We start from the raw sequence: 64,738 nt of genomic DNA on the forward strand, positions 1-64,738 counted from the left end.
CCTATGCTAAAAGAAGATCACAGAACTTCACTTCATCAACATACATCAAAACATTGCAATGTTCTCAACCGGAACGATGGAAATCTATTACCGAAAGCTTATAAATCGTTATTGTCTTGACACGCAGGCTTCATTTCTATTATAACACAGTTGGAAACGTTATTGTAGGAGAGAGTGGGTATAATTGGGAGGCGTCACAACTGGGACACCTGCAATATTTTCCGTGTTTTACATCCAGTCATGCTAACGATCACGTGTTCACGTAAACATCAGTTTCCTTTCACTTGTGTGCAGTTGAGACCTTTGTTGTAGCAACTATTCAACTTCAGTGGCTGTAAGTAGTTTTTGAGTGGAAAAAGTTATTTTTTAGGCTTGGCATTATTTTGTACTGGTGCTCGAATTAAAAAGTTATATTAGTTTTAGTGAATTGGCTATGTTGCTTCAGGTAGGCTATCAGCTTGCATTGATGGTAGTAAAGAAGTCATCCTTTTGCAAGTCAAATGGTAGAACTGCAAAATGGCGTAAAAACATCTTGCGAGGAGAACTGGGACAGACAGTCCCAGTTCTCCCCGATAGTAGTGCTAGTTCTCATCTTAGGGTTAGATCTTGAGAAAAGACACTGGAAAAGGTCTAACTTTGTAGTGCCGCTTAGCCTAAACGTCTGCAAAAGAAGTGGTCACAGCGGTAAACCATAATCTCTTCGTGAGAAAATTGTAACATAAGATTCCCGGATCCGTTCGTCTGTATGCAATGACCGAAGAAACACTCTTTTGAAACCGTCTATTCAAAATTGTATTTCTGTAAAATTAGCCACCTGGCTGTCGAAATTGAGATGCAACACCGTACACCACTAAAACTTGTCACTACGATACAAACTACTTAGATAAAAGACGGAAACTTTGTCCAGCTAGCAAGCACTAAGCGAAATAGTTAAATTTGCGACCAACTTTCAAGCAACAACCTTACGAATCACTACAATAATTTGCGATACCTCAAACTCACGTAAACAGTAACTGTGACGCAATAATGAAAGACATTGTCACGCAATTCAAACAGGTGTTCAAAGGTGGTGATGCAATGTTTCATCAGGTCTTACGAACGATGCTGCAATATTTGGACATTTTCTAGCAATTTCCATGACGTAAGATGCCAGCTAGGTTAAGTAGACCATAACGGTTTTTATATGACGTTTGATTTGGTGAAAATTGTCCGTAACAAGAAGAAGCACGTCGCCGGTGATGAAAGCTCAGATGATGACGACGTTGTGATGATCATGGCGGATAGCGAAGATGACGAGCTTGAGGAATGTGAAGATGAATCTTTAGATCCAATTTTTGTTTGGAAGGTGTGGATCTACATGCCTTGCAAGTGGGGTCATATGTTCTTGCAGAAGTTAAAATTGAGAAGGCTCCCAATCCTGTATTCTATGTGGCTCAAGTTGAGGAAACATCTAGCGAAGATGAAGAGGTGATGGTTAACTTTTTAAGGAAAACTAGTAAATTCAACAACAAATTTGTTCATTTGCAAGTCCCTGACTCCCATCCTGTTTCTCCACTTGGTATTATTATATTTCTCCATTCTTCCAAAGTTATCTTCGAAAGAAACAACACTTCATACCTAGGACAGCATAATATTTGCCGTCAAGTTTGGAGATCTTGATATTCGCTAAAAGATCGAAGATATTTTTTCACAAACATGTTTGAAACATTACATTTTTATAGTGTGCTGACTGTTGACATCTTTTCGTTATTTGAGTTTGTTATTATTGTAATGAAACTAAAAAACAGCTTCAACAGCAACATTTGTGTGCATTTTTTGTACTGCCCATTTTACCCCAAGGTGTCCCACTTCTCCTAACACTGTGTCCCACTTCTCCTGCACGTGTCCCATATATACCCATTTGACTCACCGCTTTCAAATTCAAACCATTCATTTTTCTTTAAACCTCGGATTTCATGCAATCCAAGAATGATGAAGGGCATCAAACTCCACAAAATACAAGCGCTAGTAATAAAATCTCGGGAAACAAAAAATCTTAATTTGCGTTTTTCTGAACCCTTAAAATTTTGTCCCACTTATCCCCAGTCTCCCCTACTTTAATTTCGTCCCGAATTTCTGTTGGTTGCCACTGCTTCGAATTCATGTTTAATGTTGGAAGTTTTTACGTAATTTAACGTGGAAAGTAACCGCTCACACATCTTTTGGCCAATCTTTAAAATAATGTGTGTTTCATTTTTTCTTGCCTTCAACTGCACAGCAGCAGTAGCCTATATAACTTTGCAAATTTTACTTTATATGTCATTAGATTAGCTCTGAGGATGCGCATTGTCATGGTGCGCGAAACGTCAGCAGCAATAAATCAACCTGTTTAGTGTTTATTGTTGCTTTTACTTTCACTTTCATCAGATAAACGTTGCAACTAGTGCTAGAAACGATAATTGTCGTGATAAACACCCAAGCTTTTCAGTCAGTAGGCTATTCAATTCTTGAAGCCGTTTACTGTATTATGGCCGCAGTAAAAGGGAGCTGGAAGAAAACGACCACTGCTCTCGCGGTATGACGAAAACACTGCGATTATAAGCAAAAGTGCACAGATACTGGTTTGGTTTAAAATCTTTATCCTCGCACTGCCAAAGGCTTTGAACCGCTGACGTAGGGCCAGTTATCGAGATTGGCAGAGTGAAGTTTCCATAGTTGTTGTCTGTGAGCTAGTAGCCTACATTCACTAGGTGCTCTGAATGGAGAGCAGTAGGGGAGAGTGGGGTTGGTTGAATCATTTTAAGGTTTTATTCCGCTTGTGGGCGCCACAGACTACAGATCATGGTGAAAATTGGTCTGCTGATACTTGGACATACACTCTACTAGATGAAAATGGTTTCATATAGATACTACAAAGCAGTTAAAATTGATGCATATTTCAAAAAAGGTACTATTGTTTTAAACAACGGGGTTGGTTGAATCACATGGTGAGGTTAGTTGAATCATTCATAAAATCATTTTAAAGAATTGCTTGTTGTGTTGTATAACATAACACATTACTTGGAATAACTCCAAACTAACTTAATGGCAAAATATTTATAGCATTCCACAAAAACGAGCAAAACAGTTTAACACACTTTGTGTACATAAACAGCCCATCTGTACAAAGCTCATGAGCCTATTACGATACATTTCACCCAAGCTTCTCTGTCAACACTGTTATTGTAATTTTCTCCACATTGGTTGCATAGCCATGCTCTTCCATCTGCAGTAGCTGCTGAACCTCTTTTTCCTTTTTCTTGTGATTGAATCTTGCTCTTTTTTTGAGGCTTCTTAGCAGTCCTATGCTCAATTGCTTTTTTGGCGTGTTCGTCAGTAGGCCTATCGTACACTTGAGGCGTTTTCTTCCTCCATTTCTTTTACCGGTTTTAATAGGAGCCTTGGGGAACGCACGCACCATTTCAGGGCTGAATGGCATTGAATTAACTCCGGGACTTCTCAATGCGAGTCTTTTCCTACGTGAACGAGAGGTTGAAGGTGTATTGACCGGTTCCTCATCGCTTGTGGCGGCTAACAGACCTTGCACCTCAGAAATTGAGCTTTCGTTCGACGCTGGTGGCTCATCAGCAACGCCAATGCTCTGTGACATCACAGACGTTTGAACATGATCACATTGGTTACCGGTAGTGGTTTCATTTGGCAAATTATTTGACTCATCTCTGATTAATGGTTTCATCAGGTAAAAATATAACGGGGTTGGTTGAATCACGTGATTCAACCAACCAAGATATCACAGAAAATAAGAGTAAAAACTATTTTACACTGAGTTTGAACTTGGCCGTCATTACTGATTTCTTAACACTTAGCTAACTGGCTACAAAAATAACTTTCACCTTCTCATTTGCACACTATCTAACTAACGCTAAACGAAAAATACAAACAACACTGAAATGTTAAAAACAGCTATAAAATATGGGGGTACTCAAAAACGCCAACTAAACACCAACTTCGAAACTCGTGCGTTGCAGCATACTGAAATGATGGCCATGCCTTGCGAAAAAAGTTATCTGATTCGGTTCAATGATTTTAGTCTCAGCGCAGTCGACCGTGTTTCAACCAACCCCCGATTCAACCAACCCCACTCTCCCCTACGTCCCTATTCAAAGTTCACAAAAAATTTCAAGTTTTTTATTTGGAATTTCGAACAAGGTTGCACTTGAAATTGAATGAGGTTACTTTCGATTGATTAAACTTAATGCTTCAGCAAAAAGCAAATTTTTCAAATCATTTTTTGAATTGTACGGCAATCATAAACAGCAAAATTCAAACATAGACTATTTTTGAAAATACAATTTCGAGCTCAAATTTTTTTTATTTTTCCAGTTGTATATTGGCAATAGGCTAAAAAACGACCAATTTGCTCAGGATGTTTTCCCTAAAAATTCCAGTAGAAAAGGTCTAGGGTAGGTTACATTATTGCATTTAGTTTAGGCTACTGCAGGCCTACGTCGAGATCTTTTGACATCTCAGTAAGTTGAGTAACCTTTTTATTCAATAGAATGTTTTCTTTCATTCATTGTTATGATTTTAATGTCAATTTTCAATCTATTCTTGAGAAGAGAAAATTGAACCAATCTGATGACTGAAAGCATGCCACACCCCTTTGGGTCATTGTTTTACGTTTACGTTTGTGTTTATCATGACCACGGGCCTTTCACTTAATAATCTTGCTTGAAAACTTTTTAAATTTTATACGCTGACGCAATAAACTTTCTGAAAATATTTTCGATACTGCTTTATTGAAGATTTGTTTATTTTTTTATTATCCTTGTTGGGCGGCTGGGCCAAAACTTATGCAATAGAGTACGCTACAAACCTTCAAGAATTAATTATTGAAATTCTTTTGTGGTAGTAAAAAAGAAATTGTTTAATACGTAACATCTACACTACAGTACATTAAATCAAAACTTACAACTCAAACTTCCACGGAAGTCCAGTTTTGATCAATTATGTAAAATGCAAAGTGAGCTTCTTGATTTAAAAAAGATCAGCATAGGCCTATTGGGCATAAAAATGCACAGAATACCACCAAAATCAGCTTAGATTTGTCAAAAACTGAGAGACAAGCCCCTCAGACCCCCAACTACACTGACTCGTGTTTTAGACTTCCACTTTTGCATTGTCTATTTTTTTGCTACAAAATTTCCTTTGACGAAACTTTAGCACCCCCGTCCCCCACCCCCATAAAAGTTTCTCGTGGGCTAGATCCATTTCATTTTTGTTCTCTATCCAACTTAAAACGAAATTCAGGTCTCTTGTAGAGAGTAGATCGACCTACTTTAGTACGGTAAGTAAAGAAGTGCTCCTTTGTTTTCACAAGTGGGCGTGGAATTTAATTACTTTGACACAAAAGATCGCTTTGTCAAAAACAAAAAGTCTGATTAGACAACTTGTCATAAACAATAAAACATTTGTTCCAACAGTAGCATGCACGCTTTCGAAATTTTCCATTTCTTTTCCACTTCTTTTTTTGTAAGAGGTGTGTCTCTTTAGCCAAAGCCTGGCTTTATTCACTTACCGTAGGCCTACTTGGAATAACCATGAAGAGGTTGTCAACACGAGTTTACTCTTCATAGATTGCAATTTAGTTTTATGGATTCATAAGTTATTGTTATTTGAAAGAGTCTTTCAAGCGTCTCATTTGTATCTGGTCTAAATTATTGTATAGTAAAAACCCAACTTAAATAACAACAGTGCAAATAGGCTAGGCTTACCCTAATTGCATGCTTTTGCAAGGGCTATTAAACTTCATTTTTGAAAACAATAATTATAACGTTTCAAAACAGTAATTATTCCTGCAATAAAGTGGAAACAGAAGAAATCGATAAAAATGAGTAGCATGGAACTGATGAAGTACACAAAAGGGTATGCAGAAACACAGTTTCATTCTTTTATTTATTTTACGTCTAAAGTAGCTTGGCTACGTAGGCCTAAGTTATATGTAATAGTGTTGACAAGGGGGTCCAGAGAGTAGCCTACTTTTGGACCCAGGCCCGAGATAAATTTAGGAGCCCGTAACCTTTCCCAGGAGCCCATGAATTTAAAGAAACCATATTCTTTGCATACACCGCAGTTTTCTTGAAAGTGTCTTAATTTGAGGACTGAAGATCTCATTGGCACCGAACCCAAATTATCTTCTCAGCGGCCCTGTTTATAGGACTTATGTATCAGTGACAGTGTTGCACAATGTAGGCTACTAGGGTTTGTAGTTCCAGGCTAGTTGATAAAATAATAACCCTTCACTTTCAAGGTATTACCCGTAAAAAATTTTCATATAACTTAATTGATGCCAATAGACTAGCTAGGAAGTTAATTTCTTGGTTCAACATCAATCATTGGCCAATCTTCACAAGCAAAGAATAATCCCAATTAGGCTAGTAATTGTAGCCTAGTTATTTAGCCTAGTCAATTTACTGAGGTACGGTATATGGTGGTCACAGCGGTAAACCATAATCTCTTCGTGGGAAAATTGTAACATAAAGTTCCCGGATCCGTTTGTCTGCATGTAGTGACCGAAAAAGAAACACTCCTCGAAACGTCTATTCAAAAAGTGTATTCCTGTAAAATTAGCCCGCGGCTATCGAAAATGTGACGCAACACCGTACGCCTCTAAAACTGTCACTACGATACAGATTACTTGGATAAAAGACGGAGAATTTGTCCAGCTAGCAAGCACCAAATAAACCAGTTAAATGTGCGACCGACTTCCAACAAACAACTTCGAGAATGAATCAGAAAAATTTGTGATAACTCAAAGGCACGCCAGCAGTAGTGTGACGCAATATTTCATGTTTAAACAGGTTTCAACTGAAACAGGTTTAAACAGGTTTAAACAGGTTTGACACAAGTCTTACGAACGATGGTGCAATTTTGGCACATGTTTTAGGAATTTCCATGACGTAATATTCAGTAGACTTGAACGGTTTTTATATGACGTTTGATTAGGTGAACAATTGTCTGGAACATATGGACGTTAATTGAATCGTTGTTAGAAGTATCCTAAAAAAGTGGGCTTATCTGGCTGTTTGCAACCCTATAAGCCGCTGTCCGTGGACATGTGCGGTCAGAAAATTAGGCAAGGTTTTGCTTGATGTTTTAGGCAGCCGAACAGCTAATATAGCCACCCAAAAATCAAATCATTTTTCACATAATTGTAAAGAACTGAATTGCTGTTACAAATAAAAAAAAAAACTTAAGTCAAGTTCATTGCCACGACAGAGAAAGCTTAACTTTGCCCTATTCACTCAGGATTCACTTTCTTGCTGAATTCGGCAAGTTTGTCGAAGCTCATGTTTTAGATAATTAATAAAATAATGAATAATGCTTCCAAAAAGAAAAACTTGAAGCAAATTATTTCGATAACATTTCGTTTAATCAGACTCTCGGTAGATTTTATAATAGAATACCTTGATTTCGTCTTTAGTGTTGAAAGGATACATATATTTCATTTTTCAGAAATTCCTTTTCAAAACCCGATTTGAGTAGCGAAGAAATTGCTGCCAATAAAGAGCGACGTATGAATCAGTACCAAGGCAGGACCGCTGGAATACCTCTGTCAGTATTCAATCTTATGAATGCCATTCTTGGGAGTGGAATTTTGGGCCTTGCGAACGCGGTCGCTAATCTTGGGGTGGCGTTGTTCTCGTAAGATATACCAATTTTATTTTTTGAAGGTTTTTCAAAGCTGCTTTGTAGCATTTATTGCACAATAAAAGTTATGTTTACAAGTTTAGTATTTTGTTTTATTGCGGTGGTTCCTATTCCTAGAATGTTGCAAGCTAAACACAAAACTTTTTTTTTTAATTGCCAAGACATGCTGACTATAACACTTTTCAGAATGACCCTGAGTAAAAAATTTCGAGTAGGCCAATATTCAGTGATGTACGCGCAAACAAAAAATGTTGACGCCGTCAGCGTAAACGCAAACGTTCGAAAAAACATACGCCGTATGCGTCAACGCAACTTGTAAAAAAAGTTGGCTGCATCAACGTCAGCGCATACACTAGCGTAAACTAATTTTGTTTGCTAGGTGCCAAACATTCACACGATATAAACCACTCGAAACAAACAAGTTTTATTTTGAATTTCCACGAAGAAACTCAAGCATCTGAAAGTGTTCATCTGACGTTTTGCTGTGTTTTAGTTCGAATATGTCTTTGCCCATTGAAAACATTCTTTCAACTGCAGCGCTGGAAGGTATTGGCGTGTTGTAGAGAAAAAAATACATTAAAAAGTATGCGTTGACGATATACGCTAAAAAACCGCGAAAACTTTACGGCGTAGCCTCAAGCGCAAACTATCCAAAAAAATGTGGCGGCAAGCGTTAGCGCAAACAAAAGTCTACGCCGCATACTTGCGGCGTAAAATTTGCGGCGTATACGTACATCTCTGCCAATATTGTAGGCCTATGCTACTTCAAAAAAGTAATTATAAAAGGCTGGTGTATTTTTCCCAACATCTCGGCATTCGTAGATCTTCAAGGTTGAAAACTGCTGTTTTGTTACATGTGATCATATCAAAATGTCATAATTAAACAAAGCACGTTTGTAAACTCAACATAAGTTAACACTTTCATGACTCAATAACTTGGTCGTCTTGTCGAGTGGTAGGCCTACTAAGCATTATAACATTTGCACTTTTAGCATTTAACGTTTATAACATTTGCATTTTATAACATACCCTATTGCATTTTTTTTATTTCATTTTACGGGATACCTATTCAGTTTTCGCTATGTTTATTTTGCTTTTTTGTATTTTTAGAATAATGCTGGTTGCTGTTGCTGTTCTTGCATTCAACAGCATAAGGTTGTTGATCGAAATGTGTGACTACACTGGCAATGCTTCATACGAAGCTATAGGGAAGGCAGCATTTGGCATCGTGGGAAAAGTTGTCACAGTTGTGAACATTTTTATCCACACTGTTGGAGGTAGGTGAAGCAAACTCAACATTTTTAGCAACTTATGACGCGTTGGAAAACTAATGTACGTTAAAGTTACGTTATAATAAGTTTGGGTGGGTGTGAAAGCGTATAGCTTTAACGACATCAACTGGCTGCATTGTTGATACGACTGTTGACCCAAATTAGAAACAATTTTTATGCGAGCAATAAGAAGGACGACGATAAAACCAGTCTCCTGCATTGATAAAGGTCATAATTTTTATAATTGAAACATCAAGTCAGCTTTACTTCTCCAGGAATTTGTACCTTTCTATTCATTGTGAAGTATGAATTACCCGAAGTCTTAAGAGTGATCATCGGCGCCAAACCATGCGACTCGTATGTTACTTTTGAATCTTGTTTGAAGCTCATATGATTTAGCCTACTCTGCTGAGGTCTTGCCTCCAATTTGAAAACTGAACTTTGTTTTAAACTCGTAAATAATGAGAACGGTTACTCAAAGCATAAGCCACGCATCATAACAAATAACTGCATTTTTTTCAATGCAGCAGTGCCTTTAAAATAATTTAACGTAGTTCAACTTAAAAACAGATTTCAGCTACAAAGTGACTATGGTCGTCTTCGAGTAAAGCCACAATTTTTATGACAATTTTGTATTTTTGAAGCAAAACATAGGGTAAGTAACGGGATGGTTCAGGTGACACATTTTCCGCTCTCTTACTTTGAGTTGCGCTTCTAAACGTGAGGAGCTATTGCAAATTTGTAAGACTTTGTAATGACGGGATACTTTTATTGATAGACTCAATACCGACATATTTATATAACTCAATATTAACAGAGCATGGTTCTTGAATGGCGACATTTTGATAATCATGGTGACAGTCATCATCATCATGCCTCTAGCAGCAGCAAGAAATATTGGCTTTCTTGGTTATACGAGCGGGTTTGCCATGGCATGCATGATTTTCTTTACTGTGGTGGTAAGTCATAGTTAGTCATAGACATTATTAGGAAGTGTAAAGTGAGATACGTTATTTTTAAAACTTATGGAGATCGTTGATGGCTTGATGCGTTATGTGCTAACTGGCGTTATCAAGCATTTTTGCTGATATTTTTTACACTTAGGCTAAGATATTATGGAGAGCAGATAACCAATGACAAGTCACTGATTTTCTGCTACTAACAAAATAAATGATTTTACATTGATTTAGCGTCTGTACATGTTGAACCAATGTAAAATGTGCGTATTTTTCTGCTGAATTGATGAAGAAATTATCGTAATGCCTAGTGGATCACGTGACTGACCTACGTCATGGTGCCTTTTGTTTTTTCTTGATGTAGCAAATTGGAGTGGCAAGCAATCTTTTCCATCGGAAAAGTAAACAAAGCATCGAGTATAAACTTGCAAAACACTTTTTATTCATTACAGTTAACGCGCAAAGTATATCTGAAGTTTTACGATAGGCTACGTATTTTTTTACTGAATTTGTTTTAAGATCGTTGCGGAATACTGGATAATTCCATGTCCTATACGAGACTACCAATCAAACGACGAGGGTGCTGACAATGGAACACTGCACAACACATCAGGTAAATTCTTCTTTTGATATATCTCCATCATATCTATGGTCGCTACATATTATTGCTTGTGTTTGGTTTTCTTAAAATATGTAAAAAAAAATGGTGAAAGCATGCTGTAGTAAGAGTATTGAAACAAATTTTAGTTGTCGTAGTAAAGTGGTTCTGTGCGAGAATGTAAATTTTAAACGAAACAAAGCGAATATAAGACACAGAAACTTTGTGTCTTAACAAAAATTTTGGACAGTCATAGACTGTAGAAAAAAGAAAAAATAGTAATACAGCAATCAGGATTTCTTTGCTACTGCACGTTAATCTTCATTCAATGTTCATGAAATAGCTAACTATTATAAATTTATGGTAAACTATAGGCTACTTTGTAGTTCTGTGGGATTTTTGCAATGAAAGCAGTGATAATTAAAAATGACTTCTTTGTGTTATTGACCCAGTCAGCTAAATCCAAATCAGAATTTTGCAGTCTTTGTTACGCCGAATAAAGTGCATGGCAGGAATACGCTACCTACAAGGGTTAGAGACTGCAGGAATGGAGTGTGTTAGCCATAACTGGGCTAAGCTGGTCTATATTTTCAACATCATAAAAAACATATCTCTACGACAAAGTGTTAAACTTTGTGTTTATTAAATATTTTTTTGATTAATTAACAGCAATGACAAAAGCTTTGCATAATGAAAGCAACATCGACACAAATGGCTGCAAATCACGCACATCCAGCATCTATCAGGAGTTTAAAGAAGGACTGGCTTACCAAACATGCCATACTGCATTGTTTACTTGGAACACTAAAGTGAGTAGCCTATCTGCACTATTCGAATACAGCAAGTAAGATTTCCAACAGGGATATCTATAACTACGGGATTGGAAACTCTGTGGAACTGAAAACCATTTTATACACCAGTAGGGTCACTTTTCTTTGTGCGCTGCTGTGATAAGTAATCACATAAATTGACCTCAAAGGGCAGCAAGTATTAGGCTAAACGAACAACCAAAAGTGTAACAATCAATTCACCAGCTGTAAATTGTAAGGTCTACGCTTGCCTGGTTTGTTTATTTGTTTGTATTCCATTAGTGCAGTCATGTTGTATTTTGTTTGCTGCTTAAAAAATTTCCAGAATGACGATTGGTTTTAGTTCTGATGACATCGTAAACGGATTAGTTTCGTACTAGATTGGTCTGTGAACAAGTTGATGATACAACAGCATATTTCACTGATTGCTGAACACTCCTCATTTACTTCTGATCCGATTTGCAGCACGCAAAATGCTAAAGAACAACAGTAGGCGGTTTTTGGACTCGTTGCATTCATTCATTTTTTGGATTCATCGTTTTTTTTTCTAGCAGCGTAAATGTACTTTTATAATCAATTAAGTTTTAATGTAAGTGTACATTTTGTATTATTATTGTAAAATCAAATTTTGTGTATCTTTTAGTCGGTATTTTGTTTTGTTAATCTCTCTGTAATCGTAGTAATGTGATGACCCTACTGATGTATAGCACTGGATAGAGTTTCCAATCCCGTAGTTATAGATATCCCTGATTTCCAATCAATTTCATTGACGCAACACACTGCACATTTCACTGTTCATTTTTCTATAAGCTTTCAATAGGCTACAGGTAAGCCTATTCACTTTGTTTTGTTTAACCTTTGTGTCTAGAATGTAACTAATTGAATTGAATTTTAGAAAAAGATAAACTACATGCAAAATAATGTTTTCAGAGTGCGTACGCCATTCCCACAATGGTATTCGCTTTCCAATGCCATGCTTCTGTACTTCCCATATACACTGAACTAGAAAACCCAACCCCATCCCGAATGCACAAGGTGGCAATAGTTTCGATAACAAACGTTTTTCTGATTTATTTCTTCGCTGCCATATTTGGATACCTCACATTTTACAGTAAGTCAGCTTTATTCACAGCGCATCTGAGGTGTACAACGTTATTGCAATAGTCCCCGTTTATTAAGCCCACTCCACCTCGGGACCGGACGATTTTGGGCTTATTAAGCGTGTTGACCTATATAGCTGGGGATGATTCTCTGCCACTCCTATACATTCAGACCCGACCAAATTGGGCTTAATAAGCAACGGGCCCATTAACCGTGGGAGGTGGGATCAATAAGCGAGGACAACTGTATCCTACTTGAAGCTATATGTCTTACCACTTACATTGCAGGTAGGCCAGGAACGTAAATATTAGGTGGAGGAAAGAGGACTTGGGGGAGCAAACAACCTTCCAAAAAATTGTATCTTGATCCTAAAAATGGATCTCTAATAATATTACAAAGTTTTAATGACATTGCATTACATGTTGAATGACGTTTCATAAATATTGTGGTACATTCAGTAACTAGTCTATATTTTTAGACGCTCTTTAATTATTTAAATATTGACCCCAGTAATTTTTTTTCTAACAACGTCACTGACACTGAGGTAGGCGTATGTCAACTAGCTAGCCTACATAGTGGGCTGTACCGACTGAAGTTTTTGTTTTCAAATCTTTAAACCATGATAGCGATCCTCGTGTAGGCCATTGGTTTTCGAGATTTCAGTATCAGATAACCTTAAACTGTTTTATATTTACTGTTTACTTTTTTAATCCCTTGTAGAGTTATAACTTAAAATATATTGTGTTTTAAGTTTATAAAGTAGGCTAATTGCCCGACTACAGTTTCGTACAGTCTACTATAGGCCAGGAACGTAAACACTAAGCGGAAGAAAGAAAGCTTGGAAGAGCAAGCAACCTTCCAAAAAAATTGTATCTCGCTTCCAAAAAATGTATCTCTGATATTACAAAGTTTTAATGACATTGCATTAGATTTGTGCTAATAATATCAACGTAACAGTAATGCCTGCGCCCTGCAGGTCTATGGTTCCGTGGTAACTTTGTTTGAATTTAGGCTAATAAAAGTAGAACTAACTTTTGTTGATCATGATCTATTTTACCTATTTACCTTTTTTTGATCTGCAGGTGCTGTAGGTCCAGAATTACTTTTAATGTACAGCGCATACGATCCATCTAACATCGTTATTCTTGTTGCACGCATCATGGTGCTGTTGTGCGTTATATTTTCTGCACCGCTTGTTCATTATCCGGTGAGCTTTTAAAAACGAGTAGCCTATCCTTCAGCAGTTATACTTGAAAACGTGTTGTGCCTTATAAGAACAAGGGTAATAATACTCAGTAGCGTTGACAAGGGGGTCCAGGGATATTTTTTGACTTGGACCCGAAATGATTTTAGAGGCCGGTATCCTTTTTAGCAGGCCCGCGAAATTTTTTTTCCCACGAGATTTCTGTCTCATTGATTCTAGTCACTCTAAAAGTAAGATTTTCCGAAAGTGTTTTGAGAGATTGGTTGATTCAGATTGCGAAATAACTATTTACCAATGAAATTCTGCAATGATAATAAAATATAAGCTTTCCCTAACCCTACTTTTTTTGAAAAGCTGTTGTGCATCGCAAAAATTAATGTGAAGAAAAAAAAAGTTTGACTTCGACGGGCGTCGAGCCCTCGTTCTCACGATCATTAGACCGAGGATGAAACCACTGAACCAACCGTGCCAACGAGAAGCTGTTGCCTTCACACGGTTTTAATACAAATTTTTACCAAAATATGTAAATGAGACAGAAATCTCCTGGGAAAAAAAATTTCGCGCCCCGGAAACTTGAAATAACCTTTGAATATAATGAGTTTTTCTTAGAAGTAGGCTATCTTGATTTGGGACTCGAAGATTTCATTAGTAGCCTACCGGGCCTAAATTATCCTCTTAACGGCCTTGATACTCAGGGGTTCTATCAACTTTCAGAATTCGCGGGGGGGGGGGGGGGTGATTTTTAGACAGTGGGATAAAATCGTCTTAGTCATTCCAAACCACTCCAATAAGTGGGGGGGGGGGGTGATCACCCCTCTCACCACCCCTTGGATACAGCCCATGTTGATACTACTTCATCATCACCTATTAAATGAAATAATTCTTATAAGTTTAAAATCTACTTCATAAATTTATGGAGGAGCTTGCATACAGAAGACATTGCATTTTGCTTGCGATTGAGGCTTTTATTTAATGCTGTTGTCATATTAGTTTCCAATGTAGGCTAATGGACCTTCAACAGCTTTTGAGGAAGACAGGAAGTGCTTCGGGCCAGAGTAAAAAACGTCAGCCGACCACTGCCATAGGCTAACAGACAAACCAATAATGTGATGCTAAATGTTTCATTTCTTTCAGGCAAGAAAAGCGATTATTTTGCTGTTCTTTGAAAACAAACCGTTTTCGTGGATCCGGCATCTAGTGATAATGGTCGTTCTTTTAACTGCAAGTAAGCCATGAAATATTTTTAGCAATAACTTTGTGTTCCAAAAGTAACACGTATAATGCTGTAGCCTATAATGTAGGCTATATACGAATACTTTCTTAGTCTATAGAATTTTTTGTCATTTTTTCTGCCGTATCCAGGCTTAGGCTACGTCCGGTGGTTAAAAATCTAGATTAATAGGACGTAAGAAGTCAATCTTCGTGTCAACCTTCAGGCATGCCTGTGTCGAACCGCGCCCTTTCAAGTGCCGTTTCAGGGCTCTGACTACTTGGCTATATGCACCCGGCTGTTATCTAACCCATGGAAATAAGAAGCACAAACCTATCAAGCTCAAAAACTTATAACATCTTGTTGATTGGATTTGTACAATAGCCTATGTAGATTCCAGTGATGTGGATTCTAAATCCACAAATCCAAAGGGCCACCAAGTTTGTTTTTTTACAAGTAGGCTACTGCAGGCTTAATCTTAAATGTTCGTAGCCTATGTAAAAAGTTGTTTATTTTTTCCCTTTTTTCTTTCAGCAAACATCCTTGTTATTTATGTTCCCACTATTCGAGATGTGTTTGGATTTGCTGGAGCTACATCAGCTTCAATGTTGGTTATTATCTTGCCATCACTATTTTATCTGCGGTTGGGTTCAGGCCCATTGCTGACTCCAAAGAAAATAGTGGTAAAACACAATAGGTTGATTTGTTTCTAAAAATAACGAAATTTAAATTTAAAAAATAAGATTTATAAATTAATGCAGGCAAAAAATAGCCTATGTTGTTAGTGAGTTATTCCATCCACTAGGTGCCGCCGAATGGAGAGCAGCCCTTGAAATACGTTTCTTAAGCGTAGCCTACTCTTCGAGAATCTAACCAGCGCCGCGTGATTTTGAAGTCTGTTTTTTCGTCCGTAAAGTTAGGCGTTTAAACCTGATTCATGGTTTAAACTTTAACCAATTGATTACTGAATTACAATCAGCTTTTACATATCGGCAATTGTTTCTATTTGTTAATGATTTTTAGACATATGCCTTTCGGTTTTGAACTTTTCTATATCTACAGTTTAGCTTAGAATGTTATTATGGTCGACGATCTGTGCGTAAACCGGCTTTTATTTTTGCAGCCTCTCTTTCTTGTAATAAGTGGATTTGCATTCATGGTATTAAGCATGGCACTCATCATTATTTCATGGATAGAATGACACTAGTTCAACAATCATCCAGCTTTTGTCAGGAACACGTTACCTGAAGCATTGGACAAAAGACAATAAGAACAACTTCCTGTATAAACATTAACCACATTACTGTCACAGACCAACAAGTTATGCACTGCAGTCGTAAGCTAAATTTGATAAAAAAAAGTTAAAAGTTGAGTGTTGTTGTTTGTATGCGAAAGAGTATGCCGATACAGCTTAATACTTTTTGCTCATAATAAAAACTTTAAATTTTTGTATTTTTGATTTGAGACGTTCACTTTTATTTCCATTCGTAGTTAATGTTTTCCAGAGAGTACATTTAGACCCGGGCCCAGGTTCATATTAGGGGCCCGCAACCTTTTCAAAGAGAACTTACCGGAAACTTAAAGAACTTACCGGGAACCAGGAACTTAAAGAAAGCAGCGCGCATTTTTAGACATAAGTTAGTCTAGTAGCCTACGTTTTTATAAGAGTGTCTTGACAGAGGGTTCGAGAATCTTTTGGTACCGGGTCTAAATTATTCTTTCTGACCAAGTGAATCTCCGTTTGAGAACCAGTAGGGGAGATGTACTATCGATGGGACACCATCACCTATGGGACAGCTCATTATTTCTGAATATGTGTGAACATAAAGATTTTGTCATGGAATCGAGATTAACATTACATCATTACAGCGTGGTTTACTTACTGGTGTACTGTATACTTAAGTGGTGAGATCAGTTAATTGTTTTTAGCTGTCAGAGTAAATTTGAATGGTTGACTGTTGTTAATCGTTTCTATACTAAAGCAGGGTTATAACAACTGGGGCCTGGCAATAAAGTTTGAGTCATATGATTAGCTTTAAAACTATAGCAACAGAAAACTACATGCCCAACTGTGACAGATTTTCAGGCAAGTTGGACACAAAATGATGGTTGGTCGAGCAATAGGACAATGCAATCGATTACTTTTGGGACATGTCCCATCCGATACTCGACGAGTCAGTTTACACTATTTCCCCAAGTTCTCAAGCATCTCTTTCTTTCCACCATGCCTTCAATAATCAGTTGATTTAGGCTAGCCGGGAGGTAAATTTTTCAGAGTTTTGCCCTGCAAATTTCATCTTTTGTTTTGCTAAATATTTCTGCATTTGAATGTCTAATAAACATGTGATGTGACTTTTCCTTTATGTAGTGTTGTGAAGTATTGTTCCGTAAGCACTGAGGTTAACAACATTGTTTCTCATTGCGATACGTCAAACACCGCGTTGATATATCTAACTAAGTGTCCCAAAGGACGTAGGCCTACCCTCTTGTCCCATTGGTGAGTCATGCAATCAACCTATGGGACACTTGAGTGACATTTTTTAATGAGATAAAAAGCAATAAACTAATATTAAATTTGTTACTGCTTTGACTTCATGTTATGAAACAATTGCTGAACTTCTTCACAACACAATTCCTTTATTTCATAATTTGAATTAAAAAAGCATTTTATCAGTAGGCCTAATAATGTCATTTTTGTCCCATAGGTGGCACATCTCCCCTAGTCTACTGACCTATAACTTAGTATATTAAAATAAATAATGCCAACAGATCAAACTTCCATGTTTTTGTAAAGTTCGACCCAAAAGATGTTCCTTTAATAGTCTATTGATATTTTGGCTTAAACGTTTAAATCCTTTTTATTGCTTTTGCTTCCTCTCTAACGAAAAGGTGTCTCTCTGAGAAAGTCTGATGCAATGTTAATTGACATCAGCCTTTTATTTAAGGTTGTTGAACATAGCCTAAGTGTTTCATATTTTACAACTTTTTGTATTTGATTTGTAATAAAAACGTGTTTATATTTTAAATGTTTACTTGCGTATCATTATTACGTTCACTCGACGTTTACTCGCAGCAACAAATAAATCTCTATCTATGGCCTACTATTTATTGGTTCCCAGAGTTAGGAAATAAGTTATAAGCCTACACATTAGCTATAATTCTCATGGGTCTGGTGTCGTTCGTAGGCTACTAATTCAAACAGCTGGTAACTATGACTGTGTAGGAGGAAGATTGATTGATTGGTTTATTGTGTTGTGCAAAATCATAACAATTAAACATTAAATCATACAGCACGCGTGACGAACACTATGAAAAACATGGTTTGGTTGGTTTTTGAATCTTTATTTTCAGACTGACAAAGCCTTGATAGGTTATTTCTGGTAGTTTCACATACTTTTGTTGTAGGGGCTTTTGACGCAGGGCCGGTTACTGAGATTGACAGAATAAAATTTCCGATTGCTGAAGTTTTGTTGCCGGGAATTATTCCATCCATTAGGTGCCGCTAAATGGAGAGCAGACCTCAACGTGCGTTGCTCAACAGCTCAAGTGCACAACTGCACTGCACATCCTGAGAGTCAAAACAGCACCGCTTAATCTTGAAGCTTAATTCTTCGTTCCAGAAGTCACGCAGCTATCGGCAGTCAATACATTAGAGATGCAGCGAACCCAAAATTTTTATTCGCACACCGCACCGCAACTGACTCATCTATCCGCGCACCGCACACCGCAATTTATCTGGAACTTTGACACTGCACCGCACCGCACACCGCAAATTACAAAATTTTCAAAAAATATTTTAACGCGTTATTTTTTAGAAAGTCAATTGTGGCAAAAAGCACCCATGGCATATAACTGGTAACCTACCGTACCAGTACAGTTGTGCACTAATTGACTAGGCTAACCAGATTATATTCTCTTATCAGCAATGCATCTAAGTTCTAAGACATCATGCCTTTTCAAATAGAATGTTCCTGGATCCAGTATCAGGACTTTTGAACACTTTTTGTAAGCAATAATGCAATTTTAATGTCAGTGGCTATATGATCAGGACTTTTGAACACTTTTTGTAAGCAATAATACAATTTTAATGTCAGTGGCTATATGAACTACCATAGCCTACACACACAAGAGTGAAACTTATAGCCTGAACTCACTGGGCTAACTGTTATAGTAACTAATGCGGTAGTTGCGCTAGGCCTATAGCCTGATAACTGAGCTTATCAGCTAAGCCATTAACCAAAAACATTCGTACAGCTTCACTCACAAGTCACAAGCCAGCCCCAAAACCCTGTCAACTGCAAGCCATTTGCAATTTGCATAGCTTTCCAGCTTAAAAAACTGATCCGTGTTTCCAATTTAAATTTCAAGTTTCATAACTGATTTTCTTGAAAAGTTGAAAGTTTACGTTTACAAAAGTTTAATTTCTTGAAAGTTTACGCGGCAAGCGGCGCGGCTTTGTCATTTCAACCTTCCACGCGGCGCGGCACGCGGCAAAAAAGTCAAAAGCGGCCGCGTACGCGGCACAGCGCGGCCCGGCTTGCATCACTACAAAACATCATATATTTAGAAATGTTTGCGGCAACTCTGGTCAACAACTTGGCTCTGTTGTATTGTTTTTGCTTTTCTCTGGATCTGGATCTTTTCAAAGGAAAAACTTTGAAATGTTTGCAGCAACTCCGATCAGCGACTTAGCTCTGGTGTATTTTTTTCTCGATCTTTTCAAGGGACGGAATAGTTGCACCCGTTAAGTATGCTAAGTGTTGAATAATTTAATCTGATTAGCTTAGGGAAGGAAAGATCATTTGGTCATCTCATCAGCTGCTCTCAAAACAATAAGAATAAAATTTTATTTGGAACATGTTTTTGATTGATTGAATCTTTCTCCTCGGACTGGGAAATCTCATTCTTAAGCCTGACAGTTTCGCATACTTGTAGAGGCTTTGAATCACTGATGCAGGCTTGATCATCAAGATTGACAGAGTGAAGTTTCCGATTGTTGAAGTGTTGTTGCGGTGATTTATTTTATCCATTAGATGCCGCTGAATACTGAATAGAGAGCAGACCTTAACATGTGTTGCTCAAGTGCACACCCTAAGAGTCAAAACAGCGCCGCTTGATCTTGAAGCTTCTTTGTTCCAGAAGTCACACGCTAACCAACTGAGCTATCGGGACAGACTTTTTCATAACAACATTGAAATGGCAGTGTTAGTGAATGTGGTAGGCCACTAAAAGGTGATATCATTTGTAATCAAGGTCTTTTAACTTCACAACGTACTTGAGTAGAGCTTTCCAGTGTCAGTTTAAGACAAAAGTAGCATGCACTACTTTTGGTCTGAGTAGTGGCAACATGTTGTTTTTCATCAACTGGCAGCGAGAAGCACTGTTTTATTGGCAGATTGTAGCAATAGTGTGCTACTTGTAAAGTAGCCGATGCCCATTGCTCACCTTTGTTTAACCTAAAGAAAACATAGACTACATCATATAGAGGTACGGGAAGGCGTAGGTTAAAGCTATAATATGGCCTAATTAAATTTGAATTGGTTTGGTTAAAATGTTGTTTTTAGTTTTTACCCTAAACTGCCTAGCTGGCCTTAGGTTTAATCCAACTAAGGCCATTTTGAGCATACCCTTCCAATCTGCATGAAACAATTGAAACATTACTTGTCATGCATGCGTTTATAATACCATAGGTCGGGATTAAACTAAGTATTTAGGTTGATGCTGCAAATCAAACAAAGCAATGAGTGATGTTGAAACAGAGTTTTTGGAAATTACAGGTGCTTCAGACAGGTAAAAGTGCTAAATTTAATTTTTTTCTGTTAGTTAACCCATTTATGCCTAGCGTCCTACATGTAGGACACCTAGGCTACTCCAATTAAAAAATTTCTTCGCACGTTCAGTTTTTAGATTTAGATGAAGTCAAAATACGTTTATGAGTGTTTTTGCAGCATATATCACAACTTTTTTCATAAATTGCTTGTTTTGTTGAGACTTGACATCATTTTCAATTTTCCCGATTTTGCCAATTCTGATATTTTGAAGATGCATGTCGAATTAGCCTATATCAATAAATCCGCATATGCAAATAAGCTTCCAAAAATATTTGTTATTGCCTTTATTCGTTATGTATCAACATATTTTACAGCAAATGTTTAAATTTAATCGGCAGCAAAGTTTTTGAGAAAATTGGTTCAAAAGATTGGTGTCCTATATATAGGTCGCCAGGCACACGTGTTAGCAAAATGAAGCAAAAGCGACAATCAATTCCCACGCATCAAGTGGTACCAAACAACGATTCCCTATGATTTCTACGCTGTATAACAAAGCAGTTGTGTTTGTTTTTAGAACAATAACATAATTATTGTAATTTGCTGAAATTTTTGATGATCTTTTAGTTTTCTCTTGGCATTTTTAAATGGAGGGCATCTTGACGTAAGCGCATTCGGCCTCAGAGCGATTTCGATACGCTAAATGACTTATTTCAGTGATGTGTTGCTTTGCTAATTTTCATCTTCGTATTTTGTGAACTTTCGTTTCAATAAAATGCTCGATGACAAGAGATTCCCCATTTATCATTTTGAGCGATAACGACTAGGCCTACGCATTACGCACAAGAAACTTGCAAAATTTGATAGCGAATTTGCCTAGCGTCCTATATGTAGGACGGTCTTTTTCTCGACCGGTACTAACATAAGTAAGAAAAAATAAATTGTGAAATGTTTTTTAGGTCATGATTATGCAATACTTAAATTTTCAAATTTTTTTTTTAAGTATTTTCACTTTCGGCACAAATGGGTTAAAGATATGAAGACCAAAATTGTCCATGTTGTTTTGATTATGTATAAATTCAGGCTAGCATAAAAACTGGCAACTCTTAGCTCTGGAATCTTACATGATAACTCTTTCATGTTTCTGCTTTAGATCTAAGCTTGTTTAGGAATATGGCAAGTAATAATTTGAATTTACATTCACGTTTACATTACCTTTGGTATTGAAACAGTTGTGTGCAAAAATCTGATGCAATGAATTATTAAAAACTGGTACTTTCAAGATGTAGGTTATGATTTCTAAAACGAAACAGAAATCAAACTTAGTTACTAGTTCACTTAAAACCTTAATAGCTTGTTTCACCTAAATAGGATCATCAGAAGGAACTAAAAAACATGCAAAAATAATAAATCGGTAATACTTAAAAATGTACGGAATATTATAACCTCAATGCTGTCTGCATAAAAAAACTCAGAATTATTAAAAGTTACTACCAGCAGCTGCTGCATAAGCCTCAACTAATAGGTCTCCCAAAAACAAACTAAAGTAAATACAGGCCTTAAAACTCATGTATTTTTCCGGCAGCCATCGTGGCCTACCGAGAACTCCTTCTCGGCGGCCAAATCTGTGTGCTTGGAGGCCAAAATACAAATAACGATAGTACAAGTAAATAGAATTAAACTTGCAACAATGCTAAAATGATCACTTAGTGTTGTTGAAGTCTGAGCGACGTCCTGCTATAGAATTGTTGTACCACGCAATAACTGAGCCTTTATTGGGATTGTAATCCGGTATTACGGGACCATCTAACGACACTAAATTGTTTCAACTGCATGCCGCCTTTCATAAAACCTGACCAATGTGACCATAGCATTTATACCGTTATGATGTCACCATTTAGGGTGTGAAGTCACTAACACACAGCGTAAACATTTCTCAACTCTGAAGACACGTGTTTTCCCCTCGGGTGTCAACTAACCTACCCAGACAACAAAATCCGTCATTTTTACATTGATTGTACCAGGGGCGCAACTAGGGGGGCTGTCTAGTCGGCATGACAGCCCCCTTTAAGATTTGCAACTTCAAGAAGAGGGACGACTAACTAGACTGAGACTTACGTACTACTTAACGTGTGTCCGTTCAAGCTACGTCCTATGCATACCAAACTTGTTTCAGGCTCAAGTCGCATAAACCGCAATACAAAATATTAACAGACCGTCATTTATTCACGCAATATGATGTCATAAAAACAAAATGGCTTGGGAAACCGGCTCAGCTTTACGCTTATACAACGGCATGAAAAAGAAGCTTTGCAAAGCCATCATTTTAACAAGTTCTCATTCTCAGGTTCAATCGTTTTCTTCTTCTTGCCTTTGTTCTCTCAAAACAACACACGCGCGCACACACGCGTAAGGGACTTCTGTTAATCACATGCAGAAACGGATTGGCATGCACGACGCACGTGACTTGCAGGCGTTTTGCGGACGGCGGAGCATTTTTTCAATTTTTATTTTTTTCCTTACTCCGTATTATTTCCGAATCCAATTACCCGATAAAAAGCGGTTTTTAGATTCGATTCTGGATGGATTCGAATCTTAAGGATTTGAAATTCTACTTTGGGCATCCCTACTTAGGATGCAACCTTATTAACCCACAAAACGAAACTGCAGCTGGCTTTAGGCTAGTCTGATTTGTAATCTTCGTATGATCGCAACTTCACACATTCTTTAAACCAATTTTATAATTTTGGTATCAAAAAGACGGCAATTAAATTTTCTTTACAATCTTGACGTGTATCCAAGCCCTAAGCTTGCGTGGACTACTTTTTAAAATGTGGGCTTGGAGAGCAAACAATTTGCTGCCTACTTTTGAAAGAGCGGGAAACTTTTTTGAGAGAGTAGCAAGCGCGGACAGAGCGAAAACGGTCGCTTCGCACGTCACAGAATTGGATCATTGCGCTGTCAAATTACACTAGGCTAATATTCTAACAATCTAACTGTGATATATCCACTTCTACAAATAATTGTTAGTTTTCTCTCTCGTTGCCGACCCCCTTTGATTTTTTCTAGTTGCGCCGCTGGATTGTACGTTTGCAGTTGTTCAATCAGGGTAAAAATGACAAATTTTGTTGTCTGGGTACTAGTGGGTAGTTCTGCTTTTTAACAACGATTCAATGTCGACAACATTGAATCTACATAAAAACGACAACATTGCCAGCCTGCAAATTCGGATTTACAGGCTGGCAATCAGGGATTCAATCGGATCAGGGATTCATACTATAGGGATCGCCAACTCGGTTGAATATCCAACAACCGGAGTGTAAAAGTGTTGCCAGATAGTTTTTATATTTTAGAAAAAATATTATTTTGGCATTTTTAAAGTAGTAGTTGTCCAAAACTTGCCCGTAAATAAATATTTTAAAACTAATCTAAAGAAATTTTATTGTTCACTTATCAAACTATCATATTTTTGGCAAATTTACCCTCTCTTGTACATAAAACATATTAAGCCTACTTGAAAAATATTTACCGGCTTCAACACTTAAAACATGAAGCTCTTTAATCCTGAGGTGTTATTTAATTTTCTCAATTTTTTTTGTTCTTAACTGGTTTCTAATAATTTTTTTTACACCAGCAAGTTTTATTTAAGTTTGGTACATAAATTTAGAACATTCTTATTGCAAAGTTACACAACTACAAACTACTTTAACTCAATCTTGTGCAATTTTAAACTTCAGGTTAGTTTTAAACGGACAAGCTTTGGGCGACCACTACTCTTTAAAAATGCCAAAATAATATTTTGTTCTAAAAATATAAAACATATCTGGCAACACTTTTACACTCCGATTGTTGGATTTTCAGCCGAGTTGGCGATCCCTATACTATGAATCCCTGCTTCGGATTAACACTTTGTTAAAATAAACGTTGGGAATTACAAACAAGACTTATAGCTGGTGATCGCAGCTGGATATTTTCCATACAATAGCAAATGTTTCCGCACAAGACAACAGTGGTGATTATGACGCGCTGACCTAATTCTGCGTCACTCTTTGATACTAGATATTTTCGTCAGTTAATCTACGATTATTCTATTGCACAGATAATTAGCTAGAAGAAATCGGCGGCCAAATTGGCCGACTGAGGAGGTAGCGCTGGCGGTCATTTAAGCACTACTTAGCAGCCATAGCCGCGATGGCTGCCGGCTGCTTTAAGGCTTGAAATACTATTATTTATGACATCATAGAGAAGCAAAATGCACACCACTGAAGGATCTTGTAAAAAACAAATTAAATTTGTGTTATTTTAAAATGATTGAGTTTAAATTTATTGTGATGAGGACATTTACTCACCAACTGAAAATGCTTGTTTAGAAGGTGGGTGCAGTCGGTCTATAGAATGGCCTTCATTAGAATAGAATAGCTTTCAGGAAGACAAATGCCACAATTATTGTGACCACCTCCGCTACAATAGTCCCACACCACCTAAGATAGTTTGGTACAATTACGTTTAAACCTATCGGTGAAGGAACATTTGTGATTGTTGAAACGAGCTTTCAAAGTTGTTTCACTATACAACCAATATAATTTTGGACCTTTAGGCCATTATCACTAGTGGCCTTATAAATAACGGGCTTTGGCAAGTATTGTCCATTAAAAGGGCAATCAGATTTCACCCTGCAATTGCAGCCAGACTGGGATAGTTCATTGTTAACCTGCAATATTGATTGTGAGTGGATATTATGCTTGCATTATTCAAAGCGCAGCTATAGCTTAGCTTAATAGTATTGTTTCTGTAATGGGGTGGAAAATGTATGAAAATAAGTCTAGAAAATTCTCTGCCAATGTTGCTATGAACCTACAAGCTCAAAGGACGATTAAACCTTAAAATTTTCCTACTTTTTCTAGATGACCGTGAGGTGTTAGCAGGGTTGTATCAAACTTTCTCCATAAAACCACTTTTCAAAAGGTCATCATCATAAGCAGATGCGGTCTTGTCAAATTCATTCTGGCCAAAGGATGTAGCAGACAATTTGCAATCATAGTCAGGATTTTTTTTTTAATGTTAGGTGGGTGATTATACTGGGCATAGATATAGATTGGATCGCTGTTGGGTTTTCGGTAATGCCAGAATTTACCAGATAACAGATTCAATGTCACATCAAGAAAATCAGTTTCAATGAGGCCAGTTTCAACAGTAATATCTGAGCCATGTTGTTTGAACAATTGAACAACAATTTTTTACAAGCGGTCAACTTTAATGCCAGATAAATTATGTAAAATTGCCAGACCATCATCAGGATACAACCCAAGCATCTGTCTGTCAACAAAAAAGTAGAAAGATCACCAAATAACCAACTCGCAAGCCTCAGCATCATCAAACAAGCCCATGGTAACATCAAACAAACCATCTTTTTTAGACCAAGTGTCACCACCATCAAAGTGCAATGATATACTACAAATATTTTTAATATCTGGGATTGTGTCCCAATTTAGTCATGTTTTGTATTCAGGTTTTTTTAGCTCTATGGAGATAATGATAATTTATTTCACACCAGTTTGGTGCAAAATAGTGTAATGATGGAGATGTGTAGATATAATTTCGCTGATCATGTATCGCCTCTAAGTGTTTTTCTATCCTAGAATATTCTCACACAAGACAGTTTTGGCCTAAAAGGAATGCAACCAATTTGATTCCTAACTTTTATTTGTTTCATTTTTTCATTCATTCATTTATAAAATTACAGAATGACCACCCTAACAACCAGCTTATCTTTTGACAGTGAAATTGCTTCATACTACTTGGAACTTTCCGATGGAAATATACATGCTGCCGTTGAACTTTATTTTGATGACAATAGACCAGCAAAGTCATCTTTTACCACCCTTTTAAGTGATAACACATCGTCTGAACGTAATATGACAAATCTGTTTATGTGTTGTGTATTGATGCATTGTATGATATGTATTAGTATCAGGGTTGAGAAAAACCCAGGTTTTTTAAAAAAGCCCAACCCGCATCCCCATGGGTTTTTTTAAAAGAATCCGGGTTTTTTTGGGTTTTATTTAAAAAAGATGCAAAAAAGGTAGATTCATGCTTATTTCAACTCAAATACTACTTTTTACCAATGAAGTGCCTCTCACTCACAGTACATGCTGGCATAACTCAATAAAAATAATGCACTATGAGGCTGTTTAATTATGAGGCCTGCTTGCATAAATGAGTTTTAGTGTAGTACAAAGTGGCAGTGCTTGATTTTTGTGTAAAGAAATATCCACTGTATTTTCAATTTATCTTTGGATTAACTTCACAATCACATCCTTAAGTCCTAATCTGAAGTTTGTTTTAAGTATCTTGCAGAGATATCTAGAGAAGGGGATATGAAGGCTCGCAGCGATTGCCTTATTCTCGTGACACTACCAGGGCGGTAGTTTGTAGTGCTTTAAACATGTGGTTCTTTTTAAAATCGTAGAAAGTGTTGTAGTGCAGCTGGTACAATGAGCTACAGAAGACAGTTAGCAAATGTTACGTAGAGCATATTCAAAGAATACTTGTCTACAAAGACAGTTGAAAAGTTGCGAGTAAGCTGCTTTTTTTAACAAAGCCTTTGCAGTAGGCTAGATGTAAAGCAAGTATATAATAAGTAGTTGAATTAACAAGCAACCATGAGGATGCTGTGACTATCCAGGCCTGATGCTAATAACGCAATGCAAGTTATCATAACAAGATTTATTAAAGTACTATAGGTGCCAATTGTCATTTTACGATAAACACAGATTATTTACGATAAACAAAAGCCCTTCTATTGTCAGACGTAATAAAAGCCTTCGTATCCCCTTTAGATATCCCTGGTACCTTGTAGTACTTTGGTTCATTTTTTCATTTTTCTTGTAAAAATTGGACAAATATGATGCTCTGGGTTTTTTATGGTTTTTTTTGTTTTTTTTTAAGTGGGTTTTTAAAAAAAAAACACCCGGGTTTTTTTGGGTTGGGTAAAATACCGACAACCCTGATTAGTATGTAGGCCAGTTGTTTTTAAATTTGGCTCTATAGCTGCATGTGGCTCTCAAAATCGCTATGGTATTTAATATAGCCTATACACAGGGTCATCAATATTTAGCGTTACAATCTATTTCATCCATCGAGGTTCTGGCTAAAGAGTCGAGAGTGTCGTATGGGACCATGTCAACTTTACTCCGAAAGGACCTGAAAATGTCTCCATTTAAGCATGCCAAGAAACAACAACTTTCTGCTCAAGTTGTTGATAAACAACTCCAAAGATCCTGGATTCTTCTTTCCTGCATTCAAGATGGCATGCTACTAATCTCGTTTTCAGTGATGAGAAGAAATTTGATGTTGAACATCACTTTAACACCCAAAACGATCGGGTTTGGTCGAGAGATGGGGATGAAGCATCTCGAGTGGTGACAAGGAAACAATGTGCCGCCTCAGTGATGGTCTGGGCAGCCGTGACAGAGTCCGGTAAAAGACCCCTCTTTTTTGTTGTCCAGGGGGTGAAATTCAACCAGCAAAACTATCGAGATGACATCCTCATTGGCGCATTGTTGCACTGGGCCCAGAAGCACTTCAAAAAACGTCCCTGGTTTTTTCAGCAGGACTCTACACTATCACATGGGGCTAAAAAGACTCAGGAGTGGCTTTCCGAGAATGTCCCGCAGTTCATTCCCAAAGAGGAATGGCCTCCATCTTCCCCCGATCTGAATCTCCTTGGTCATACCTTGAGAGCAAGGTCTCGGCCACTCACCATCAAAGTTTGGAAGCTCTGAAGGTGAAACTGTAGAAGGAGTGGGCCAAAGTCCCTCAGAAAGTAATTCGTGACACATGCAAGGCTTTTCCTAAACGTCTTCAACTAGTTATTGACGCAGATGGAGGACATATTGAATAATATTTTGTGTATTAACTCTCTATTGCTTTTTCCACAATAATACATTTGCAAAAATTCAAAATTTTCTTTCATTTCATAAATCCAACCAATTTAAGTTGTAACGATAAATACTGATGACCCTGTATATTATCATTTTTATTTGTATATAACAAATTTCTCATTTTTTTAAAGGGCGAGGAAACCCAAATTAACTTTGCGAGTTTTTTGTTTCAGCGTGATGTCATTGTGTACAACATGCGTTTTAGCAATAAAAAAATCCAAATTTTGTTGCCCTCGTCTCGCTAGGGCCGCTTTTGTTTGATACCCGTTTGCGAGGTCTCGTTGCGCATCAAGCTGTGATTCTGTTCGCTGTGACGTCACAAGGTACATATAGTTGTGGCCAAAAGTTTAAGACCAGACTTGATTTATGACGATTTTTGCATTACTTCAAAATACTGCATCAGATATACGATGATGCATAAAGATGATGCAACTGAAACAATATATGATGCAGTATTTTGAAGTAATGCAAAAATCGTCATAAATCAAGTCTGGTCTTAAAGTTTTGGCCACAACTATATGTACCTTGTGACGTCACAGCGAACAGAATCACAGCTTGATGCGCGCGAGACCTCGCAAACGGGTATCAAACAAAAGCGGCCTTAGCGAGACGAGGGAAACAAAATTTGGATTTTTTTTTTGCTAAAACGTATGTTGTACACAATGACATCACGCTGAAACAAAAAACTCGCAAAAAGTGAATTTGGGTTTCCCCGCCCTTTAAGCATTCTATTCTGGGCCTGAAAGATAATTGAATGTGATATTACAGCCATGTTTGTGAATGCAAGCAAGCTATTTCATAATAGATTAATTGTTTGTTTTGTGTGTGTTTTTGTAAGCCTTTGCTTTTTGTTTAGGCATTTACAATAGCATCAGTCATTATGAAATTAAAAATTGAGAGAAATTAACAAAGTCTCAAATGCTTTAACATACCAGATAGCAATTATAGGCAAGATCTGTTTAATTTTGTAGTTTTATATATACATAACTACTCTTCTTTTAACATGTCTGGACTTGGTTGCGAACTTGCGATTGGTATGTTTTATCTGTATGCTAGGTTCATACTTTGTCACAAATTGTTTTTGTTTGCATGCTTATCATATCGGCAATACTTTTATTTTTAGCTATTGTAATTAATTTACTGCTGATGCTATTAATTTTATAACTATGTTCATTTTGTTTAGTTGCTTCCGTTGTTCCAACAGCAAAACCAAGCAATGAAATGCTTGTGTTGCTATGGAACATACAAGGTTTGCTATCAACACGTATACGAGAACGAACGGTTGAAACAGCGAAGGAAATTAAAAGGTAGAACAAGATTATAAGTAATTTATTTATGAGGACTTGATGCCCAGATATTGATCCAATTGTTATCTTATAATTGAGTAATTTTATGAATCAATAAGAGTTACGTATTATTCAGACTTGTGAGCTGTCTAAATGTCTTTGGAAATATTCTTTTGCCCTAAAATTTCATATCAAAGAATGCTGTTTCTTTTTAAGCCACTTTGGAGTAACTTTTGAAAAAAAATGTTTTGAACAGGTTGTGGTTCTGCTCTCAACACACAAATAAATCAGACATTGCTAATGGCTATGATCAGATAAAAAGCAACATCAAGCATAAGGTCTTGCTCTTTTTCTGTTTGTTGACGAATAGTGTTCTATGCATCCAGGCTATGCTGATTTAAAAAATGAATATGAAGACAAGCAATACCAGCTGGCCAGGGTCTGCTACTATTCAGTGAGTCCGATTCGGTGAGTTCCTAACCCCTAACCGTAACCCCTAACCCTAAAAACGGCAATGATAATTAGGCTACGGTACCCAATAATTTAAAAAAAAAAATTGAAAAAATCCCCCGTTAAGGGATCGGACTCACCGAAACGGGCCATTCCGAGCTGGCCAGGTATTTAGGGTAAAATTAATCTCTCAAAAACTTGGCTTTATAAAATGACATAGCTGAAAAATGCTCTTTAGGCCTAAGCATGTTCTCTGAATTTTTTTTAGACACAATTAACTTCCATTTCACAATTGGTGAGGCCACTTTAGGCTAAAGTTCAGTTTGATAAAGTAAAAATGATTAGATACATGTGCATACAAATTAAGAATTCAAAAAATCAGCAACCAAGTATTACACCTACCTCTGCCGCGGTATAAATTATGATGACTAAACAGGATATATATTCGTTTTTATTTTATTTTTCAGATACCAACCTGATGTCATTATGTTGCAAGAGGTTATTTTTGATTCGCTGGATTATTTCAGAAGTACCTTTGAAGACTATGAATGTTTTTGTCCTTCTGATTTTTCAAATGACCAGAGAGTGTGTACGCATTGAGTTGTACTGGTAGTTTTTATTGCATTTTCTTACTTACAATTGTTCCTTTTTATCAATACGCAGTGGTGTTACATTTGTTTTGCTTTGTTACTTTCAATGGAGAGGTACAATTTTATTTAAAAGATGAAATAATTATCGACGTTATAAGTGCCAGTGGGATGCTTTACGAGTTGAAATAAACATTGAGACCAGTTGCCATAAAAAACTCCCAAAATATAGAGATTTTTGCCACTGTTCAAGCTCACTCCTTGTAAGCTTAGTAAAGTAATCTTATTGTCACATTCTAGATGCCTTCTTCAACGCTCTGTTGGTTCGCAGGAAAACCTTCGTTGTTGAGTCAAAGAAACTTGTTAATTTCGGTGCATCTCTAGAAGAAAGAGACTACATCATAGTCACGGTATTTCTAGTTTGATATGCAAGTTGCCTTCGATGAAGCATTCTTTCTGTTGCATCTGTGTTCCTGCTTGACGTTATACCATCAATTGTACGAACGTGCACGTGAAACGACTGGTCTTTTGTATGTAAAGTTGCTAGAACATGTTGTTGTTCCGCTATTGTTGTGCCATAAGTTGCTTTTAGTAGGACGTTTATTTCTGTGATACTCGAAACGCCAGTTAAGAATTAAACCATTTTTTATGTTTCTGCTAGTTTTTTCTAATTCATCGGATGAACACAGCTGCTGGAAAAGGTTGTTTGATATGTTTACTACGGTAATTTTTGCACTTTTTTCAAAGGGACGATGCTGTGAACAAAATGTGACATTAATAACTTCTCATTTGGATGCGACAAAGGCTGCTGCTTCAATTAGAATACCACAATTCATTAAGGTAAGTGGGAAATTGTTTTGACTTGGTCAAGAAAACAAATGTGGTGTGCAGATAGGATACGTCACAACACGGCCTACTAGAACAGAACGTTCTAGTAGGTCATGGTCACAACTAATTTGTAATGGTCGTGCTGGATTAGAAATTTATGGAAAATGTGGCATTGTTTTGTTGAAGTGCTAAACTTAAGTATTTTTCTAGACAGTGGGTTTTGCTACTTCTCATGGAAACTATATGTTTTATATTTTCAAGATTTGTGAGGCCATGAAGAGGGAACCACTATCGCAAACAGTCATGTTTGGAGGCGACATGAACCTCAGAGACAGTGATGTAAGAAATGGTAAAAGTATTTTATGTGGTTTGAGCTTATGTGGCCTAGGGTCTATTCAACGTACTAGTGACTAAGGCTGTGGAGTCAGGCGAAAAATATACGACTCCGAATCCTCAGTTTATAACTGGCTGACACCGGCTTCAGTGTTGCCAGATTTATTTTTTATTTTTGTTCTTTTTCATTTTTTAAAATTAAGTTCACGTTAAGTTGTGATCGAAATTGAAATGTCGACTTCCATAAAAACTAACAAGAACAAATGTTTTTATTTTCTTGTGAAGTTGTAGAGCTCAACACGGAGAACAAGAAACAATGTTTTGAAAAAAGATTGGAAACAAATTTTTTTGTGTATCGTTTTGTATCAAGTCGGAGTCGGCGGAAACACGCCAAAATCCTCGCGGCTCATCAACTCCACAGCCTTGCTAGTGACAGAGCACGTTTTATCAACACAGGAAATCTATAAACTTAAATTAAGTTAGCACCTTTATAATTTTTGTATAAACTTGGTAGTTTTTTTACACTTTTATACCATTGAAATTTAGCCTTGGTTATGCTGAATTAGTAACTGAATATCGGATTCCAGTAGCCTTGGCTAAGTGATAGCTTTATTAAGGTCACTGAAGCAAAGAAGAAAAGTGACGTTGTTGCGAAGGACATAGAAGACGTTTGGGAGAAGCTAGGCTCCCCTGCGGAAACGAAGTATACGTGGGATTGTCAGAGAAACGATAATCAGGACTTCAAAACGTCACGCGTAAGACGAGCAACAATTTTGAAGAATAAGTTAATTTTAAACTGAAAGTAAAGGTTATACTTTGTGAATCAAATTGCACAAAACAATGGCGTTTCTGTGAAGTGTGGTTAATATTGACACCAAGCAACTTCAATCAATCCCAACTTTTGGGGCAATCCAAAAGTGGGGCCCGAGGCAACTTCACCCCCTAAATCCGGGCCTGTGTTGAACAGATGTATTCAGCTAATAGCTACCGTTTTGACTCGCAGTAAAAAAATCCACTGTATTTTTCATTGCTGTTCAACAAAACTACAGAGATGTTTTGAATGAGTAGAACATCTTTCTAGGCTCGGTTTCGGTTCGACCGAATATACATGCGGAAAGAAGATCCTGCAAAAAAGATCCATTTCAAACCTGCTTCCATGAAATTCATTGGAACTAAAAGATTACCTTGTGGACTGTTTCCATCTGATCATTGGGGAGTATTAGCCACCATGAAACTGCCGGAAGAGAAAGATTAATCATATCCATGACGCTCATTTGACGTGCTCCCATTTGTATAGAAAAATATAAAATGTGGTTTTGTTTTGTTCTTTTCAGTCTTAATCATTCATAATTTCAATTCCTGTGTTTGTGTGCGATATGATCGATGTTTTTGTTACTTCCGTCAGCTATTTTCTTATTTTGAGAATATTGGTTTAATCTAGCAGTACGAATCCATGATATTGATACGTTCGATCTGTGCAATTTCGCATTATGGGATAAATTTTGTGTTTCACTTATAAGTGATAGTTGAAATTAACACTTTCTTTTGAATTATTTTCCATTTCGTTGCCGCGTAATTTTCGTTGTTCGCTGCGTACTTGATGCTTCAGATGGATCTATTTTCTAGGCAGAGTAATTTAATTTAATGCAACATTTTAATGTCTTGGTTGTTAACTTGAATTGGTGATGGCTCAGTCTGAAAGCACAGCTCCGTTGCAAGGTAAGAAGGTGTTTTTTGTATTGCACAATCAATAGTGTAGCACCGTTTGCAATCGGCTATGCAGTAGATTAGTCTTGTTCTTGCCTCGACACTACAACTTAAGTTAGAATAAGTCTGAACGTCCTTATTAACAAAAAGTGAAAGTGCGGGAATAGGCGTTGGGTGCGCACAATATTCACTAAAATCAAATGATTAACACCAAGGGAGGTTGCTTTGTTTTTCTTGTGTTTTTAAAGACAGTTCCTGCATGACAGTTTTTAAAGACAGTTTTTAAAGACATGACAGTTTCCTGATGATTTGCTATTGCACAGTGTTTTAAAATGCTTTATTTTAGAAAGTTGATCCCATTTCACTGTAAACTCCAGCAAAACCGGATATTCGTTTCTTAGGATGCTGAGCAAGCTTACAGAGCATCTGTTGTACGTTATGCTTACGATTTTCTCATGGCCTTGCGTAGTGGCAACTAACTCAAAGCTACCCAAGGTGTGGGCAGAAGCAGTACAGCATGCCAATAATTACTGACTTGCTTTTAGCAGATAGTAGTGGCGGTGGTGAAGTGACAATACTTCAATGGAATGTCCAAGGATTGCTCCCTGGCCATTTGCATGAAAGAACTGTTGAAACTGCAAACGAGATCAACAGGTGACTAATGACTATCCTAGCCAGTAAACCCACCTTTTTACATTAATTCAAAGTCTAAAGATGTCAGTAGTTGGTTGTTTGCAGACCGGTATATTGGTTTTCATTGGGCCTATTGGTAAACCCAGAACCACGGTCATACAAAAACAGCTACCATGGCTTGACGAACGTCACGTTTTTATTCAAGCAGTTTGATCATCTTTATAATTTTTCTGCTTTCTTAGGCACCAAACGTTTCTACAGTATTTGTAAATCGTTTCCGTTTCCGAAGACTTTTGCTGGCCCGCATAACTTCAAACTGTTGCTTTTAGTCTGCAGCCTGACGTCGTTATGATGCAAGAAGTGATTGCTGATACACTCAGTTACTTCAGGAATGCATGCACCAGCTACAAGCTCTTCACCCCTTCAGATTTCGAGACCTCAAAACCTTGTATGTGGCTATGCTACTAATCGCACACTAGATATTAAAGCTTTTGCTGATTGCATGATAACATTCAATGTCTTTGCCAGCTAGGGATTTAAGAAGTTGCAATTTAGTGAAAGTAGTTTAGAGTTAGTATACATGACCGTTGTGGAATTGTTTAGACATGGTATTTATTGCTTGTTGTTTTTTCACAGCAAGTCCTTTTTTCGCACAATCGAAAATCAACTCGTGGGTTTTCCATGTCTGAAAAGCAGGGCTGAAAAGTAGCGGTTTGCTATACACTGTGTTGTTGCACTCGAGGCTGTCCGTTTTTATTTCACATTTTCATCCGAGGATCATATTTCTGCTTAAGGATTCAACAGCCTGAGGATGAACATTCCCACAAATGTGCAGTGTTGTCTGAGCTGATGTATAAAAAGCGCTTATTTTCGTGACGACTCAATTTTTTTCATCTATTTCCCTCAGGCCGTTACTTCACTCTATTGATGGTTCACCAATCTACCTTTGAAGTAACATCGAAAAAACTTATTGATTTTCCATCTTCAATCCAAGGAAGAAACTTATTAATTGTTTCAGTACGTTAAATATACTTATTACTTACGGAATGGCCCGTTTCGTTGAGTCCGATCCCTTAATGGGGGATTTTTCACTTTTTTTTTAAATTATCGGGTACCGTAGCCTAATTATCATTGCCGTTTTAGGGTTGGGGGTTAGAGGTTAGGAACTCACCGAATCGGACTCACCGAATAGTAGCAGACCCTATTACTTATATATCTTCTTTAGTGTTTAATTTGTAACGATTTTGCTTAATCGATTTTATGTGGGTGGAGGTTTGGACTTGGTGAACCCCATAGTGTTTAGTTGCATCTGCCCACCAGTTTTCAATGACGCAACTTAAACTTCGTAAATGAAGAAGAAATGATGCACCCCGGCAGAGCGTACGCGGGGTTTTGTTAGGAGAGGGATAGAGGAGCATTCAATTTGAACTTTTTTGTCAAACAACAACACTATAATATCCTCAAGTTGCTTTCAAACACTAAACTTTATATAAAATTACTGAAAAAATTTTGAAAAGCGGCATTGTTCCAATGCGTTGCACCCTGCGTACGCCGCTGCACCCCAGCATATATGTGATGCTAATTGCTTGAAGGTTTCAACAAAATGGCCGGCCTGAGCCTAAATTATGTTGTTGTGCAGGGAACATGCCGCGGGCACAAGATAACCGTCATGACGTCACATTTGGAAAGCACGCGCAAGTTCGCTACAGAAAGAATCCAACAGCTGATAAAAGTTAGTTCCGTCCTTGTTGAAGGTTGAAGTTGCTTTACCAAGTTTGAAAGTTTGGTTGGATCGCTCCCAAATTTTTTTCATAGCTTACAGATCACTGTCACAGTTCTTGTCTCAACAGGTTTGTGAAGTAATGAAAGAAGCACCAACCTCCAATTCCATAATTTTCGGAGGGGACACAAATCTTGAAGACGGTGAGGTAAGCGCATGGTCAAAGGCAGACTGAAATGTAGTCTTCGTAAATTTTCCGTAATTTGTGTGTTTGGAAGGTTTCGTGTTACCAACGCATGAAGCTATTTTATACTCTTGAGACTTGATATACAAACCACGTAGGCACACATACGTGGTTGCACCACTTGCAGTAACTCTGCATGTGCAGTGCACACATGTAAATTGCTTGGCACAATGATCTGAAATGTTAAGCCATGCATTGATTTGAAATTCTTAAGATGTTAATTTACAAAAATCATGTTCATGAGCCAGTGACTTGAACTCCGATTATTTCATCATTTCTAAGTTGTGTCGCTGTTTGAAAGGTTGACTTAGCCAAAACTAAAAGCAAGGTGTTGGCGAAATCGATTGACGACATTTGGGAAAGGCTTGGCTGCCCAGCAGACACTCAGTTCACTTGGGACACTCAGGAGAACGACAATTTGCCGATTCCCGCCAACCCAGATGGCTCAAGAGTGAGTTTCGCATTCATTGATATTTTGGCCAGAAAATGGAAATGGTGGTTTTGCGAAGGAAGGTTTAACATACAACTACGTGCTTTTTTTTCGACTTTGCGGTGAAAGCCTGCATGACACCCAAAAGGTCGTCGGTTTTGCACAACCCGAGAGCATGCAGGTTGGTTTTTGCCGGGCGCTTAAAGACATACCAAAGAATGATAGCCTAACAGCTGGTTTTATGATTATTATAATCTTTTGTTAATTGAAGTGATTTGTTGTCTTGCTTCTGCATTGGGAATGTGATTTTAAGTCACAATTGGCACAAAATAAATCGTTTTTTGTTGTTTTTTAAGATTCGATTGCGGCTTGACAGGCTGTTCTTGCGGCGTGACTCTTCAAAGAATCAATCTTTGCAGCCCTCATCAATTAAACTTGTCGGAACAAAAAGGCTACCATGTGGATTATTTGCATCCGATCACTGGGGATTACTAGTTAAGCTTACCATGCCATCACCGAAAAAAAAGTCCAAGCTTAAGGCTTGGTTGAAACTTTAAAGATTCTTTCCATTCTATAGTACTATTGCTCTAATTAGATAGCGTGTTACAATAGTAGCCTATGTCGAGTTTTATTTTGCCATATAGCCTGCCCTACACTATGCACGTCAACCAACGAGAAAAGCTTGATTAATATGCACAGAGTTTGTTGAGTTGTTATATTTTGCGTAGTTACTAAGTTGAATTTTATTCCATTTCTGCATCAAGTTTTTATCCTTTAATGTTGTTCTTATTTTTCATGCACTTCCTGAATATTAGCTTATGTTGTTGACAGTGTTCTACATAAGATTAGCATCGTGTTGTGTGCGCGGAATATTGCACTGCATATTGTGTCTTATTTAAATTACAGTATATAGAAATGTTTTAAATCAAAGATTTATGGCTATTGAAACATTGTAGCTTAACATATCTACTTTGAGGTAGCAGAGTTGTTGTATTGTTGCCAGAGGTGGGCACCTGCTACTTTTAAAGTAGCGCGCTACCCGCTACCGCTACTTGGACCAAAATAGCGCGCGCTACCGCTACCAACTTACAAAAGTAGCGCGCTACCGCTACTCGGACCAAAGTAGCGCCGCTACTTTTGTCTAAAATGGAAACACTCTTCAAGTCCTTATTGACGCAAAAATGACCTTGAAAACGAGTGTTATCAATCGTTTACACTGTCATTTTAACGTCGTTATAGAAAACATATTCTAAAAGAAATCTATTGTTATGCATCTTTCAAAAACACGAGCATTTCAAAATGAGAGTCACTAAGTCCTGCCCGCGTTTTCGCTTAAGCACATCTTTTCGAACAGAGAAAAGTCTCTCCACCGCAGCACTGGAAGGAATAATGGGGGTGTTGTATTTAAAGGCATAGTAAATGAAATTTTCAAACGGGAATTAAGCATTAAAATGCGTAAACCGAACATTCAAGAATACATTTCAAAAAGAATTACCAAAAAAAATTGTTTTCACTGGCAAGGCCCAAAGTCCAATGTTTCATTTATTTTTATTTTTTTTCAAAAAGTGCAAACACTGCTCGAGAATACGTCACTATCGACAGCAATAACAAAAGCCACGTTACTACTTCTGATGTTTCAACATCAGATCTGATGTTTTAAGCAAACTGTCTAATGTTTTGATCATACATACATACATATTACATAGCCTACAGTTAAATCGCTGGCAGTAACAACTGTTGCGTGATCAACTGATTGCTCGCCTATAGTGACGTAGACTGTACAGTCGCACGCTCCGCTGCTCTCGCCAATTCTCGTTTTGAAAGCTCTGACAAAAGCGGGCGCGGAATGCTGATCAGACCGCAATGGGGCAAAATTTTATTGAAAATCGTTTTATGGTAGCATGTTATACACAAAGAACGTGGAAAATCGCCAAGTCAGGTTTTTCCTTTACTATCCCTTTAATGTAGTCCGGGGCTGAAAGTGGGTTTTTAAAGTCAACCTATACTGGAATACTGAGTGGAACTTTTTTATAGAAATACTTAGAGGGGTCCTATAGGAACAATTTTAGAGATGTTGCCACCTTCCGAACCCTGGGCAACATTTCGTTCGGTTTCCAAAGTCAATAAAATCCGGAAAATCCGCCAAGACAAAATTTGGAAAAAATCTCAATTGGTTCAAACGTAGGCATGTTATATGTCATTTTAAAGGATTTTTTGTCCAGATTAATCATATTGAGGTCTTAAAAGTTCTAATCACTTTGAATTTAAGTTATTTAAATTAACAAATCTCGATTTTTTTAATAAAAAAATCGTAAGAAAAAGAGGGATTTGGAGAAGCATTTTTTTGAAAAACTGCTGAATTCTTCTTTTTATTTAACAAAGTAGGCTACATAGTTATTCTTTGGCAGATAAAAGTTCTTCGTCGCTGTCACTCTCACTCGGACTATTGCCAACATTCCATTCATTTCGCAATCGCTGCATGTACAAAAATCGGTACCGTACAGCCAATTTTCGATTTCGAACAGGAACATGCTTTTGTGTTACATTTCGAAGCTGAAAAGAAAAGAGTTTGTCTTAGAGTTTTTCATGTTCATGATAATCCTTGTGTTTTTACCACTAAACATGGCTGTCAAGTCAATTCATTCTTCTAAAAATGGATGAAGCAGCCAAACTGAAGGGTAAAACAATGAATTCGTGTAGCCTATCATGTGACGTGACTATCATTGATCGAAGCTATGGAAAGATTAAACTTGCTATTATATGATATCATACATATTAAATACTAACTTGTGCATCCACAGCTACTGATTTTTAAGACCTCGTCAGGAGCAGATTTGATTCCAGTTGGTAGCATAATTGGATGGAGTGTTTTGGTTTCTTCATCTTTATCCCATCCGTACTAAAAGAAACCAGAATAAAGAAGCACAAAAATCACGATCTTTTTGAATTGTATAGCAATCTTTTTCAATGAAATAAATGCCTAGTTACACAGAATTAAAACAGAATTCAAGTATATAAAATGTCTATCTATTTTAAACTACCTGGCAAGGGTCCTAATTTGGCGGGTTACCATCGAGACACGATCCCCAAACCAGTCTTTGATATCTTGCTCGTTTGATGTCAAGTTCGAGAGCTTCATCAGTTGGTGGTGGCGAACAAAGAGGTGGTGGTGTGAAAGTTATTTTGACTCCCCCGGTTTTACGTCGCCAAATAGTTTCCCTGAAAAGCAGTAGCCTATTATATTTAGTTATTTATTACTATGACTTGTTTAAGGTTGTGATTATCACAGTGGCATCTGATGACTGACGAATGTAACCTAGGATTACGAAATTTTGCGCTAGTTCCAACAACTGGTTTTCTTATTTGGGCTGCTGTTCACAATAGTTTATTAAGAGTTAATCGAAAAAAATTATTGACACTTTTTTACGAGTAATAAAGAAGAAAGTTACCTGTTATCTGCAGAGCTCGTGCTTTTTCCATTGTAACAAGTAGCCACAAAGTTCTTGCACTCGTTGATATATTCATCCTCGTCAGCTGTTTCGTCGCCAAGATGAAGAAGGGGTGAATTTTTGATGGCACTTAGAGCTTTCTTCTTACCCACACCATACATTATTGGTACACTGTCACAACCGGTCATTGCATGCATGGACATGATCTGAGGAATGACATCTATGTGCTTTCGAACAGACTCTTTGATAGTGATCAGTTTCTTTCCTTCTTTAAATCCTTCCATGAATACTTCAGCTTCCCACTGTTTGATTTGATACGAGTGGCACAGAAAAACGAAAACATCCGTATCTTCACAACAAACTTTGATGATTTGCCATCAGTGATTGCTACAAAAACCTAACGAGGAATGATAGCATCAGCTTCTTGTTGTGTCGTCATTAAGTCGTGTCTTTCTGAATGTCTACCATCTTAGAAAGCCATCTGAGTCTCGCTGCATTCATCCATGAAATTTTCGTGTTCAATAACACTGTATTCATTCTTGGAATGTGGCAGCTTACAAATCTCTTCCTTTATTTTCTTTGAAAGGACACTCATTGACGAATCAGCGTCATCGTGGTCGGTTTCAGAAACAGCCTTTACCAAATGGGACGCTTTTTGCTTCAACATCATAATGTTTGCTACTCCAGGACAAGAAAAGACATAGATTTCTTCATTCGTGTGATCCTTCAATTTAGTGATAAATCTTGATCGGTTTCCTTCTATCCATCCTTGGGCCCTATACATCTCGTGAAGCTCTAAAGATTACCATGATTTGTCTGGAAGGTTTCTAATTGACTTCAAAAAGTACTTGAAAGAAGAGATCTCTGGTGAATTGATAGAATTATCACGCTTTGCTGATGCGATCTCTTTGGGGTTCTGGAATAACTTTAAACATTTTTCATGGTACCTGTATAAATGACATAAACAAAACAATGGGCAATTAAAGACAGTTGCTTCATGTTTTAAAGAAGGAATATTGCACCACACAGACAAAAACAAAGTTCAGAGAAGATCACTGTGCTACCTACCAAAAAAAGGCTGTACGCTGGTAGATATCACTATATTTCAAAAACTGTAATGACTCATTAATAATAGTAACACTGATACCTCGCCTCTGCTGCATGCAAGTCGCTACATGCACCTTCTATTCTGATTCTAACTAAATCTCCAGTTGCATCACTACGTTCCAAACATTGCTAAAAGAAATAATACCCAATTTTAAGTATGGAAATATGTAGGGGAGAGTGGGGTTGGTTGAATCATTTTAAGGTTTTATTCCGCTTGTGGGCGCCACAGACTACAGATCATGGTGAAAATTGGTCTGCTGATACTTGGACATACACTCTACTAGATGAAAATGGTTTCATATAGATACTACAAAGCAGTTAAAATTGATGCACATTTCAAAAAAGGTACTATTTTTTGAGACAACGGGGTTGGTTGAATCACATGGTGGGGTTAGTTGAATCATTCATAAAATCCTTTTAAAGAATTCCTTGTTGTGTTGTATAACATAACACATTATTTCGAATAACTACAAACTAACTTAATGGAAAAATATTTATAGCATTCCACAAAAACAAGCAAAACAGTTTAACACACTTTGTGCACATAAACAGCCCATCTGTAGGCTACAAAGCTCATGAGCCAATTACGATACATTTCACCCAAGCTTCTCTGTCAACACTGTTATTGTAATTTTCTCCACATTGGTTGCATAGCCATGCTTTTCCATCTGCAGTAGCTGCTGAACCCAGGGATGCTGAACCTCTTTTTCTTGTGATTGAATCTTGCTCTTCTTTTGAGGCTTCTTAGCAATCCTATGCTCAATTGCTTTTTTTCTGGCGTGTTCGTCAGTAGGCCTATCGCACACTTGAGGCGTTTTCTTCCTTCATTTCTTTTACCTGTTTTGACAGGAGCCTTGGGGGAACGCACGCACCATTTCAGGGCTGAATGGCATTGAATTAACTCCGGGACTTCTCAATGCGAGTCTTTTCCTACATGAACGAGAGGTTGAAGGTGTATTGACCGGTTCCTCATCGCCTCAGACCTTGTACCTAAGAAATAGAGCTTTCGTTCGAGGCTGGTGGCTCAACAGCAACGCCAATGCTCTGTGACATCACAGACGTTTGAACATGATCCCATTGGTTAGTGGTTTGATTTGGCAGATTATTTGACTCATCTCTGATTAATGATTTCATCAGGTGAAAATATAACGGGGTTGGTTGAATCACGTGATTCAACCAACCCCACCAAGATATCACAGAAAATAAGAGTAAAAACTATTTTACACTGAGTTTGAACTTGGCCGTCATTACTGATTTCTTAACACTTAGCTAACTGGCTACAAAAATAACTTCCACCTTCTCATCTGCACACTATCTAACTAAGGCTAAACGAAAAATACTAACAACACTGAAATGTTACAAACAGCTATAAAATATAGGGGTACTCAAAAACACCAACTAAACACCAACTTCGAAACTCGTGCGTTGCAGCATGCTGAAATGATGGCCATGCCTTGCGAAAAAAGTTATCTGATTCGGTTCAATGATTTTAGTCTCGGCGCAGTCGACCGTGATTCAACCAGCCCCCGATTCAACCAACCCCACTCTCCCCTAATACTAATCTCTAAATACTACTCTTTAATCTCTAATTGGACCATGGCCAAATCCCAAAAAATTAAGAAAAGTACACTCGAAATTCATTGACTTTGTATAAAGCAAGATTTGTTTTGTAACTTTACAAAACTTTTTCCAGACAACACAAAATTCAAATGCGATTAAGCATGATACTTGAAGAAGTACATCTTTAAATGATAGCTTTCCCTTTCCACGTTCGGCAGTTCTGCTCAAGAAGCTTTTGTTCTTTTCACATCTTTCTGGGTGCTTTTATCCTTCTCAATGTCACATGCTTCCCCACATATTAGACAATTTTTCTTGCAATCAAAAAATGTACTTGAAGATCGTTTGCTACGTTTCACATATGATGTTTCTTGATTTTTGTTCTTCTTTTTCAGATATCTCCCAATATGATTGTTTGATGTGATGTATAAGTGAGATGGTTTTGATGGTAATATAAGGCATTGCTTGAATCCAGTGCTTCATGAAAGTGATCTTCTTTCGCTGCATTGTTTTACATTTTCTTTGCGTGTCAATGTCAATTGTGCCTCCACTAGCTTATTCGTATCAGAACAATCGAATATACTTTGAAACATACAAAGAGATTCCATACTCTGCATCCCAGTAAACATTTTTCCTTGGCCCAACGTTGGCTGACGGTTGTTCGGGTTGGCTGAGGGTAGTGTAGTTTTGCCAAATTTTGAAATATTTTAATTGAAGATACTTTCGAAGAATTGTTTAAGTTTGCTTCATGGTATTCCCTTTACAATTGTAATTGGACAATGAAAATGCAAAAAAAATTAGAATTAGGAAGTCGTTCTTGCCAATGTTGGTGTGCAGTTGTACAGAACGTTAGGCCAACGTCATTATTTGCGGGCGAACTACTGTAACTCCTCAATTTTTTTACGTTATTGCTATAAGTAAAAAAAAAATTGAAATGTTTTTCTAAATCATGCATCACTATGAGGATCACTAATTGTGAAAAAAAAACACTAATTCGCAAATTTAGCTGCAGTTTTTCAAGTTTGTTAGCAGCAGCTAGTTTTTTTAGTGTTCTACTATGGCTCTATATAACTATACTTTGCCTTCTTAAAATTGATCAGGGCTGTAGTTTCATCTCGCAATTTTTACGTGCTCCGTTCATTTTTGTTTACGAAGTTTTCATTTTATTTTTGAAAAAAAATATGACAACACTGAGCTGAATAATTGGACAACAGTTTCCTGTAGCCTACCATGTGTTCGTATATTATTATTTAGACAAATTACTTTTTATTTTTTTGAAAAAACGAAAAGAAATAAAATGAGAAAACAAACTCAATGCAAATATTCCAAACAAGGGTGATGAAGACGTGCCATAGCAGTTTATGAACCTCACAATGCAATACCATGTCTTCATGTTCTATTTTTACACAATTTGCCAACAAAATGAAGAAACACTAATGGGAGAATATTTATGTGATAAACTGATCATAATTTTTTGTGAACAACTTGAGACCTCAATATTATTAATCTGGACAAAAAATCCTTTAAAATGATATATAACATGCCTATGTTTGGACCAATTGAGATTTTTTCCAAATTTTGCCTTGGCAAGTTTTCCGGATTTTACGGGCTTTGGAACCCGAAATAAATCGAAATGTTGCCCAGGGTTTGGAAGGTGGCAACATCTCTACAATTGTTCCTATAGGACCCCTCTAAGTATTTCTACAAAAAAGTTCCACTCAGTATTTCAGTACAGGTCAACCTCACCAGCCCCCGACTAATGAACAGATGTTTTAACTCGGTATTCGAAAAGCTCAATGACTTGCTCCTGTCTGAAAAAAGGCGTCCACAATTGCTGTTTCCTTCTGCACCGACGTTTCACGGGATTGCGCCAACGCACCAAAAAATTCATCCTCGGAGTCGTGACTGTTGTTGGTGTCACTCGTCTCGGTATCAACCTGGCTTGATCTCTCCCGCAACAGTCGAATTACATATGTCTTGACTTTTTCTCGCAGTGCGTCAACATCATCCGTGGAAACGTAGTGCAGAAATTGTAGCCATAACGTCTTGAAGGAGGGATGAAGACATGTGTCATAACGCATTTCATGTCGTTGAAGCACTTGTTGAATCGTTTCTTCAACCCTTCAAGGACTTTCACTCTCAACTCCTCACTGATCTCGGTCAACTTCTTCGCGCAAACTGTAATGGCAAGATCGCAGCTCCACACCAGAAAACGAGATTCCCAAAAGACCGAAACTTTGCAACCAAACCGATTAAATAATATATAGGCTATACAATATAGCTGCTTGACCACGCCAGTGTTGACAAAAAAACGAGTATTTTTTTCACGTTAAATTAAAAAGTAGCGGGAGCAGGCCCGTAACTAGCTTGAAGCAGCAGGGGGGGCAAAAAGTATTTTAGAGGGGGCCCAGCTTTTACTTTCCGTATCATGTACGAAAACGACGTTTGTACACAATGTGGGTATATTTACGCAAGAACATTAATCGTAGGCCTAATACAACGTTTACATTAGACTAGTTTATCATAGAACCAGTCAGTGGCGTAGCCAGGAATTTTGAAAGGGGGTGGGGGTTGACGGCCGACGGGCAAAGACTGACGGCGTCTTCGCCAAAGGTGACACCCAGCAGCGGGGGGTCTGGGGGGCCTCCCCCAGAAAATTTTGAAAAATTACTTTGAATTTGGTGCATTCTGAAAGCATTTTCAACAAACATGTGGGTATAAATATTCCTGTAAAATGGTGCTGTCCGGTGGCATAGCAAAAGGATAAGATCATGTTTTCTAGGGCATTTTTCGGTAATAAAGCTAAGTCTCTATGTTTTCTTGTTGCTAATTCCTGGCTGAGATATTTGAATGTTTGGTATTGGCAAAACTCGCTCTTTTAATGCAGTTTCGTTTAAAATTAGGCAAACTTTGTTTTAGAGACAACATTCTACCACACCCTTAAACACACAATGTTTACAATTAAATAACACAAGAAAATTGAGTATAAAACTGAAAAGTCAGCGAACAGAGCTAATTAACATAATTTTTTCCAGGGGGTGCCAACATTTTTGCAGGGGGGCTTCGCCCCCCTGCGCCCCCCCTAGTTACGGGCCTGAGCGGGAGTGCGACTGAAAAAAAGTAGCGCCTTTCCCGCTACTTTGGGAAAAAAATAGCACCGCTACTCCAAATAAAAAGTAAAAGTAGCGCGCTACTGCCCACTTCTGATTGTTGCAAACAGAGACAGATAAAACCAAACAACCACACTGCATTTAACATCATAGGCCTACATTAGAGTGAACATTAATTAAATGTAAAATCAGTTATTTTCGTTAGCCTACTTGAGAAGGGCTAACTTGAGTATGGCCGAAAACGTTCGTAGTTTATGGCTTATGTTCACTCTAATCAGGCATGGGAGTCGATAGTGAAAAAGTAAAGAATATTCCGATATTCGATAGTGCCAAAAAAAGTAAAGAATTAACCGATTTCGATACTAGAAAAAAAAGTAAAGAATAAAGAATGTAGCCTAGTAATCGATATTGAAAAAAAAAATTATTCCACCACTCTTTCTGAATGCTCAAGGCAGTAACAAATTGAAAAAAATACAAAGAAGTGAATCGGCATGCTTTAACAATTACGACCCTTTCTAAAAACTGCATGAGCGCCTGGACCTGGCCTAAACAAAAGAACGCAGGGTTCGAGTTGAATGTGATCAACCAGGGTTTCCCCGCAAAAGAAAAATTTGCTCCTCTTTTCAATAGAATTTCAAAGCCTGCCTAATAAAATTGTGGAATTCGATTAATATTTTACGTTACCGTATTTATTTGTAAACTTTACAGAAAAGTACCGAATATCGAATATCGGATTCAGCGCACAAAAAAGTAAAGAAAAGCAGCTAATCGATATTTATTTGAAAAAGAAAAGAAAACACGGATTCGATAGTGACAAAGTAAAGAATAACGCTATCGATTATCGATTCGTAATCGATAGTCCCAACCCTGACTCTAATGTAGCCTATGATGTTAAATGCCGTGTGGTTGCTTGGTTTTATCTGTCTATGGTTGAAGAAAGTCATCTCTTTACCAAAATTGTGTTGCAAACAGGTTGACGAGAAATAAATGTAAGATAGGAGGACAATAAAAAATAGTGGGTTGTGATCAGAGATGAATCGATTGCAGTTATAGGAACTGAAAGTATTAATAACATATTTTTGTGTAGATTGTAAATGACACTTTTTACAAATTTTGGTCTAAATTACAATTAGCCTATTTTTATGTCCAACTGCAACATTAGCCCCAGCAGATAGACTTTTTTTGATAGGTGATAACTTTTATAAAAATAACTTTCTGGTAGGCAGTTGGTTAGGTTAGTTGGTTAGCGCGTGACTTCGTGAACAAATATTAGCTTTAAGTTTGATCAAGCGGCGCTGGTTTGACTCTCGATGTGTGCGCTTGAGCAGCGCATTCTAAGGACTGTTCTCCATTCAGCGGCATCTAAAGATAGAATAAGTTTCCAGCAACAACAATGCAGCAGTCGGGAATTTCAGTCTCAGTAACCGGCTTTGCGTCAAAAGCCTGTACAAGTATGCGAAACTACCTAGACCAGCAGTGGGCAACCTTTTTAACACAAGGGCCAGTTAGGAAAATGTAATGCTTACAGGAAGGCTCACATCAAACAAACACTAATTCATATTTTCAGCAATGGAGTTTATCTTATTGAAATTTTGTACAAGTAGGCTATGTCATCCTCCCGCAGTGAATTCAATTAAAGCTGGATTTCTACAGGCGTAAAACTTATTTCACAGGTAGGCCTACAAGGGAGTGAAAAGACGGTCATATCACTTCTTAAGCTTCGAAATTGTGTAAATCGAGATGAAACTAACCTTAATTTAAATAGCCTTATTTGAGGAAAAATAGCTGGAAGAAAATGAAAGGTCGCACAAAAAATGGAAAAGGGTCGCACGTTGCCCACCCCTGACCTAGACTAACCAATCAAAACTTTGTCAAGACAATGCGAGGATAACGATTCAAAACCAGGGGGCAGTTGGTTACTTGTCTCTCAAAACTTTAAAAAACTCAATTTTTTTCTATTTGTGCAAAAAAATCTTGTTTGATTTACTGTTCGATCACTCAGGTCAACAATGTCATAGACAAAACCGCTTATGATTTGCAAGATACGAGCACATTTTTGCAAGCACGGCATGTGCGGCTAAACTTGGCAATATTTACATGGATTTTGGGAAATTGTAAAGCGGATTTAAGAAATTCACTTGTGGACGTCTGGCAACACTGTTATAAAGTGTATTCTTTTCTTATCGTCTTGATTCGAATCCAACTAAAAAGCTAATCCAAGATTTGAAGTTTTGTTCATCGCCAGAAATATACTATTGAATTGAGTGCTGAAAATTTCGATTTTTGTGCTTCACAGGCTACTTTTTTGCTAGGCTGATGTATATTATACCACAACTCGTACTGAAAAAGAGTACCGGTTGACTAGCATTTAAAATTGATTGATTAAATCTTTATCCTCGGATTGGAAAAGCTTAATCTAGGCAGTTTCATATACTTGTAGAGGCTTTGAATCACTGACGCAGGCCCAGTCACCGAGATTGACAGAATGAAGTTTCTGTTTGTTAAAAACAAGGCTCGTTTCACATGCTTGTAAAGGCTTTTGACGCAGGGTCGATTACAGAGATTGGCAGAGTAAAGTTTCCGCTTGTTAAAATTTTGTTGCTGAGGAATTATTTCATCCACTAGGTGCTGCTGAATGGATGGCAGTTTGGAAATGCATTGCTAAAGCGCACACCTCGAGAGTCGAACCAGCGCTGCTTGATCTTGAGTCGGTTGGTTAACCACTAGGCTACTGGGACAGACAACGGAACTTGTTGAGTAAATTCAAACAAGTTCAGTTTAGTTGTTTTTATTTCTGACCATCATATCAAAACAATACACGTCAGCATAGCAAAGGTCCAGAAAAGGGTAGAAGCGACAAAACGCGAACGTTAAAACGTGCTTGAGATTGAAATAAGTTATTGAGTTGAAAGAAATTTGGCACGGTTGCAACACCTTCAGAAAAATTTAAGATATAAAGGGAAAATAAAAAAAGAAGATGTTACAAAACAAAAACAACATATATTTAGTCTATAGCTTTATTAGCCCACATAGCTTTAGCTGATATATTTAAGATTTGTATGGACACTGGACAGTTGCTATGAAGATCGGCCATGGTGCGTTATCAAGAGTGCTGATGGTCGTAAAAAAAAAAAGAGTGCTGATGGTCGTAAGGGAAACACGTCTTGTTGTTTTTAGCTCATAGCAAAGAAGAGCAAGGCAGGCAAAGAAAACCCCACAAAGAAATCCTACCACGGGCAAAGCCATTTCAAGCGCAACGCACCATAGGCCTTGCACGACTCACAAAATAGATAGGCTATAACTTGACGACATGAAAACAATGACAAAAACAAAGACAAAAGTTTTGTTGTTTGAAATTATCCTAAGCTATTAACCATTTTATAAACTTTGTTTTCACATGGTACCGGTATCTAGGCTACAATTAAGTTGGTGACTCGACTTGTGTTAAGAATTTATAAAGAAAATCTTGTGTGGATTGGATTATGGATTTCACAGGTATAATTATATTTCATTAACATATTCAAACAAAACTTATTTTATTGCACCTCGGATTTAGGGATGCCCAAAGTAGAATAATTGCCTATTCTAGAATTATTCTAGAATTTATTTTCGGATCTAGAATTTCCAATCCTATTCTAGAATCCTCGGCGTAAATTTTAACCTTTTTATTTTATTGAGAAAATACACATAACGGCATGAAAAAGAAGCTTTGCAAAGCTATCATTTTAACAAGTTCTCAATCGTTCACAACAGTGATGAATTGCAATGTAGAACGTTTATCTCCTCCAGATGCTGCCCTGTCAGCCTTGTTTTGAGTTTTCCAACAGTCAGCCCAGCACTTGAAAACGATCGCTCCAAAGAAGCTGATGTTGCTGGAATGGCCACATATTTTGCAGCTAAATTGTGCAAAAGTGGGAAATCTGCTTTGTTGCAAGACTTGCAGGCGTATTTTTTCAAAATTTTTTTTTTTTTTTAAATTTTTTTCTTTTCTCCGTATTATTTCCGAATCCAATTACCCGATAAAAAAGCGGTTTTTAGATTCGAATCTGGATGGATTCGAATCTCAAGGATTCGAAATTCTACTTTGGGCATCCCTACTCGGATTATACTTGGTGGTTGAATTAAAGTCGAAGCTTATCAGATGTTTACGTATCTTCAAACTTGTCATTTTGAAGAAATGCATTTTTGAAAAAAATTTACGTGCTCTTGATAGGCGTTAACGGGTAAACAAACATAATTTTGAGCATTGTGCAGGTATTCTTGTTTCTTGACATATGACCAGGCACCTTGAGATGGTGATCAGCCTATACAGTAGCAGGGATATAACAAAACCCTGGTTAATGTAATGTCTATGTCTAATTGTCTATATAGCCTGTTTGTGTTTGGTAGAAAGTTTCAAAAGAGCTATGAATATATACATCAATGTTTGTGTAAAAAAATAGAATTTAAGTAATTAATATATATTTACATACAGTAAAGTAAAGGTCCCATACTCAGATACTGAGCTTTGGGGAATGAGAAGATAAGGTTCTCATTATACTAACCCTTTGGCACTAAGGAGCGGAATGGCCCGTTTCTGTGAGTCCGATTCGGTGAGTCCGATTCGGTGAGTCCGATTTGGTGAGTCCGATCCCTATTTAGTAATTTTTTTTTTTTTTTAAATTATCGGGTACCGTAGCCTAATTATCATTGCCGTTTTAGGGTTAAGGGTTAGAAATTAGGAGCTCACCGAATCGGACTCACCGAATAGTAGCAGACCCCTAAGGAGAGTAGGGTAGCCAGTTCCTTTCTCTCGGCGCCTTTACTTCAGCAACTATGCCCACCCAATTTATTACACCCCGGGTGAGTGGTGTTTTTCAACAACCAGCTGAAGCCGGGAGTCGAACCAGGTTTGCATAATTGGAAAGCCAACGCCTTATCCGTTGCGCCATCCCACCGCCTACATTCAGTGGCTGTGGTTAATTATGTAAAGAAACCATGGTCTATTCTAGTATAATGTGGTAAAATATTTATATATATATAGTAGAAGAAAAACAAAGTTGAAACAAAAAACGGCCTTCACCAAGATAAAAACTCTTACTGTATTTTCTTGAATAGAAACTGCAGCTACTATTTTTTTTTTTAACGTTTTGCGCGGCTTTTATTTGAAAGCGGCTTCCATTTTTTTATATGAATGTTTTTGTCTTCTAATTGGTGCTCAGTGGGCGTTTGAGTTTATCTCCCATAAGTACCGGTAACAAGAAAACGGAAGCAATAAGTCAGCTGCATTTTTAATGTCTCTTTTTATAAAACCGCTAATCTGACAGCTGCCATTATTGTCACAATGTCACATCTGTGCAAAGCAATCAAAACCAAAAGGAAGTACCGGTAGTGTTAATTCTAAGGTGACAATAAAATTCTGTGCTCTTATTTGTCAAAAAGTTTTTATTCTGTTACTATGCGACCACTACTGTAATGTGACAACTGCTGTGTTTCACATGTGAATTGTGCAAACTCTTTCGTGTCTTTAAATTTGCTTGCTTTGTTTTCTTTTACCAGTATTCTGTACTATAATATATATATCATATATAATATATGAAGAAGTGATTTCATTATTGTCTTGCATCATTTCATTATTATCTGCCGCTTCTATTGTTTATTTTTAACCAAATCATGTGGTTTCCATTCAAGGGCGGAGCCCTTCTATTTAAGAAAATACAATATATAAAAGTCGCAATTGAAGTTGTATTGTAAACTCAATTTGACCTGCATTGGAACTCAATTTGACATTGTTTGGATAAATTTTTCTTTTTTGCAAATTAGTTTAAAGCAGGAACATCTTATGCAGCTGTGCACTAAACGTTTTCTTAACAGTTTTTTTGTATTTATATTTAGGGTTGACTATATCATTGTTTGTTTCATAGAACCTATGACCATGGGCTCACCAATAAACAGTCCCAGTCATATTTCACCCACTCACCCAACTCCCCATGGGAGCCAGTTCTTGCCAGGATACTTGATGGGGGATTTAAACATATCTTCAGTAAGTGTACTCTGGAATGTTGTGAATATAAGTTTTGTTTTGCAAACGCATTTAAGTTTCTCAACTGCAACCTTTTGATAAATGTTTACTTAATATTTTGTTCTGTGAACATATTATAATCTGCTGGTGCTGACTAATCTTATCAAGACATCTTTATCATCTGAAGTCAAATCATGTTTTAATTTTAACTACTGTATGTTTTGTACTAGAAAATCAGAAAAGGTTTTGCTGTTACTTAAAGATACATCATAATTTTTTTTTAATAGTAACATTTTATTCATTGTCTTTTCTGCAAAACAAAAATTAAAAAATACTTTTTAGTCATCAAATTTAAATCGTTCCAAGTCCATGCTTGGAGGAGGACCAAGTCAGCATAACTCTCCCTCTCTCAACTACATGATGTCTCAATCCCCTCCCCAACAAAAAAGCTCGTTGCGTACTCCTAAACAAATTCACTTTGCCACGTATGTATCTCGATCAATAAGGTTCAATGTAATTTTATCATTTTTTAAACAAGCTTTATTCTCTGACATGTTTTTTTTCCGTTGTCAGGAATCCATTTGAATCATTCTTGGCTCTGTTTTAAACATGTTAATCCGTCTCGTTAGCTTAGTAGTTAAGTGCCGACTCAAGCTCAAGCGGTGCTGGTTCAGCTCTTGGGATATGCGACTGAGCAACACAGTTCAGGACTGTTCTCAATTCAGCGGCACCAATTGTAAAGAATAACTCCCTGACAACAACAATTGGAAACTTCACTTTGTCAACCTCGGTATCCGGCACTGCGTCAAGAGCATTTACAAGTATGCGAAACTACCAGGAATAACCTATCGAAGGCTTTGTCAGTGCGAGGATAAAGATTCAAAATTGACCAAACAACCAAAAGGTTTAACCCTAACCCAAAAGGTCTAGTGAAGCAATATATGGTAGTTTTAGCACTAGAAGTTTTATTCATTATATTAACATCAATTTATGTTAAAGAATTCAAGAAACTTATATTTTTTGTCTTTTTTAAGTACACCTGTTCCCTCTAAAGAGAAAGTTGGTGCACCTCCCGTTCAAACCTTAATGGACGATTTTGGGCAAGCAGATGGAATGCAGACGTCGGGTTACACTGATATGCTGTTTCAATCATCCGCATATCAAAATATGTCAACAGCTTCACCATGTATGTGACATATTACAGTTTATTTTCAACACAAAGGATATGAGTTCATTGGAGTTTGTAACAAATACTTTTTTTAAACCTTTTCCTTTCAAATTCTTAAAGGGCTTGAAGTCTATGCAGTATACTACTTCACTGTTAATTTACGTTTCTTAAAAAAATGTTCACTGCACCTTTTCTATGAGCTACTTCTATGTGCAGCTTTTCTTGGAAGACCAGGCTCCCCAGGCCGAGCATCGGGTTACAAGGTCTTAACCCCCCACCAGAGCAAAACCCCGCCTTCTCCTGGTCAAGCTGACCCATTTTATACCCAAGGGGAATTAATTACTCCTCATTCACAGCTCGACGACACTTGGGTTACGGTATTTGGGTATGTCACGATTGAAGCCTAAACAGATCAATCAATTGCACGTTATACCAAGCTTTAATTTTTATTTACAGTATTTTCGTAATAAACTACGCGTTATAGTGCAGGCCCTTAGGGGCAAAAATGAGCATCTTTAGGCTAAACGTGTTACACGTTGTTTTTTTGCATTTTTTTGTAGTTGATGAATCTAACTTCAATTTTAGTGGGTGCCGCAACTTTTTGGGTCACGTGATCACCCCCAAATCGGGGATTCCCCCCAAGTCAATTTTGAGCTCTTTTCACGGCATTTTTATGCAATTAGATACGTTATTTTTTTACATTTGGACTGACTGCCACTACAAAATACACGAGATAAAAATGACACAAAATTATGTTATTAATGACGTCATTGTGACGTCATGTATTAATTTTTTTGCTTGTTTTTTTCTTATTGTAGTCGCTTGTTTGTTGTTGGTGTTACTTTTTTGGTTACAATAAGTTACGAATGGTTTTTCAACTGATTTGATTAGTATTGAGTGTCAGTACTAACATATTCAAAATCTTAAGGAATCCAACTTCCGGAAAGTGGTTATTTTCAAGATAGCTTCCAAGATGGCCGCCAAACCATTGAACAAAACAGTAAATTGACCATAACTCGGTCATCATATGACCAAAACATGTAGTTTTGGTGTCTATATCTAGGTTTTTATACCCTGTAAAGTCAATGAGACTATTCTCAGAATTGTTGAATTATCTGATAGCCTATAAATTCAATATGGCAATCCAAGATGGCCGCCAAACCATTAAAATAACAGTAAATTGACCATAACTCGGTCATCATATGACCAAAGCATGTAGTTTTGGTGTCTATATCTAGGTTTTTATACCCTGTAAAGTCAATGAAACCATTCTCAGAATTGTTGAATCATCTGATAGCCTATAAATTCAATATGGCAATCCAAGATGGCCGCTAAACCATTAAAATAACATAGTGAATTGACCATAACTAGGTCATCATATGACCAAAACATGTAGTTTTGGTGTCTATATCTAGGTTTTTATACCCTGTGAAGTCAATGAGACTATTCTCAGAATTTTTGAATTATCTGATAGCCTATAAATTCAATATGGCAAACCAAGATGGCCGCCAAACCATTAAAATAACAGTAAATTGACCATAACTAGGTTATCATATGACCAAAACGTGTAGTTTTGGTGTCTCTATCTAGGTTTTTATACCCTGTGAAGTCAATGAGACCATTCTCAGAATTGTTAAATTATCTGATAGCCTATAAATTCAATATGGCAATGCAAGATGGCCGCCAAACCATTAAAATAACATAGTAAATTGACCATAACTAGGTTATCATATGACCAAAACGTGTAGTTTTGGTGTCTATATCTAGGTTTTAATACCTTGTGAAGTGAAGTCGATGTCATCGTCTGTAATTATGTGATTGCTGTATGGACACATGAACCAGTTTGGCATGGTCCACATCCAGCATGGTATGGTAGCACATATCTCCGGCAACTACAGTGAGGTGAACACGATTCGCAATTGCAGTGATCATTTTCAGTAGGTTGTCCGGGGCAGCTTTCATGTCCGTTATGATTGGAACCATCTGATTATTGTCTACTTTCCATCCCCAGTCTAGAGCATCCATACCATCGTCAGTAGCCTACCCATCCTGACCATAATCTGGTAGTAAACTCTGAGGCAGTGGAATTTGGTATAGGATGATGTAGGTGGCAAAAGTTCATGGTGAACAAAGGATTTGGCTGTTTTAATTTTCTTGACCAATGTATTGTATCGCTGTGTTTCTAGGTTACTACTGCCATCGTTGCCAAACATAACGGTCAATGGTCATAGCTTTGTTTCCAAGATCCTTAATGATGTGGTCTGTCTGATTTGGGAGAATAAAGCAATTTGCACATTCTTTGATTATTGGTTGACTTTTCACTAGTTTCTTGAAAGCGTCTTCTTCCCAATACCAAATATCCTTGACGTTGAATCACAACCGGTGAATGAAGAGGAGCTGTAAGCATAATTATGTCTGGTCCGATGATTGCTTTAAGTTTGTTGATGTCGTGTATCTTGGTTGCGTAAGTCTTTTCATAGCGGAAGTAGAGGTCTTTAATGTCTGGGTCAGTGTCAGCATAGCGTAGTATCAATATTAAAAGGTCCGTGTCTTCACCAATTAAAGTCGTACTATGTCGATGAGGGCTGTCCATCTGCCGTCTTGACGATGTCAACATCTGCATCACCTGGAGCGTTCATCACATTGCAGCTTCTATTCCTCAGTTGAGCAGAAATTAATCCTTCCTTGTTGGAAGCTCGAGGCAAGAACTGCTCCTTCTTTCCAATGAACTTGGTGTCTACAGTAAAGTGAACAACCGGGTGGACGTTCATGCCGCGTCTTTGATGGGTATTGTCTTTGATAGACAGACCACCATATCCATCAAAGACCACCGTTGCTAAGCGATAATGACGAATGGTAAAATCTGCATACGACTGTGCAATAGACCCATAACTGTCTCCAGTTTCCATGGCACTCGATGCAACAAGAACCCTCCATCAAGGACGTAGTGATCGGTTTTCGAGGCAGATTCTTTCACTACTTCATAATCGGCTGACATCACACTGCTGGCATGTTCTGTGATGGCAGTAGCTATTTGAGGCTTATCTTCTGCTAGAAACAGGGTCTGGATGTTACGTGGCTGTCACAAGTAATACTCGTCTTCCTCTCAACTGGTCTGAGTTTTTGGGAAATGACAGCAACAAAACTGCGTTATATCAACTGGTTCAACAAGCTGTGATAACTTCAGTCGATCCAAACTTGTTTACGATTGTTGTAACATCGTTAGATACAGCTCTTAACAATCAAACATTGGACATGTCTGAGGTTTCCCCATGTGATCACGAAGAGGCAGACACCCGTATGTTTCTCCATGTAAAACATGGAAAATCCGATGCCATAGTCAAAACAGTAGATACTGATGTGGTAATTATTGCAATTTCGTGTTTTGACAAGTTAGAAATCTGTGAACTATGGGTTGAATTTGGAGTTGGAGAAAAAACTCGCTTCATTCCAATCCATGATATTGTTTCATCTTCACCTCAATCTCCGATGATTTGCGCTTCTTTACCTTTGTTTTATGCTATCACAATCTGTGATACTGTTTCGTCTTTGGAAAAAAAGGCTTGGGATTGTTGGATGCTTAATCTTACCGCAATGTGTGGCTTATTTAACTCTCTGAATTTCTCAAGCTCACCTAGTTCTATAAATGACATACAAAAGTATGTCATAGCTCTTTATGGCAATGGTCCTACTATCACGGATGTAGACGAATGCTGTTATATGATGTTTACCAGTGGTTGCACTATTGAAAAGCTGCCACCAACGTCAGCTGCTCTGATGCAACATACACGCAGAGCGATACATCAAGCTGAAATACGGAAATCAAGCCTCGTAAATGTTCAGCAACTACCTTCTCCTTTAGCTTGGGGTTGGAAACATAATGATGCAAATCAGCTTGTTCCGTTTTGTCAGTCTACTTGTGGCTCTCGATGTTCCTGTAAGAAAAAATCCATAAAATGCACAAGTCTTTGTTCACGCGAGTACGAAACATGCAATTCGACCACAAAATATCCAATCCTCTCTGATGTTTCATCTTCAATCCACATTGACGTTTCATCTCCAATCCACACTGATCATTCAAGAAATGCTTTTGACTTTCTAAACTCTATCAATTGTAACTTGAAAAAACTTGTCGTACACGAATTTTTTTAACATCAAATTACGTATGGTAGGAATTTAACATCGAAAACCGCTAGTTTTTTCATCTTGAATTAACAGTGTTAAGACTCTGACATTGCATCATCTGGGGTCGTGTATTAATTTGATTTGTAGATCATAATTAGGCCTACATATTATTTTAAATTTTAAAGTGGCATGACCAAAAGGGAAATTCACCCCTGGTAGCTGCTCTTCTGGTTATTCCCTTGATGACGTCGTTATTGCGTCATACTGTACTGGAATTATTGTTATTGCTTGCAATTGTAAAATTTTAAGCATTTGCAAAACTTATAATGAGAGTATTTGATCGCTTTTTTCGGAATAAACTTACCTTTGGTTCCTGAATTTGAAGTTGTCTAGTTTTAATAATGTAATGATGACGTCATAAAAGATGCAATCATGACGAAACTACTTTTAGGAATTGTGAAATGGTTTTAGTAACCGGTACTCCAACTAAAACCAACAGCAAACGACCAAAATAGGTTAAAAAAGCAAAAAAAATATATGTGATGACGTCACAATGACGTCATCAATGAAATTATTTTGTGTTTATTTTGTCTCACTTACTTGTATGTGCTTTTTAAGTTAAAATATACAAAAATCAAATATGTAATTGCACAAAAATGACGTAAAAAGAGCTGAAACGTGATTTCTGGGGAAATCCCCGATTTGGGGGTGATCACGTGACCCAAAAAGTTGCGGCACCCACTAAAATCAAAGTTGGGTTGATCAACTGCAAAAATATGCAAAAAAACAACGTGTAACACGTTTAGCCTAAAGATTCCCCTAAGGGCCTGAACTATTACCGTAGTTTCTGTTCTAGTGAAATCCTTTGAAATGCGTGTCCTTCAAAATACGATACACAATGCACATCTTTAAAGTTTTAAAGTATAGACTTTTGGCATGCGTGTGAGGTTTATTATTATTACAACGTCATGGAGAGAGACTGCATGATCACCATATTGATGAGATGCAAATCTAGTGCAATTTAAATCGTTTGGCAGCCCTGTTTTACCTAACGCATAACCATGTTTTGGTTGCTTTTATTTTCAGATTCCCTGTGTCTTCTGCGTCGTTCATAATGCAGCGCTTCTCACAATATGGCTGTGTTCTTGAGCACCATACCGCATCGGACGGTGGGAATTGGATTCACATCCATTACGAGACTTCTCTCCAAGCAAAAAAAGCGCTGAGCAGAAATGGAAAGATTTTCCCCGGAAACATCATGATTGGAGTCGCTCCTTGTATTGATGTGGTACTTAATATCGTCTATCTTTTACCGCCACTATTAAAAAGATTTTGTTGCACGGATTTAAAAATATTTCACCACAAATTCGTCATCTTATAGACATGAAATCTCTCAAGCATAGTCGGTTTTTTAAAGAGAGAGAGAGAGAGAGAAACCTTTTATTTTGTCTGTTGCGAGAACAAGGTTCTGTCAAAGCCCTACCACGTAAACTTGTGATTGAAGTGCTTTGCATTGTATATTGTTCCATTGCTGGTTGATATTCAATACATTATTCAATTATTCAAAAACATTTTTCAGAAAGTAATGGCGGCAAAAAATGCAGCCACGAGTCAAACTACCAATCTTACCACTTATCAATCCCCGACAATATCATCAGATTTAAACCGAACGGGAACGCCCATTCGTTCTTACAAACCAACTTCTATTCGACCTCTCACTGCCGCGTACAACGCTGCCTCCAGTGATAACAAAGTAAGTGTAAGCACCATTCGGATGTCTATATACAGATACGGTATATTTTTGGAGATCTGGTTTTCTAAGACTCTGGGCTACTTTGGAGAGTTTGGTTGAAAGCGATATCATTGTTAGAAATGTTAATTTCACTGACGCAAATGTTATATGCTGCTGTAAGTCAATGGCAGGTTAAGCTAAACCAGATTTATTTAAGCTGTAGCCTAGCTGGTAAACATTTTTGATTTTTTAAAAGTATCATTTTTACATCTTTTCAACGTTTGTTGGTACTCTGGGCTGACAAGCTTTAGTGTAATTTTAGCCGACTATTGAGTACTAAGCTATACACAATTACACATACAGACTATGTTTGATTCAAACAGAATGCGATGATGCTTCCTTAAAGTTACGACATTAATTCTTTTATGAACGTTGTTGTATGTGCGACTATTTAGGTTGTAAGTGACGTCCAAACACCCCAGAAGACAAGCGGTATATTGACCAAAGCCATGGATTATATTTTCGGATGAACGAGTTCATATTCCATTTCTCGCACTTACAAACTCTAGTTTGTGTGTGACATCGGCTTGCAAGTGGCCTGGGTCGAGGAGTGTTTTTATTTTGAAACTGATATGCTGACAGACCCTTTCACAATTATTAGTATCATTGACTTCTCCACTTTATTCTGAAACGTTTCTTCGCTTGGTTTTAGGAAAGTAATGCAATAAAAGTATGTTTGCTGCTACGTTGGAGTAATGGGGTGAACGCCAGTGATCAGTTTTTGTTTAAACGCATGACTTACGTGTGGTTCAGTCACATCAAACAATTTGAAGTTGAACTGTCGTCGCATCATTAAGCCGAGTAGGCTAGGCCTATTTTTTGTTGGGGTGGACATAAGTGTAGGCATAATAAAACTTGTCTCGACTATTTGAAAATTAAGCCTATTAGCCTACTCTGTGATTTCTTTCGAGACAGTTAAAACAGATGCATCCAGCAGCAAAAATTTTGCAAATCTGGGCTAACAAAACTTCAAGATGCGCCCATATGATTTAGGCTTCACCACAGGTGCTTCTCATAGACAAATTAGTTTTTTTGTGCTGTCAATCAAACATTCCGAAAGATCGAGCTAGAATTGTCTTTATCGACATAAAAACATGAAATTTGCAAGCAACAATTAGCCTAAATAACATGCACAAAATAACTTTTAGTCATTATCCGATAAATATTTTGAAATTGTAGCAATTTACTCGAAAAGATCTCGCAACGCACAATGGGGTAAAAGCAGGCAATTTGGCTGAGGCTCGACAACCCCAACATTTTTTATGCAAAATCGGAAAGGAAGGTTGTTTAGTACGCTTGTAGTGTTGAGCAATTAGCTCAGTGGTTACGCGCCTGGCTCAAGATCACCCGGCGCAAGTTCGACTGTGTGTGCGCTTGAGCAACGCATTTCAGGACTGCTCTCCATTCAGCGGCATCTATTGGATGAAATAATTCCCCGGCAACAACACTTCAGTTCAGTTGTTTTTATTTCTGACCATCATATCAAAACAATACATGTCAACATAGCAAAGGTCGAGAAAAGGGTAGAAGCGACAAAACGCGAACGTTAAAACGTGCTTGAGACCGAAGTAAGTTATTGAGTTGAAAAAAATTTGGCACGGTTGCAACACCTTCAGAAAAATTTAAGATATAAAGGGAAAATAAAAAAAAGAAAACGTTACAAACAAAAGCAAATAAACAACATATATTTAGACTATAGCTTTATTAGCCCACATAGCTTTAGCTGGTATATTTAAGATTTGTATGGACAGTTGCTATGAAGATCGGCCATGGTGCGTTATCAAGAGTGCTGATGGTCGTAAGGGGAACACGTCTTGATGCGTTTAGTTCATAGCTTCAGTGTTATTTATCCATTATATGCTACTAAATGGAGAGCAGTCGTGAAATATGTTGCTCCAGCGCACACTCCGAAAGCCGAACCAGAGGCGCGTGATCTTGAGGCGAGCACGCAACCACTGAGCTATCCGGGCTGACAAGTAATCCACTGTACCGGTAGCCTATTTACTGTCACAAAATCTAGATAGATAGATAGTTTTTATCTTAAGTAGTAGCCTATTTATTAAAGATAAAAACAGTCTAGTTTTCAAAAGTTTGAGTTGACTGAATTAAGTTTGATGTCCACATTTCGGTCTTTTTATTTTTTTGACCGCTTTGACCAGACGTACGTTTCAAAAATATTTTCCGTTTTCTTGCTCGGCAACACGAAACTTCTCAGTTGCTATGTTACATTTCAACTGCTGTGATAGATTGGTGTTGAGGGGATTTTGAGAATCCTGTCATCTCTGAAATTGATTTAATCAATTAGTCATACAAAAATGCTAAACTTTGGTGTATTTTGTGGACAATTATATTTGACTAACAATTTTTCAGAGAATGACGAAGCTCATCAACTCAATAGCATACGAAATGCTAAATGCAGCTTGTTATGAGAATCATAGGCGCCGACTTTTCAAAAAACCTTGGGGGGCGAGAAAGGTGATGGCGTCATAACCATAAAACGCTATTTTACTCAATTAAAATAGTCTTTGATTAAGCTTAGTGTCTTGTTTATATTGACACCTAGGTCGCAAACCGAATTTATTAGAACTGCTGCTTGAAACGATTAGTTTTACGCATGCAGTAGCCTACGTCTAGTCGTAAAAATTTCGATATTGTTAGCTCATAATTGGAACAGCTGGAAAACAAGCCGATTTATTTTCTTTTCGTGCGAGTGAATAACAACAATCGAGACAGTGAAGTTATATATTACGAAATAAAACGCAAAAAAAATCATGATCTCAGACAGAGTGGAAACCTGCTATGAGTTTTATTAGCTTCGTTTTGCTAATTACTTGCCTTCAAAGCGTTAACAGCGGCGAAGTGTTTTCTCTTATGTTTTTTATCTAAAGTCTTTATAGTCTTTTATCGAATACCGTATATACTCGAGTATAGGTCGAGATGTTCGCAAGTGATTTTCACCTCAAAAAGACAGGTTCAACTTATACACGGGACAAGCTCGGCAGTTTTCAAAATGAACACATTTTTGCTGTGGCAAAATCATTGCCAACGTAGATTACGGAGTGTGCAATGGCGTCGGTAGAACTAAAAGTTTTGAATACTGTACGATTATTTGCAGTGATTCAAACTTAATTTTCAAATGTAATGATTTCTATCAATTTTTAACTTTATGCACTTGTTGAGCAGTATACAAAGCTCACGAGACAAAACAGCGGAAAGAGCTGTTTTAAGAGATTAATTTTTTTTATTTTTGCGTGTAGGATATACGGTAATCGTTCTAATTACGTAACATTTGATGATTGTGGAAGTCGATGTTAAACCTTAGCGGCTGCATAAAACAATGATGTCAGGTTAGTTAGGTGAGAATAGCGGTAAGAGACGTTGTTAATGCAAGCAATATCTGCGACCAAGTTAAACACCTTTGCTTTTATCGGCTTGCGATTTAATTCTCACACATCGTGAAAAAAACAATGCTTTCTGTTGAATCATAATTGATCTCACAGCGGGAAGACCTCGTTGAAAATAGCGCGTCTAATTTAGCTGGTTTACTTAATATTGCAGTGAATAGTTACGTGACTATTCCAGCAGCGTAAGTTACTCTATCATCTACTTTGAAATTTCCATACCGTATGAGAAAGACATGCGATCAGCTGCTGTTTTGCGGGCATGAGCAACGTAGGCTATATTTCGCTTTTGGCATTCTTTAAGTCCGTTTAAATGATCTAAATCTCTTTCGCAAGGTGTTTTATTTTTGATTTTTGAAACACCACTTGTAATAACCATTTTTGTTGCCCCTCAACCATAAATTTACAGGGGGCGCCGCCCCCTGGCCCACCCGGAAGTCGGCGCGTATGATGAGAATTCCATAGTCTTGAAATTCTTAATGTATCCTTACAATTTATGACTAAAATAGGCTAGTATATTTGCTAACCGTAGCCTAATTGGTGTATTCTAATAAACCTCTATGATATAACTCAATCCTTTTTGATTTTTTACCATTAATCAGCCTAAATTTGAACCATTACGTGTCCAACTCAAGATCAAGCGGCATTTGTTTGGCTCTCTGGTGTGTGCTTAAGCAATGCATTTCAGGACTGCTCTTCATTGAGCGGCACCAGTGGATAAAGTAATTTTGCAGAAAAAATACTTCAACAACTATGGAAACTTCACTTTGTGAATCTTGGTCAATGTCGACTGCGTGGCCAAGTGGTAAGAACGTCTGCGCAAAGTTTGAACGGATGTGATTGAAACACCGCTCCAGAGCATGTGGCTGTGTCTTGGCGAAGACATTTAGTGGTATGCCAAAATAAGGAAGGAAGCTGACTCAAAGACTAATATATGTCACTTCGCTTCATCCTGTTGTCTGTTGTATCTCTATATACTGTACCGGTGTGTTGTCGCAATGGATGCAAAATAAAACACGATTAATATTAGTGACTGGACCTATGTCATTGGTTCGGAACCTCTACAAGTATGCAAAACTTCCGGGTTAAGCTCTTAAAAAAGCTTTTGTAGTCTGAGGATAAAGATCAAACCAATCAATCTGGTAGGCTGGTTACTATAAGGTATGAAATAATTGCAACCCATAGTAGCCTACCTTGACACCATATATAATACTTAATAGAACTGCAGACAGGACGTCACTGTTTCGACCTTAAGGTCTCCTCAGTGCAGTAACTCGTACACTAGACATGAACGCCTTATTACTATATAAGTAATGCAGCGTGGGATTTTTCCACTTGTGGTACGCAAGGAACCACATTTGGATACTTTCACCCATCTTGCCAGAGTGCTCAAATAGAAATATGAAATTATTTTGAAATCACCAAATGAAATTATTTTGTGTTTGGTTTTAAAAGTGAAACTTAAAAAAGTGCATATAGTCAAGTGGGGTAAATAAAATATATTTTCAGAAAGTTTGTGCTAGATTTTTTAGCTTATCAAATATGACCACTAAAGTTGGTCACAATATAGAGAGCATGTATGAGCTATTATCCCACAATGAATTTTTTTAAATCCATTAACTGGTGTGAAAATTATGCACAAAATACCTGAATTTTTTTTTACCCCAGCTTTGGGGTAAAAAAAAATTTTCATGGGGTAAAAAAAAACACATGTTAGTATAGCAGCTTCTTCTTTATTATCATAATATTGATTTCATATGTTTTGCTATTGATTTCATATGTAATGTAAATGACTCTCCACCAGAGGAAAGAAGCTTTGTGTAACTCATATATCAAGGACTGTGAGATATACTGAACCTATAGTCGAAATCGACGAGATGGGCCATGATGATAATGTAAACGTTTTTGCAGCCAATTTTTGTATGCAATTTTGATTAAAATACACATTGTGAAATCGCAAGTCTCGTTTCTATAATAAATTCAGCAGCAAGACAAAAAATTGTGTCTAGTATACTTGTGCACACCATCCTGAATTTTAACTGCAGCTCTAGTTTAAACGTGCGTGCGGGCGATTAAATTTCGCGGATCATGATTCCCCTAAAATCAATCAGCAGTTTGTGAATGAACATACAACTAAAAAACAACAGACAGGAAATCAAACAAGTTCAGTTTGTATATACAGTATGTATGATTCTATGTGTTATGCACAATCAATCGATGGATCGCTCTGTGCTCTTAATCTGTGCTATTGACCGAATAAC

The 64,738-nt window shown here is 37.4% G+C and overlaps 3 protein-coding genes and 1 pseudogene across 6 annotated transcripts; all 4 read left to right on the forward strand.

The window, feature by feature from the left end:
- The first annotated feature begins 5,769 nt into the window (after positions 1 to 5,769).
- LOC145777197 (putative sodium-coupled neutral amino acid transporter 6) lies at positions 5,770 to 17,936 on the forward strand (annotated as a pseudogene). Its single transcript, XR_014290319.1, has 12 exons — positions 5,770 to 5,904; positions 7,495 to 7,683; positions 8,800 to 8,966; positions 9,236 to 9,317; positions 9,778 to 9,919; positions 10,436 to 10,529; positions 11,139 to 11,323; positions 12,254 to 12,434; positions 13,507 to 13,631; positions 14,763 to 14,853; positions 15,373 to 15,521; positions 15,962 to 17,936. The product of XR_014290319.1 is annotated as a putative sodium-coupled neutral amino acid transporter 6 (transcript).
- A 2,592-nt stretch (positions 17,937 to 20,528) lies between these two features.
- LOC145777201 (tyrosyl-DNA phosphodiesterase 2-like) lies at positions 20,529 to 33,659 on the forward strand. Of its 2 annotated transcripts, XM_082588521.1 has the most exons (9): positions 20,529 to 20,628; positions 26,386 to 26,516; positions 29,733 to 29,856; positions 30,753 to 30,874; positions 31,173 to 31,282; positions 31,620 to 31,712; positions 31,962 to 32,039; positions 32,651 to 32,788; positions 33,115 to 33,659. In XM_082588521.1, the coding sequence occupies exons 1-9, from the start codon at positions 20,579 to 20,581 to the stop codon at positions 33,286 to 33,288; spliced, it is 1,020 nt and encodes a 339-aa protein (XP_082444647.1). In that variant the 5' UTR covers positions 20,529 to 20,578; the 3' UTR covers positions 33,289 to 33,659. The 2 variants fall into 2 exon arrangements, with proteins under 2 accessions (XP_082444647.1, XP_082444648.1); XM_082588522.1 differs by lacking the exons at positions 20,529 to 20,628; positions 26,386 to 26,516 and adding an exon at positions 29,368 to 29,583.
- On the forward strand, positions 33,613 to 38,053 carry LOC145777202 (tyrosyl-DNA phosphodiesterase 2-like). 2 transcript variants are annotated; one of them, XM_082588524.1, is made up of 8 exons: positions 33,613 to 33,752; positions 34,289 to 34,394; positions 34,703 to 34,821; positions 35,281 to 35,390; positions 36,013 to 36,105; positions 36,224 to 36,301; positions 36,639 to 36,788; positions 37,124 to 38,053. In XM_082588524.1, exons 1-8 carry the CDS (start codon positions 33,719 to 33,721, stop codon positions 37,322 to 37,324), a joined length of 891 nt encoding a protein of 296 aa, XP_082444650.1. In that variant the 5' UTR covers positions 33,613 to 33,718; the 3' UTR covers positions 37,325 to 38,053. The 2 variants fall into 2 exon arrangements, with proteins under 2 accessions (XP_082444650.1, XP_082444649.1); XM_082588523.1 differs by having other exon boundaries at positions 33,621 to 33,752; positions 34,286 to 34,394.
- An 11,349-nt stretch (positions 38,054 to 49,402) lies between these two features.
- LOC145777433 (nucleoporin NUP35-like) lies at positions 49,403 to 59,761 on the forward strand. The gene is made up of 8 exons (XM_082588805.1): positions 49,403 to 49,485; positions 51,894 to 52,012; positions 52,334 to 52,476; positions 53,026 to 53,177; positions 53,376 to 53,544; positions 58,371 to 58,572; positions 58,864 to 59,037; positions 59,472 to 59,761. The coding sequence occupies exons 1-8, from the start codon at positions 49,473 to 49,475 to the stop codon at positions 59,544 to 59,546; spliced, it is 1,047 nt and encodes a 348-aa protein (XP_082444931.1). The 5' UTR covers positions 49,403 to 49,472; the 3' UTR covers positions 59,547 to 59,761.
- Positions 59,762 to 64,738: the final 4,977 nt, after the last annotated feature.

This window comes from Aplidium turbinatum, chromosome 9 (genome assembly GCF_918807975.1).
Source record: "Aplidium turbinatum chromosome 9, kaAplTurb1.1, whole genome shotgun sequence".
NCBI classification, from domain to species: domain Eukaryota; kingdom Metazoa; phylum Chordata; class Ascidiacea; order Aplousobranchia; family Polyclinidae; genus Aplidium; species Aplidium turbinatum.

Bases quoted from the DNA above. Each gene is read 5' to 3' on its own strand.
- LOC145777201 (XM_082588521.1), top strand. From the start codon at position 20,579: ATGAGTGATGTTGAAACAGAGTTTTTGGAAATTACAGGTGCTTCAGAC. The intron at 30,875-31,172 runs GTACGCATTGAG...GTCACATTCTAG, and splicing joins TTCAAATGACCAGAGAGTGT to ATGCCTTCTTCAACGCTCTG. The intron at 31,713-31,961 runs GTAAGTGGGAAA...TATATTTTCAAG, and splicing joins GAATACCACAATTCATTAAG to ATTTGTGAGGCCATGAAGAG.
- LOC145777202 (XM_082588523.1), top strand. From the start codon at position 33,719: ATGGCTCAGTCTGAAAGCACAGCTCCGTTGCAAG. The intron at 35,391-36,012 runs GTACGTTAAATA...GTTGTTGTGCAG, and splicing joins GAAACTTATTAATTGTTTCA to GGAACATGCCGCGGGCACAA. The intron at 36,106-36,223 runs GTTAGTTCCGTC...TTGTCTCAACAG, and splicing joins GAATCCAACAGCTGATAAAA to GTTTGTGAAGTAATGAAAGA.
- LOC145777433 (XM_082588805.1), top strand. The intron at 53,545-58,370 runs GTATGTCACGAT...TTTTATTTTCAG, and splicing joins ACTTGGGTTACGGTATTTGG to ATTCCCTGTGTCTTCTGCGT. The intron at 58,573-58,863 runs GTACTTAATATC...AACATTTTTCAG, and splicing joins TCGCTCCTTGTATTGATGTG to AAAGTAATGGCGGCAAAAAA.